Source organism: Martes martes, assembly GCF_963455335.1.
Source record: "Martes martes genome assembly, chromosome: 7".
In the NCBI taxonomy this organism is placed as follows: domain Eukaryota; kingdom Metazoa; phylum Chordata; class Mammalia; order Carnivora; family Mustelidae; genus Martes; species Martes martes.
The window spans coordinates 51,105,794-51,177,882 of NC_137894.1; the positions used below are offsets into that span (position 1 = coordinate 51,105,794).

General features: G+C 37.4%; 5 protein-coding genes and 2 pseudogenes across 7 annotated transcripts; 3 read left to right on the forward strand and 4 right to left on the reverse strand.

The window, feature by feature from the left end:
* Window positions 1–3,311: 3,311 nt before the first annotated feature.
* Window positions 3,312–4,194, reverse strand: LOC308346623 (toll-like receptor 11; annotated as a pseudogene). Its single transcript has one exon. The product of its transcript is annotated as a toll-like receptor 11 (transcript).
* Window positions 4,195–5,857: 1,663 nt separating this feature from the next.
* Window positions 5,858–6,401, reverse strand: LOC308346625 (vacuolar protein sorting-associated protein 29-like; the record flags this gene model as incomplete). Its single annotated transcript, XM_080809689.1, is given in 3 exon segments — window positions 5,858–6,165; window positions 6,168–6,189; window positions 6,195–6,401. Coding segments are annotated over 3 exon segments (537 nt in total), but the record flags the coding sequence as incomplete, so codon positions are not given.
* A 4,231-nt stretch (window positions 6,402–10,632) lies between these two features.
* On the reverse strand, window positions 10,633–11,712 carry LOC308346626 (olfactory receptor 11H12-like; the record flags this gene model as incomplete). The annotated part of the gene is made up of 1 exon (XM_080809690.1): window positions 10,633–11,712. The coding sequence occupies exon 1, from the start codon at window positions 11,617–11,619 to the stop codon at window positions 10,633–10,635; it is 987 nt and encodes a 328-aa protein (XP_080665816.1). The 5' UTR covers window positions 11,620–11,712.
* Window positions 11,713–22,726: 11,014 nt separating this feature from the next.
* Window positions 22,727–29,039, forward strand: LOC308346627 (olfactory receptor 4Q3-like; annotated as a pseudogene). The gene is made up of 2 exons: window positions 22,727–22,826; window positions 28,331–29,039. The product of its transcript is annotated as an olfactory receptor 4Q3-like (transcript).
* Window positions 29,040–39,234: 10,195 nt separating this feature from the next.
* LOC308346628 (olfactory receptor 4S2-like) lies at window positions 39,235–42,802 on the forward strand (the record flags this gene model as incomplete). Its single annotated transcript, XM_080809691.1, has 2 exons — window positions 39,235–39,265; window positions 41,826–42,802. 2 exons carry the CDS (start codon window positions 39,235–39,237, stop codon window positions 42,800–42,802), a joined length of 1,008 nt encoding a protein of 335 aa, XP_080665817.1.
* A 9,049-nt stretch (window positions 42,803–51,851) lies between these two features.
* Window positions 51,852–52,832, reverse strand: LOC308346629 (olfactory receptor 11H12-like; the record flags this gene model as incomplete). Its single annotated transcript, XM_080809692.1, has 1 exon — window positions 51,852–52,832. The coding sequence occupies one exon, from the start codon at window positions 52,830–52,832 to the stop codon at window positions 51,852–51,854; it is 981 nt and encodes a 326-aa protein (XP_080665818.1).
* Window positions 52,833–68,241: 15,409 nt separating this feature from the next.
* On the forward strand, window positions 68,242–69,190 carry LOC308346793 (olfactory receptor 4Q3-like; the record flags this gene model as incomplete). The annotated part of the gene is given in 2 exon segments (XM_080809838.1): window positions 68,242–69,150; window positions 69,152–69,190. Coding segments are annotated over 2 exon segments (948 nt in total).
* Window positions 69,191–72,089: the final 2,899 nt, after the last annotated feature.

The window sequence follows — 72,089 nt, forward strand, 5'->3', positions numbered from 1 at the left end:
GCACTATTTCTTATACATTCCACATATGAGTGAAACCATCTAATTGTCTTTCTCTTATTGACTTCTTTCATTTAGCATAATACCCTCCAGTTCCATCCATGTCAGTGTAAATGGTAAGAACTCATCCTCTCTGATGGCTGAATAATATTCCATTGTATATACGAACTGTATCTTCTTTATCCATTCAAATGTTGAAGGACATCTTTGTTCCTTCCACAGTTTGACTATTGTGAACATTGCTGCTACAAACATTGGGGTGCACATGCTCCTTCTTTTTACTACATCTGTATATTTGGGGTAAATAACCAGTAGTGCAATTGCTGGTTCATAGAGTAGCTCTATTTTTGACTTTTTGAGGAACCTCCATACTGTTTTCCAGAGTGGCTGTACCAGTTGCATTCCCAACAGTGGAAGAGGATTCCCCTTTCTCCACATCCTCACCAACACTTGTTGTTCCTTGTCTTATTAATTTTAGCCATTATACCTGGTGTAAGGTGGTATCTCATTTTGGTTTTGCTTTGTATTTCCCTGATGACAAGTGATGTGGATCATTTTTTCATGTGTCTGTTGGTCATTTGTATGACTTCTTTAGAGAAGTACCCCTTTATGTCTTCTGCCCATTCTTGACTGGATAGTTTGTTTTTTGGGTGTTGAGTTTGAGAAGTTCTTTATACATCTTATATGCCAGACCTTTATCTGTTATGTCACTTGCAAGTATCTTCTCCTATCTTGTGGGTTGCCTTTGTTTTGTTGACTGTTTTCTTTGCTGTGCAGAAGGTTATTATCTTGATGAAGACCCAGAAGTTCATTTTTGCTTTTGCTTCCCTTGTCTTTAGAGACATGTCTTGCAAGAAGTTCTGTGACTGAGGTCAAAGAGGTTACTGCCTGTGTTCTCCATTATGATTTTGATGGATTCCTCTCTCACATTTAGGTCCTTCATCCATTTTGAGTTTATCTTTGTGTATGGTATAAGAGAATGGTCCAGTTTCATTCTTCTGTATGTGGCTATCCAATTTTCCCCGCACTATTTATTGTCTTTTTTCTATTGGATATTCTTTCCTGCTTTGTCAAAGATTAGTTGATCATGAGTTGAGAGTCCATTTCTGGGGTCTCTCTTCTGTTCCATTGATCTATATGTCTGTTTTTGTGCCAGTACCACACTGTCTTGATGAACACAACTTTGTAATATAGCTCGAGGTCAGCCATTATGATGTCTCCTCAGCTTTGGTTTTCTTTTTCAACATTTTCCTGGCCACTCAGGGTCTTTTCTAGTTTCATACAAATTTTAGGATTGTTTGTTCCAGCTCTGTGAAAAATGTCAATGCTATTTTGATAGGGATTGCACTGAAAGTGTAGATTGATCTGGGTAGCATGTATATCTTAACAATGTCTACTATTATAGGAATACCTAAACAACCTTGAGAAGGAGCAGCAAATAAAGTCTGAACCAAGCAGGAGAAGAGAAATAATAAAGATTAGAGCAGAAATCAATGAAATACAAACCACAAGAACAGTAGAACAGATCAACAAAACTAGAAGATGGTTCTTTGAAAGAATTCATAGGATTGATAAACCTCTGGCCATACTTATCCAAAAGATAGAAAACACCCAAATTAATAAAATCATGAATGAAAGGGGAAAGGTCATGACCAACACCAAGGAAATACAAGAACTTTAAAAACATATTATGAGCAACTATATGCCACCAAATTTGACAATCTGGAAGAAATGGATGCATTCCTAGAAACTTATAAACTACCAAAACTGAAACAGGAAGAAATAGAAAATCTGAACAGACCAATAACAAGAAAAGAAATTGAACAGTAATTTTAAAAACTCTCCAAAAAAACAAGAGTCCAGATGGCTTCCCAGGAGAACTCTACCAAACATTTACAGAAGAAATAATATCTATTCTACTAAAGCTGTTTCCAAAAATAGAAATGGAAGGAAAACTTCCAAACTCATTCTATGAGGCCAGCATTACCTTGATCTGAAAACCAGAGAAAGACCCTATCAAAAAAAAAGAATTACAGACCAATATCCCTGATGGACATGGATGCCAAAATACTCACCAAGATATTAGCCAATAGGATCCAACAATACATTAAAAGGATTATTCACCACAACCAAGTGGTGATTTATTCCTGGGCTGGAAGGGTGGTTCAAATTCATAAATCAATCAATGTGATTGATAGATCACATTAATAGAAGAAAAGACAAGAAGCATATGATCCTCTCAATAAATGGATAAAGCATTTGACAAAATACAGCATCCCTTCTTGATTAAAACTCTCCACAGTATATAGGGATAGAGGATGCTTACCTCAATATCATAAAAGCTATCTATGAAAAGCCCACAGCAAATATCATTCTCAATGGGGAAAAACTGAAAACTTTCCCCTTAAGGTCAGGAACACAACAGGGAAGACCACTCGTATACCTTTTGTTCAAGTAGTACTAGAAGTCCTAGCAACAGCAATGAGACAACAACAACAACAACAACAAAATAAAAGGCATTCCAACTGACAAAGAAGGTGATCCCTAGATCTTCTGTACCTTGTGATCAGACCAGAAGTGTACATGTTCCAGGAGAGGAAGCTGTAGAAGGAATCTCTGGGATTTATGGCTAGATAAAATGTAGAGCCTGCGGCCTCAGAGAGGCAAGTGATATAGGGAAGGGAAATAAAACTGGTATTGTTCAGATGGAGCAATATAATGGAAGTTTGTAAGGTAAGACTCTGCAAGAACAAGAAGGTTTCTCCACTGAGGACCTAAACTAGAGGCATATGCTTGCCCATACCTCCATGCTGAGCAGTACTGGAAGCCAGGGAAGACAGATATCCAGCATTTCAAGAGAATCTAGCAGCATATGGCTCAGCTTCTGGGAACCTTGGTACCGCCTGCCTGAACTATGCTCTAAATGGGTGCCCAGAGTGTCAGTGAGGTAGGGGCAGGAAGAGAGGAGAGCCAGCCTGGCTTTAGCATCTTAGTTTGGTTCCAACTCAGATCTCAGGTCTTCAGCTATGGTAGCCCCTCTGGGCTCTCACTAGATAAGTTGGAGATGTAGTTAACATTCAGTCAGAGCCCTTGGAGTTGAAGAATTGGGGAGAAGAGCCTATGTGGCAGAACATATAGATCATTGTGGGAGAGATGAAGCATTTTCAGATTTGAGCTAATCAGTCCTGGGAGCACCAAGGTTGGGCCCAGCTTCTTCATTGACAGATTGAGCCTCTGAAACTGGGTTAGGGCCCTTAGGAACTTGAAGGGAGGTAACTGCAGGTCACTGACATGAAGGCTGAGGAGTTCTAGTGTCAGCTTGGGTGATCCCTTTCCTCTGTGTTTTGGATTTGGTTTCTGCGAAGGGCAAGTACACAAAGCTCAAAGTAGCCTGCCCCACTTCCTGACAGTTTTTCTGTATCTGTCTCCACAATGGAGAAAGAGTCCAAGTGGAACAGCCCTGAGTCTTGTTCTAATGTACTCAGTGGAGTGCCATTCAGTCTCAGGAAGTAGAGCTGGAGGCCATGTAGAGCTCTGCCATGTACCCAGCTCAACTTCAGATCGGCAGTCAGATCCAGCACCTCTAGGAGAGGGGTCCATGGATCAAGGCTGGTGGTAGGAGAGGAACCAGGGAGAAGGTTTGGGAAGAGCCCTTGCAGTTCCCTCTCTGTTAGACAGCTATACCTCAGGGTTATATGAATAAGGTTGATGGGCAAATGGATATTATGTCTATAATTCAGGTGATAGCCATGGAAGGAAAGGGTGTCGAGGAATCACAGGAGCTCTAGGGCATCTGGAGGAAGGAACAGGCTACAGCAACAGGGAGTGTGATGCTCAAAAGGTGATGTAGCTGGTCCAGTCCTTCAAATGTCCCAGATGTAATCCTGATGTTTCTCAGCTGAAGCCTAAACTGTGTTGTGAGGAAGTGTACAAAGGCATCAGTTGGCAGGATAACAACTGTGCCCTGGAGGCACTGTTGTTAGTCTCAGCCTTGTCTTTAATGCTGGAGCATGATGCAAAAACATGCAGTCCTGGGGCCAAAGAACAGAGTGGGATATAGTAGGAGATGCTAGGCAACATTGCTATGATTGCTATGCTTCAATCAAGAGTAGTCCCTGCCCAACTCATTCATCAGAGGCTCATCAAGTCCTCCAGTAAGAGAGAGAGGAGAGTGAAGGAGAACAGAGGTCTTTCCATCCTTGATATTGGTTTAGGAAAAGGGGAAAAGAGGAGTGTCAAATGTGCCTTCCTAAAGACAAAAAGCCAATGGAGATAGAAACAGACGAGCAAGAAAAGCCTACAACTTGCAACAGATCCCAGCAGAGAAATGGGCAACATTTCCCAATCCTCCTGTCAGAGACGATTAGTGAAAATTTCTAAGTTCTAAGTTGCAGATTTCAAAGTTCTAAGCTGAGGGGAGCCCTCAGCTATGAATGGCTACTTCCAAGATCAGGTAGCAGATTTATTTGTCTTATTACAAGGTAGATTGGAGGAGAAAAAATAGTAATGATACAAACATCATAAGACTTGAACATTCACTCTTATTTGATCCTTAGCCATGTGATCTCTGTGATATATGTGGGATAATGTATTCTTTTTTTTTTCCAGTTTTATTTATTTATTTATGTTTACTTCTTTTTTTTTAATTTCTTTTCAGTGTTGGGATAATGTATTCTTATCCTTATTTTACTCATGAGGGAATGGAATGTCAAAAAAGTTAGGTGACTTACTGGATGTCACAAATAAAACGACAGAGTTAGGTCTATAGCCTGGGTTTCCTGCTTCCATGTATGGTGGTCTTTCCACTACAGAAGTTCTCAGGTAGGACTAAGGAAACATTTGAAGTGAAGTTTTATTGCTGTTTGTGTCAAGTTTATGAAGATAGCCTCAAAATGTTCAGGCAAAATATAAAGGAAGTGGGAAAAGTGAATTGGAGAATGAAACAGAGGAAAGCAGTAAAACAAAAAATGAAATCTTCATACTTTTGAGTTCAGAATATAGTGATAGAGGTAGGAAGTCCCACTGACACTTTCTTACTGCTTTCTTATTCCTCTCCAATGGTAAGGTCTCTAGTTCCTCATTATGAAATGACCAACCACCATATGCCCCCCTTCTAGGTCCTAGAAAAGATAGAGGCAGGAGGCCAGTCTAGCAAAGAGACATGGCAACCAAAAACAGTGAGGGCATTGTCCTCCTTACAGTTGGGGCTTATTCAGTAAGTCATGCCTTTGGGCAAAGGAGGATTTGGTATTAAAAGATACAGACTTTTCTGTCTCCTGAACTTGAGTTTACCATGAGGATAACATGCTGGGGTGATCACATAAAGCTGGCTCCGGAAGCACTAAAGCTCCCTTTCCTTGACCACCAGATTTGTATGTGCTTCAGGTTCAGTGAAAATTTCAGAAGAGGCCTGAGGAGAAGGGCCAGGGGAGGCATTGTCTAGATGATTTGACCTTGCAAAATTATCAGCCTCATTGTGAATGTCACTTAACATACTTGATGCTGAGTCATTCTATTTCTCTGGCTGGTCCCTTGCATTTTATGTTTTATTTGTTTATTTTTATAAATGAAAGGTAACTGTTTATTACCAAAGAGAAAAATGTATACAAGAAAATCTAGATTCTTTTCCCTCATGCACTACATTTTTGTAGTGAAGTTCCAAATATCAACTCTGAGGGTATTTGCAAGAGTACGCTTTTCTTAGTACATGACCATTTACTGTATGGTGGACATTTTTTCATAGAAATAAAATAAGTGGCATATATTCTCATAGTTTATAAGAAGCTTAGAACATTGTATTAACAGAAAGCAATATTATATTTTACTGTAAAATATCACAAAAGTGATATGATCTTGTGGTTCATAAATGCTTAATTATTTGATTTGAACAGAGAAATGAAAAAAACCAGCAAGACAGGCCTGGCTTTAAGATGTTTTTGTATTCAATTCCTTTTACTTTAACATCATCTCCAATTAGCTGATACATGTAAAGGACAACTGTAGAAGCCTGAATATCCATTGATACAAATGAAGGAATAATATTTGTTGCTAAGAAATTATATGCTTCAGTGGCAGAACCTGGGTTAATGTAAAAATTTTTTTCATGCTCAAATGCTTCAAATTTGTATGTGTATCTTGAGTTAAGAATGTCCTCATCAAACGGCCCTACAACAGTGCTAAGCTGGTCATGTCTCCCATGCAATAACTTGTTGCCTATGGATCAAACCAATTTTGAATTGCCCAACAGTCACAACTTTTTGTTCTGGATAATTCAGATTCTCATGAAAGACTCCTTTCACAATATGAACATCACTGGTCAGAGTCTTGAGATAGTCATACCTCTCTTTGGTGCAAACTTTTCCAGTACAGAGAATGTGCTGAATCTTTCCTGGTACCAGTGGTTTTTAAAATTTAGTCAGCAAACTGTTTCACCGGGGTGGGTTAAACAGGTCTCCATACCAACACCAACTGGAGAGAGAACAATCTTCATCTTTAGAGGGGGATCCCTTCAGATATGGATCGAAGTACATAGTTGATGTGTTGATGTAGGAAGCATCCTGTCACTGTGCTCTGCTCTGTCACTACAACCACTTCTGCCTTCTTCCTTGGGCTCCTCAGTAACCCCCTTGCATTTTAGAAAGGCTGTTTCTTGTGCTTACACTGTAGTCTCTGACTGTGTCAAATAGAATGCCCTGTGGGGAACCTGGGTGGCTCAGTGGGTTAAAGCCTCTGCCTTTGGCTCAGGTCATGATCTCAGGGTCCTGGGATCGAGTCCTGCATCAGGCTCTCTGCTCAGCAGGAAGCCTGCTTCCCCCTCTCTCTGCCTGCTTCTCTGCCTATTTGTGATCTCTCTCTCTCTGTCAAATAAATAAATAAAATCTTTAAAAAAATAGAATGCTCTGTTATTCTTGATGTTCCTTTTCTATTCTAGTATCTAGGAGATTTCAAAGCCTGAAATAGATCTCAGACCAAGGAAACATAATGTCACTTGGGCAGAGATCCTAGGAATACAGAACTATTCTGGACTGTAGAGTGAGTATCCTTTGTCCTTAGGAAATTTGTATTTGATGGAATTACCTGAGCCATCACTCAGATTGTCCACAAATGAGGTTTCCTCATTTGGCCAGTTAAATTAAAGTTTTAGCCAAATGTTTCCCTTAATCTCTGCCACTCCCTAACTACATGAGGCCTCTGGCTTCCCTTACAGGGGGTCATCATTTCTATGTAGGGGAGATTCTCTGTTTTTGCTTTCTTCCTTATCAGTTTCTGCTACTTGTTCTATCTTGTCCACAAAGCTTACCTGGTATTGGGGTAGCAGTTAGTTTACATTTGAGCAGAGGAAATGAGACAGAGTTGAAATTTCTCAGAAGAATTTTCTCATCTCCTGCAACAGGGATATAAATGCCTTTCTTCTGTGATTCTTTCCTCCACAATAGCTTATGCCCTCTCTCAAACACAGATGTGACACCCTCTTAAATTAAAGTTGGGAAGAGCTAGGGCAATGAGGAGAGTGCTTTGTTAACTTTGTAACTTCTCCCAAATCTGCATGATTTTTTTCTCTTTTATCCCTCTTATCAACTTTTTCTACTTCATGATTTCTTCTTTCCTAGTCTGGTTTGGGGATTTCAGTTCTCACTACTTCTGTATCATATTCTTCTGATACTTGAAAGAATAAGACTCTTCTCCATTTTCCAGGAGAGTTTCTTTCTTCTTTGTAATAAGAACAACCCACTAGCTCCACCATTTCTATGACTTCCCTCTCCATCTTCCTGGTAGTCTTAATATTAAGCTTCTCTATAGCAGGAAGACTGAAAAAGAGCCCATAATCTTACCAGAGGGAATTTGACCTTCAAACCAAGGTTGGGGGTATAGAGGAGAAAGAAGAAGAAAGAGAATGGTAGATTTCTATCTGAATGGTAAGATCTTCTTTTCCAGAGGATATGAGCCATTAACACATGGAAGGAAATCATGAAATCAGAGGCAGGACTACGTTTGGGTAATTTAGTACTCCAAAGATGGAAAGGTTCCCTACTCTCTGATTCATATCATGCATGACTTGATTGAAACTCTATTTGAAAAACTTTTGCTGGTTTTTGAAGTAGCAATTAGACAAATTTGATTATAAAGATTATAAAGATATTAAAATGTTTTTTTCATCATCCCAATCATTAAATTTTCTTAAGCATGGACAAGTTATCCTTTCTTGCTTGCTTTTTAAATCTTTAAACTAGAGCTAATGATAATACCTTCCTCACAGCATGGCTGTGATAATCAGAATAGAATCTTATACATAGTATGTATGCAATTGATTTCAGTTAATATTTTTCACTTGGAAAGCTCTTTATCACTTACAAAATACTTTGGCATACTCCTCAATTCATCCACACAATTATCGCTTTATAAAAGATACTACATTTGATTTTTCAAACTGGATATGTTGCCACCAGAGTAGAATTGAGATTGTATTAAGAAGGAAGATAAGAAAAATGGATAGTAAGTATGCAGGTAATATACTCTGCCATGCATGTGTTGAGTGTAAAATAAGAAAATGAATACAGTGATGGAAATTAAGAACTAGACCCTTTTCTCAATGACACCACTTTAGGAGATTGATATTCGAGCAAATATTTATATCCAAATAAACAACAAGAGAGACTGAGTCAGTGGCTAGAAAATCCTTGAAAGACAAAAACAAAGAACAAGAAAACAAACAAACAAAAAAAAGCACTACAAAGCCTAAGATTTTAGTCAAAACTTGTAAATGTGTATGGAAAAATTAAATATAGATTTGTTTCCCAAACTTCAACAAAGCACCTCATGTGGTACTTAAGAAAAATGAATGAATGTGATGATGAAAAATATTTTAAATCTTCATAATCAAATTTATGTAATTGTTGCTCCAAAAGGAGGTAAAAAAAAATTCAAAAAGAGCTTCAGTCAAGTCAAGCATGATATGAATCAGAGTGTGTCCATTTCAAAAATCACAAGTGCAGCCTTATATTTAAAACTGAGCAATCCTTTTCTCTCTCAAGAAACTGTTCTAAGGTAGAAACGCCAGTACGAAAATTGTTACATATGTATAGTAGTCTTACATCTTGGATTTTCCAGAGGCAGTTTTAGATTAGATGATGAGTCCTAATCTAGTTTGCAAAGCATCATCATGACAGAACTTTATGAGGATTTAATTGAGATCTTAATTTTTGCAATAAAAGAATGGAAGTTACTGTATAACAAAATGATGGCTGGTGGGTGGAAGAGTTTCTGAATCCCTGGATAATAATTCTAAGCTATCCTTATTATGTAGTTGGTGGCATGCATTTTTCTCCTAATCCACCTTCTGGAAAGTCCCTTTCTTACACATTGCAAAAGTAAGTTTCAGGGTACTTGGAAGAACAGTCCTCCTTCTAGGAAAATATTGATCTCACCACATAAAAATTTACAATCCATACCATACTGATTGAATGGAATATTGAAATTCCTAAAGGTTCCTAAAAAGCAATGGTCATAAAAACTTGGTATAATATAGGAACAAATTTGATGTCATATCAAATAAACATACATATAAACAAAAATGTAAAGTGTATTGTATCACTGTAACAATTTCTTAACAATTTTCCTTACTGTTCTTTTTTTAAAAAATATTTTATTTATTTATTTGTCAGAGAGAGAGAGGGAGAGAGAGTGAGTGAGCACAGGCAGAGGCAGAGGGAGAAGCAGGCTCCCTGCCAAGCAAGGAGCCCGATGTGGGACTCGATCCCAGGACGCTGGGATCATGACCTGAGCCGAAGGCAGCTGCTTAACCAACTGAGCCACCCAGGCGTCCCCCTTTCTGTTCTTTTAATACTGTTGCAGCAACAAATAACAATGAACTGTCAACTTATTTTTTTGAACTTAAGTAATTTATTATAAAGTAGATCATTTCCCTCTCCACTTTTTAGGAAGAGATACTCTATTATCTAAAACACAATTAAATGACCAATTAAGCTTTTAGCGAACCTTTGTTCACTAAAACATGTACACTCTAGTGAACCTTTGTTTAGGTAAAAATATTGACACTCAGAATACTGTATATCTGAATATTTTGACTGATGTTAGAATTAGCCCCTTAAGGAGCTTAGAAAGGGGTAATGTGTAAGGAAAACAAACAACGTATGTCTGAATGTCATTAGGCTAGCATAACATTATGGTCCCATTGAAATTTTGGATAATTGCTTTAAGGGTTTATTTAGCAGGGGTAACCTAATCACTGAAATAATAGAGTCAAATAAGAAAAGAACCACAAACAGAAATAAATACATTTTTTCCTTTTATTTATAAATAACTACAACAAAATGAGATAATATAATTGCTCCCAGAAGTATTAATTTAAATCATCAAATAGGACACAGAAATTTTTCTCACAGAAGAACCATATGAACTACCAAGAAAACACCCAGATGTGTACATTCCCTAGTTCATGTACACTCTAAGTGCCAAAGAAGAACCCAGTACTTCCATTTATCTGTATAATCCGGCCACTTTGTGATTATAAGTGGCCCCATAGATGTTTTATTTCATAAGCTGATAGAGTTAACATAACTAGACTTATATTTGAAGACTTGAATAACTATATAATCCTGATTGCTTTTTGTGATACTATACTGACCTGATAACGCGGGGATTATCCAGTATAGTTTGGATTATGCTGAGATGCCCCAGAACTTTCCTCAGGGCTGCTTTTATCTCCTTATTCCGAAGGCTATAGATGAGGGGGTTGAAGAATGGAGTTACCATAGCATAGAACAAAGTTGCAACTTTCTGTATACCAGCAGAATGCCCAAGTCCTGGGCTAACATACATGATCATCAGAGAGCCATAGAATAGTGATACCACAGCCAAATGAGACCCACAGGTTGAGAAGGCCTTATGTCTCCCAGTGGCTGAAGGCATATGCAACACAGCTGATAGGACGAGTGTATAGGACCCAAGGATAAAAAGGAAGTTACCAAAGATAACAAATGAGCTTAAAGTATAGCAAAGCTGTTGGATTGTTGGAGCAGAGGTACATGCCAATGCAAACAGTGGCCCTGGGTCACATACAACATGGTCAATAATGTTTGGACCACAGAAGGGCATCTGAGAGATGAATACAATGGGGATCAGGAACCACAGAAATCCGCACACCCAACAGATAATGACCAGTTTGGTACAGAAGTGTCCAGTCATGATGTTAGGGTAGTGCAAGGGACGGCAGATAGCAAGGTACCGATCAAAGGCCATGACAGCCAAGAGGAAACATTCAGATGTTCCCAAAGAGAAAAAGAAATAAAATTGGAGGAAACATCCAGTAAAGGAGATGGTCTTTTTATATGAGAGGAAATTGACCAACATCTTGGGAACTGTAGAAGAGACATACCAAATCTCTAGAAAGGAGAAATTTCCCAGGAAAATGTACATGGGGACATGGAGTTGCCATTCACACCACAAAGCACAAACAATGGCCCCATTCCCTGTTACAGTCAAAACATATGTTGTGGTAAAGAGTGAGAAGAGGAGGATCTGAATCTTCCACTCACAAGAAAAACCTAGGAGTATAAATTCTCTTACAGAAGCAAAGCTGGAGTATGACTCAGAAACATTCATTGGGTCAGTAACCTGCAAGGTCAAGAGACATATTGTTATCAGTTAGGACTAGTTTTAAATATGCTCCTTTTTAGAATGAAGAAAAGACAATGAACATGGGGTCATTTTTCAAAGGAATCATCAGTTAGGAAGAGAGTGTAGTCCACTTGTTCTTGGTTACATACTCTGAGTTTTGGGCATAGTAGGCAGCTGGCTGCACAGAAATAAACTTTGCCTGCTTCTGAATCTCTTCCTCATTATGGTACCGTGATAGAACTAAGTAAAGTGAAATTCTTTTTTCTTTTAGGAAGGAAGAGAGAGAGAGAGAGAGAGAGATGGAGGAGGGGGCTGAGGGAAAGGGAGAAAATCTTAAGCAGGTTCCACACTGAGCATGGAGCGCAATGCAGGGATAGATCTCATGACCCTGAGATCATGACCTAAGCTAAAATCAAGAGTTGGACATTTAATCAACTGAGCCACCCAGGCACCCCTAGTTAAACTCATTTTGTAAAGCTTATTATTTTGGAACAGGGACTATGTATGATAGGCTCTGGATAGCATATAACATAAAGTTAACACTTAATACATGTACTAGTTTCTTATCCTAAACCCATCTTACAGGGCAGTAGACTCAGTAAAGAAGGTTTTGATTTTACTATTTACATCTCAGTTAAATATGTTGCTCAATATATCATTTAAATATGAAAAATAAATAGACATGTTGTATAGCAAGTAATTTTAAGGCCAACATGCCTCATTTCTATTGCTATTGCTGTTAGCTTAAGCATCATAAAATGTCATACCATAATGTTACTTACCAGCACTGACTTTTAATATTGCTGTGTTGCAGTGTCTTCTGTTGGAAGCGGTGGCTTTAAGTTTTCACTTAATCTTTTACCTGCAACAGTTTGCAAAATAACAGCTAGTTTATTTTTTGAAGACTTCCCCTCCCATAAAATTTGGCATTTTTAAAAAATGTCATTGTTTAAGTTAAAAATTTGCACCAGAAAACAGAAGCCAAATCCGGTTCTTTTTGTTGTTATAAGTAAATGTACTTCATCCACATGCTCATGGAAAAGATGTCGGGAATCTGAGTTCCCTGAATTTTTTTGTGTGTGTGGCAATATGCAGGGATGTGAGTTCTGAAAGTTATGAGGGCTTACATTTGGGGCACAAACACGAAATTTTCAAAAGCAATTTTTCTTCCAACCTATTGTCCACACCAGTGCTTGGAAAAGTCTTTTAGAATGATTTGGTGGAAGCTGTCTTTGTGCTTCTTTTTGTTGTATATATATATTTTTTAAATAGTCCAAACCAGGAGCATTAATGTACCAACACTGAGAAATTTCGGAATTAAAGGGATTGACACAGAGGTGTTATGACCTTCCGCAGTGCTCAAAAGGTAAAGATATCATTATTTTGAAAGCTACCAAATCTCTAAAGAACATGTTTGATGAACCATATACTTCTTTGTCCAGCTGGATAAAGAGTTTTATTACCTTACAAAAATTAAGAATGTACTTTATCACATGTTCTCGTGGGACTTGGCCTCTGTAGCATTAGGAAAGTTCTTTTCCAAGGCAATGAATCTTTAAAAAGTTAATGATTGCATGTTCTCTGAGGAACTAGTAAAGAGTAATAACTTTTGAGGCACCATTATTACAGAGTTTCCTTGTCTGGAATATGGATTCCAGAAAGTTTCCAGAAGCCACAATTTGAGGAAAAATAAAGTACAAATCACCAAAAGTTTTGAAGTTCAGGAACACTTCTTTTTTTAATATTTTATTTTAATTTTTAGGTAGTTAACATATGGTGCAATATTGATTTCTGGAGTAGATCTCAGTGGTTCATCACTTACATGCAACACCCAGTGCTCATCATAAGTACCATCCTTAATAACCTATCACCCATCTACCCCATTCCCCACCCAGTTCCCTCCATTAACCCTCAGTTTGTTCTCTATCATTAAGAGTCCCCTATAACTTTTTTCACCTCTCTCCTTTTGTCCTTTCCCCCCTTCCCATATGTTAAACTGTTTTCTTTCTTAAGTGTTACACATGAGTGAAATCGTACGGTGTTTGTCCTTTTCTGACTGACTTATTTCATTTAGCATAACACATATAATATACACTTAGTTCCATCCATGTTATTGCAAATGGCAAGATTTAATTCTTTTTGATGGCTGAATAACATACCATTACATATTATACTCCACGTCTTCTTTATCCATTCATCAGTTGATGGGCATTTGGACTTTCTTTGTAGTTTGGCTCGTTGATAAGGCTGCTATAAACATCAGAGCATGTATATCCCTTCAAATCTATATTTTTGTATCCTTTGGGTAAATACCTAGTAGTGAAATTGCTGGATCATTGGGTAGTTCTATTTTTAACTTCTTGAGGAACCTCCATACTATTCTTCAGAGGGGCTGCACCAGTTTGCATTCCCACCATCAGTGCAAGAGGGTTTCCTTTTATCTGCATTGTCTCCAACACTTCTAATGTCTGTACATATGTTGGAGGATACAGAAGTAAAGTACAGCAAGCCTAAATGAGGAAAATGTTGAGATACAGAGCACTGCAGGCTATTGTAAGTAAAAATTTGTAGAAGTTAGTAGATTTTTGAAGGACAGAATGGCAGAATTCTTCAGATATGAGAGAAAAGAGCAAGAAGTGCCAGTATTTAAGTTAAAAGAGTTAAATACTACAGAGGAACATGTGGCGTCCCAATTAATATGACACAAGTATTTAATTTCATTGATTAGTGTCCCATTTTTACCTTAATTTGTGTAGTATGGCTAAAATCCCTAAATGAGAATGAATGTTCATACCACATAGTGTAAAATGATTGAGAACATCAAGAATCTATGACATAGGAACACAGGTCTGTGGACCACAGACCACTTGAGGAATTTCCAAAAGCAAACTCCTCACATTGAAAGACTAAGGGGGAAAAATAGTATTTAGACCTTTATTACCTCTTAGTTATACTACTTCAGGACTTAGGAACTCCTAAAACATTGCCTTGATCTTATTACTTCCTTGCTCAAAAAACATCAATGGTTTTATTATTCGGAAATTTCCACGTTCTCCATAAATTGGTTTCAGATTACTTTTCTTGTTTAACTTTTCTTACTCCCTTTTATAGATAAATTGGACAGCATTTCATTCTCTGGATAGCTTTCAGCTTCTAATATTCATTTCTTTGTGGTCTCTTTGTCTATTTAGAGTCTTTATTACCTTCATCTATACCTGCAAAAACCTCATCTATCCTTCAAGATCTATTTCAAATGACATTTTTCTGTAACGTGTACTCTTATTCTCCTAACCAAAGCAACTTTTCCATCTATGAACTTTTATTTAACCATCTGTGTATCTTTCTTAAGACACTTGTCCTCAGCTGCTTTATGTTATACTTATTTGTGTACTTAGCTGTTCTCTCCTCCCAGATTGTAGTTTTGAAAACAAAGAATAGGTATTAATCAACTTCAAATTAATCAACATGATAAAAATACATTGTATTTACTGGTCCTTATTAAATATTTGTTGAATAAATGGCATCTTAAGAATTACATGAGCTTCCCTCCCTCCCTCATTCCCTCCCCTCCTTCCTTTTCTCCCCCACCCCACCTTTCGTTCTTTCATCTGATTGTTGTGGCTAGGCCTTCGGGTACTTTTTTGAACAAAAGGGTTAAGAGTGGACATTCTTGTCTTGTTCCTGACCTTAGAGGGAAAGCTCTCAGTTTTTCACCATTGAATATGATGTTAGCTGTGGATTTTTCATATATGGTCTTTATTATGTTGAAGTATGTACCTCTACTCTATTTTGTTGAGAGTTTTTATCATGAATGGATGTTGAATCTTGTCAAATCCTTGGTCTGCATCTATTGAGATTATCATATGATTTTTAACCTTCATTTTTTTAATGTGGTGTATGATGATTGATCTGTGAGAATTGAACCATCTTGCATCCTGGGAATAAATATCACCTGATTGTGATGAAGGTGTTTTTAATCTGTTGTTGTATGTGGTTTGTTAATATTTTGTTGACAGTTTTTGTATCTTTGCTCATCAGAGATCCTGACCTATGTAGTTTTCTGTTTTTTTTTTGTAATGTCTTTGTCTGGTTTTGGTATAAGGCTAATGGTGGCCTTGAAGAATGTATTTGAAAGGTTTCCTTCTTCTATTTTTTGGAATAGTTTGAGGGGAATAGGTATTAATTCTTCTTAAAATGTCCGATAGAATTCACCTGTGAATACATCTGGTCCTGGACTTTTATTTTTTGGTAGATTTTGATTACCAGTTCAATTTTTTTTATTTGTAATTGGTTTGTTCAGATTTTCTGTTTCTTTCTAGTTCAGTTCTGGGAGGTTATAGTTCTAGGAATTTGTCCCTTTCTTCTAGGTTGTTCAGTTTGTTGGCATGTCATTTTTCATAGTATTCTCTTATAGTCCTTTGTATTTCTATGGTGTCTTGTTACTTCTCCCTTATTTCTGATTTTATTTATGTGGTTCCTTTCTCTTTTTTTCTTGATGAGTCTGGCTAATGGTTTTTCAGTTTTGTTTATCTTTTCAAATAACTAGCTCTTGGTTTCATTGAATTGTTTTCTTTTTTTTTTTTTTTTTTTAGTCTCTATATCATTTATTTCTGTTATGCTCTTTATTATTTCTCTTCTACCCTTATTGGGCTTTTTTCTTTTTTCTTTTTTTTTAGATTGATTGATTGATTGATTTGATGGAGCAAGCAAGCTCAAGCAGGGGAAACTGCAGCAGGAGAGGGAGAAGCAGACTCGCCACTGAGCAGGGAGCCCAATGCGATACTGGATCCCAGGACCCTGTGATCGAGACCTAAGCTGAAGGCAGATGTTCAAATGACTGAGCCACCCAGGGGCGCCTGTCCTTTTTTTTTTTTTCCCCTAGTTCCTTTAGGAATAATGTTAAACTGTTTGAATATTTTCTTATTTCTTGAGCTAGGCTTGTATTGTTATATATTTCCCTCTTCAAACTCCTTTAGCTGTTTCTTTTTCTTTTTTTTTTAATTAGAGAATAATGGTGATTCTTTTATTAACATATAAGGTATTATTTGTTTCAGGGGTACAGGTGTGTGATTTATCAGTCTTACACAATTCACAGCACTCACTATAGCACATACCCTCCCCAAAGTCCTTCTCTCAGTCACCCCATCCCTCCCATCCACCTCCACTCCAGCAACTCTCAGTTTGTTCCCTGAGATTAAGAGTCTCTTATGGCCTGTCTCCCTCTCTGGGTTCATCTTATTTCATTTTTCCCTCCCTTACCCTTTGATCCTCTGTCTTATTTCTCAAATTCCTCATATCAGTGATATCATATGGTAATTGTCTTTCTCTGATTGACTTATTTCACTTAGCATAATATCTCTAGTTCCATCCATGTTGTTGCAAATAGCAATATTTCAGTTTTTCATGGCTGCATGGTATTCCATTATATATGGAATATATATATAATATATATATATATACTCACATCTTTTTTATCTAGTCATCTGTTGATGGGCATCTAGGCTCTTCCCATAGTTTGGCTGTTATGAACATTGCTGCTATAAACATTCAGGTACATGTGTCCCTTTGGATCACTCCATTTGTATCTTTGGGGTAAACACCCAGTAGTGCAATTGATAGGTCATGGGTAGCTCTATTTTTAAATTTTTGAGGAACCTCCAAACTGTTTTCCAGAGTGGCTGTACCAGCTTGCATTCCCACCTCATGCCTAAAATTAACCAGTCAGGAAACAACAGATGTTGGTGAGGATGCTCATAATATGTTCTTAACTATAACTGTTTATATTTCTTTGATGTTGGTTGTGATCTCTCCTCTTTCATTCATGATCTTTTCTTTTTGCTAAGTCTGGCCAGGGTTTTATCAATCTCATTAATTCTTTCAAAGAACCAGCAACTAGTTTTATTGATCTGTTATACTGTTCTTTTGGTTTCTATTTCATTGATTTTTGCTCTGATCTTTATTATTCTCTTCTGCTGGATATAGGCTTTATTTGCTATTCTTTCTCTAGCTCCTTTAGGTGTAGGGTTAGGTTGTGTATTTGAGAACCTGTTTCTTGAGAAAGGCTTGTATTGCTATGTACTTTCCTCTTAGGACTACCTTTGCTGCATCCCAGAGATTTTTGAACAGTTGTGATTTCATTTTCATTTGTTTCCATGATTTTTAAAAATTCTTCTTTAATTTCCCAGTTGATCCATTCTTTCTTTAGTAGGATGCTCTTTAGCCTCCATGTATTTGAGTTCTTTTCAACTTCCCTCTTGTGGTTGAGTTCTAGTTTCAAAGCATTGTGGTCTCAAAATATGCAAGGAATGATCCTAATCTTTTGGTACTGGTTGAGACCTGATTTGTGACCCAGAATGTGATCTGTTCTGGAGTATGCTCCATGTGGACTAGAGAAGAATATGTATTCTGCTGTTTTTGGATGGAAAGTTCTGAATATATCATTGATGTATGTTTGGTGCAATGTGTCATTTGAAGGCTTTATTTCCTTGTTGATCTTTTGCTTAGATGATTTGTCCATTTCAGTGAGGGGGGGTGTTAAAGTGTCCTACTATTATTGTATTATTTCAGTGTGTTTCTTTGATTTTGTTATTAATTGGTTTATATAATTGGCCACTCCCAAGTTAGGGACATAGATATTTAAAATTGTTAGATCTTCTTATTGGGCAGACCCTTTAAGTATCATATAGTGTCCTTCTTCATCTCTTATTATAGTCTTTGGCTTAAAATTTAATTTATCTGATAAAAGGATTGCCACCCCAGCTTTCTTTTGATGCCCATTAGCATAATAAATTGTTTTCCACAACCTCACTTTAAATCTGGAGGTGTCTTTGGGTCTAAAATGAGTTTTTTATAGACAGCATATTGATGGGTCTTGTTTTTTTTCCCATTCTGATACCCTGTGTCTTTTGATTGGGACATTTAGTCCATTTACACTCAGAGTAACCACTGAGAGAAATGAATTTAGTGCCATTGTATTGCCTGTAAGGTGACTGTTACTGTATATTGTGTCTTCCTTTCTGGTCTTAATTTTAGGCTCTCTGGGACATTTAGCCCATTTACACTCAGGGTAACCATCGACAGATATGAATTTAGTGCCATTGTATTGCCTGTAAGGTGGCTGTTACTGTATATTGTGTCTTCCTTTCTGGTCTTAATTTTAAGCTCTCTCTTTGCTTAGAAGACCCCTTTCAATATTTCTCATAGGGCTGGTTTGGTGTTTGCAATTTCTTTTAGTTTTTGTTTGTCCTGGAAGATTTTTTTTTTTAAAGATTTTATTTATTTATTTGACAGAGAGTGAGAGATCACAAGTAGGCAGAGAGGCAGGCAGAGGAGGAGGGGGAGGCAGGCTTCCCACTGAGCAGAGAGCCCAATGCGGGGCTTGATCCCAAAACCCTTGTATCATGACCTGAGCCAAAGGCAGAGGCTTTAACACACTGAGCCACCCAGGCACTCCTGTCCTGGAAACTTTTTATTTCTCCTATTTTTCATTGATAGCCTAGCTGGATATAGTATTCTTGGCTGCATATTTTTCTCATTTAGTGCTATGAATATATCATGCCAGTCCTTTCTGGCCTGCCAGGTTTCTGTGAATAGGTCTGCTGCCAATCTAATATTTCTACTGTTGCAGGTTACAGACCTCTTTTCCCAAGCTGCTTTCAGGGTTTTCTCTTTGTCTCTGAGAGTTGCAAGTTTTATTATTAGATGACGGGGTGTTGACCTATTTTTATTGATTTTGAGGGGGGTTCTCTATGCCTCCTGGATTTTGGTGTCTGTTTCCTTCCCCAAATTAGTGAAGTTCTCTGCTATTATTTGCTACAATATACCTTCTGCCACCCTCTTTCTTCTTCTGGGATCCCAATTACTCTAATATTATTTCATCTTATAGTATCACTTATTTCTCAAATTCTCCCCTCGTGATCCAGTAGTTGTTTATCTCTTTTTCTCAACTTCTTCATTCTCCATCATTTGGTCTTCTATATCACTAATTCTCTCTTCTGCCTTATTTATCCTAGCAGTAAGGGCCTCCAGTTTTGATAGCTTTTTTAAAATTTCAACTTGGTTAGATTTTAGTCCTTTTATTTCTCCAGAAAGGGATTTTATTTCTCCAAAAGGGATTCTCTAGTATCTTCTATGCTTCTTTCATGCTCACCTAGCATTTTTATAATCATCATTCTGAACTCTAGTTCTGATATCTTAGTAATGTCTGTATTGATTGGGTCTCTAGTGTCGGTACTGCCTCTTGTTCTTTTTTTTTTTTTTTTTTTTTGAGGTGAGTTTTTCTGCCTTGGCATTTTGTCCAAAGAAGAATAGATGAATGAAAGAACAAAATGCTAAAAGGGTGACAGTGACCCCAGAAAAATATACACTAAAAGTATATACCAAATCAGAAGAGACCTGAAACCAGGGGGAGAAGAAAAGGAAAAAAAAATATATGATTAGGCTGGTGAATAGAACAGAGCCACCCACATGGTTTTGGGTGTATTTTGGTCTGTTAGAAGAAACTGCCCCATATTTATCCATATATATATATATATATATATATACACTTTCTTCCTTCAAAATATATATATTCTATTCTTTAAAATATATTTCCTTAAAATATATATTATTCTTTCTTTAAAATTTCTTTAAAATTATTTAATTATTTAAATTTTTAATCATTAAATTATTTAATTATTAAATTTATTCAATTATTTATTTAAAATTAAAATTACATATATATGGGTAAGCCCAATGGAGGAATATGATTGTAAAGAGAAAATTAAGAAAGATTTTAAAAAAGGACTTGATAATATAAGCAACTGGTTGGATGAGAAAAAAAAAAAAAAAGAGGAAAGTGATCAGGCTGGAGACTAGAACAAAGCCATGCACTAGACGTAGGGTATATTTTGGTCTGTTAGAAGAAACTGTATCCCAAAAATTTAATGAAATAAAAACTCATTTGTATACAGAAAATAAGGTTAAATACAATGATGGTATAGAAGATGACTATAAAATGAAAATTAAAAAAGATTTTAAAAAAGATATTGATGAGATGAAATAGTTAAAATAGGTTAAAAAAGGTAAGAGGAAAAAATTAAAAAAAATAGAAAAAGAAAAAAAAATGCTAAAATTAAAAAAAAATAACTTTGAAAGACTAAAGAATCATAGGGAGAAAGCCATGAATTCTATGTGCTGTATTCTCCTAGCACTGGTGTTTTTCTGTTCTCTTTGATTGGTAGACTTGGTCTTGGCTGGATGTTCTAGCTGATCTTCTGGGGGAGGGGCCTGTTGTAGTGATTCTCAAATGTCTTTGCCTGATGCAGAATTGCACCACCCTTACCAGGTGCCAGGCTACATAATCTGCTCAGGTTTGCTCTAGGTAGCTTTTGTTCTCTGAAAACTTTCCATACAGCTTTGGAGGAGGAGAATGGAGATGGCAGCCTCCCAATCTCTAGCCCCAGAGAAGCTGAGATTTTGGGGCCCCCCTCTTCAGTGAGCCCTCAGAGAAAAGAAGTCATCACACCTGTCTCCCTGGTCTCCGGCTTCATTCTGAGCTCACCCAGCCTGTGATTGAGTGTTTCTATCTCTGGTGCATGGCTCTGTTTGGAGTTTCCAAACCCAGCAGTTTCCTGCAGCACACTCCTGCACTGCTCCTCCCAGTGGAAGAAGGGGGGTGTTTCCCTGGATCTGCCACTTGTGGGGTCCTTGCTTGAAGAGTAGTGGCCCAACTGTGCCTTGGATCCTGGCTTATAGCAACCCTGAGCTGAGAGTCCCCTCCTCAGCTCTGTGCTTAAACCAGCTTCCCCACTCTGATACCTAGGAGCTCTGCTGCACTCCGGCACCCCTGGTTTTTCTGTGACCCTGCAGGTCCTGAGACCACAGTGTCCAGGGAGGCCTCCCCCCGCCCCCTGCTTAGTCTCTGCAGTGACATCCCTCAGTGGAGCAGACTTCTAAAAGCTCATTTTGTGCTCTGCTGCACTGTTGCTTGCCAGGAGCCTGCCTCTCCTCCTGTGGTCTATCTTCCTGTATATCGCCTTGGATTTATTTCTCCCTATGTCCTACCTTCCAGGGAGTGGTTGCTTTTCTATTCATAGAATTTCTGCTATTCTTCTCTTCAATCTCCTTTTGAGTTTGTAGGTATTCATAATGGTTTGGTAACTGTCTAGCTGAATTCCTGGGACCAGACGAAATTTAGGTCTTCTACTCTTCTGCCATCTTTCCTTTTGCTGTTTTAATGATTTTGGACCATTGAGTTTTTATTTTCATTTGTCTCCATGTATTTTTTTATTTCATCTTTGATTACTTTATTGATCCATTGGTTGTTTATTATCATTTGGTTTCCATATGTTTATGTTTTCCCCAGGGTGTGTGTGTGTGTGTGTATGTGTATGTGTGTGTGTGTGTGTGTGTGTGTGTGTGTGTGTGTGTGTTTTGGTGTTTATTTCTAGTTTCAAACCACTGTGTACATATAAAAGATGCATGGTATGATTTCAGTCTTCTTAAATTTATTAAGGCTTGTTTTATGTCCTAATGTGATCTATTCTGGAGAATGTCCATGTGTACTTGAAAAGAATATATGTTCTATTGTTTTTGGTTGGAATATTTTCTATGTATCTCGTCCATGTGTCATTCAAAGACATTGTTTCCTAATTTACTTTGTGTCTGGCTGATCTCTCATTAATATAAGTGGAGTGTTAAAGTCTTCTAACCTTATTGTATTACCATCAGTTTCTCTTTTTATGTCTATTAATATTTATTTTATATATTTAGGTGTCCCACTGTTGTGTTCAGAAATATTTACAATATCAACAGATGAACAGATAAAAACAGATAAAAACGATGTGAGATATATATTTTACATATATGTGTATGTATGTATATATATATATACACACACACACACACACACATACAAACATATATACACACATACACACACAATGGAATATTACTCGACCATTAGAAAGGATGAATACTTACCATTTACATTGACATGGATGGAACTGGAGGGTATTATGCAGAGTGAAATAAGTCAGTCAGAGAAAAACAACTATCATATGGTTTCACTCATATGTGGACTATAAGAAACATCACAGAGGATCACGGAGGAATGGAGGGAGAACTGAATGGGAACTCATCAGAGAGGGAGACAAACTATGAGAAATCCTTAACTGTAGGATACAAACTGATGGTTGCTGGTGGAGAGAGTGGTGAGGAGATAGGGTAATTGGGTGATGAGGATTAAGAAGGTCATGTGATGTGATGAGCACTGGGTGTTATATACAACTGGCAAATTATTGAATACTACATGGACATTAATAATGTACTATATGTTTGCTAATTGAATTTAAATTAAAAAAAGGAAAAATATATTCTTTTGTTGTATTGATCCTTTTATCATTATGTAATATCTTTCTTTGTCTCTTCTTACAGTCTTTGTTTTAAAGTAGTCTATTTTGTCTGATGTAAGTATTGCTACTCAAGCTTTTTTTTTCCCCCCACTTTCATTTACATGGAGAATATTTTATCATCACTTCACTTTCAGCCTATTTGTGTCATTGGGTCTGAGGTGAGTCTCGTGTAGGCAGCATATAAATGGGTCTTTTTTTTTTTTTTTAATCCATTCCACCACTCTATTCCATCAGAGAATGAAAGAGAAATAGGCAGGTTAGAGATATTAAATTAACAAGCAATGTCACTCTATAAAATATATATTTTTTCAAGATCCAGTCCCGCAGTGCTGGCATTCTGCATTTCTTCTGAGTTTCTGAAACACTAACTAGCTAGAAGACTAGCTTAAATATTAATAAGCTCTCTACCTACACCTACTGCAAGTAGTTTCTTTTCTTCATCCTCTAATATGCTTTGCCTTAGTTAAGTCTGCCCAGACTTATAGGATCTTCTTCTCATATTATTGTCTGGGTGTTTATTCTACAATATTATTGATAAGAAGACAACATGAAAGCAAGGAAAACAAATAATTGTCATTTAATTTGATTTTAATTGTCCATCATTAATAAATGAAGAGATTATGTTCAGATGAGTTTTTTTAATTATTTAAGTTCAATTTAAATAACATATACTTTATTATTAGTCTCAGAGGTAAAATTAAGTAATTCATAATTGCACACAACACCCAGTTCTCATTACTTGAAGTGCCCTCTAAATGCCCATCACCCAATTACTCCATCCTCCCACCCATTTCCCCACCAGCAATCCCATTTGTTTCCCATAGTTAAGAGTGTCTTATGGCTTACCTTCCTCTCTGTTTTTGTCTTATTTTATTTTTCCTTCTCTTCCCATTATGTTCATGTGTTTCTTTCCTCAAATTCCATATATATGAGTGAAGTCATATGGTATTTGTCTTTCTCTGACTGGCTTATTTTGCTTAGCATACTGCCCTCTAGTTCCATCCTCATAATTGCAAATTGAAAGATTTCATTCTTTTTGATGTCTCAGTAATATTCAGGTGAGTGTGCAAATATGACTTATCTATAGAGATTTTGTTACAGAACTGACATGCTTAAGCCCATCATTCATCTTCTGAGAACCTAGAATTGACAGGATTCAAGCAAGTATAATTTGTAAAAAGGGCCTATTGATTTTGACATATACTCCGAGTTGAGAATCAATGATGTGTAGAAATACTTTAAGTGGAAAGATTAATTAGAAATTTGAAGAAGACAAAGAACACATTATCTGTGAAAGACCAATTATACATTAAAACAAGAAATGTATATGGTCTTTTCATGTGTCTGTTAGTCATTTGTATGTCTTCTTTGGAGAAGTGTCTGTTCATGTCTTCTGCCCATTTTTTGACATGATTATCTGTTTTTTCGGTGTTCAGTTTGAGGAGTTCTTTATAGATCTTGGATATTAATCCTTTGTCTGTAGTGTCATTTGCAAATATCTTCTCCCATTCCGTGTGTTGCCTCTTTGTTTTGTTGACTGTTTCCTTTGCTGTGCAGAAGCTTTTTATTTTGATGAAGTCTTGAAAGTTCATTTTTGCTTTTGTTTCCTTTGCCTTTGGAGATGTGTCTTGAGAGAAGTTGCTGTGTCCAATGTCAAAGAGGTTACTGCCTATGTTCTCCTCTAGGATTTTGATAGATTCCTGCCTCACATTGAGATCTTTCAACCATTTTGTTCATCATCATTAGCTACCAGGGAAATTCAAATCAAAACCACATTGAGATACCACCTTACTCCAGTTAGAATGGCCAAAATTAACAGGACAGGAAACAACAAGTGTTGAAGAGGATGTGGAGAAAGAGGAACCCTCTTACACTGTTGGTGGGAATGCAACTTGGTGCAGCCAGTTGGAAAACGATATGGAGATTCCTCAAAAAATTAAAAATAGAGCTATCCTATGACCCTGTAATTTCACTACTTGGTATTTACCCCAAAGATACAGATGTAGTGAAAAGAAGGGCCATATGTACCCCAGTGTTCATAGCAGCAATTTCTACAATTGCCAAACTATGAAAAGAGGCAAAATGCCCTTCAATAGATGAATGGATACAGAAAATATGGTACATGTATACAATGGAATATTAAACAGCCACCAGAAAGGATGAATACCCAACTTTTGTATCAACATGGATGGGATTGGAGGAAATTATGCTGAGTGAGATAAGTCAAGCAGAGAGAGTCAATTATCATATGGTTTCATTTATTTATGGAGCATAAGGAATAACATGGAGGACATTAGGAGAAGGAAAAGAAAAGTGAATTGGGTAAAATTGGAGGGGGAGATGAAGCATGAAATCTGTGGACTCTGAGAAACATACTGAGGGTTTTGGAGGGGAGGGGGATGGGGGGATGGCTGAGTCTGGTGGTGGGTATTAAGGAGAGCACCTATTGCATGGAACACTGGATGTGGTGCATAAACAATGAGTCTTGGAACACTGAAAAAAATAAAATTAAATTGTTAAAAAATGTATATAATCTTAGATATAATTTATTCAGCAAACTATAGGTATTATGCAATAAACTATTAAAAGTAGAAACCTGAGTATCAAATTCTAGTTCCTTCCCATGGAATAAGTGCCCATGATAATAATGTAATAATCAATTTCATTCTGGGATGCATTTGTTCATAAAATATTTTTACAGTGTGTTGACTGTATTAGCATTTTCTGTATGTCCTATGTTCTTTTACATAAGAGCTTGATGTCATCTAATTAGATATCTTAGATCATTGGAAAGAACCCAGAATGTAATCTCTATATGAAAATTCACAATCCTTGGTATATCCAAAGGAGATTAGAAAATTTCCATTGTTTTAGAGCTCAAGTAGGGCTGTACATATGACAGCAAATGGTTTCCTGTCTATTTTGCTGTGCTTTTCTTTTCAAAATGATTTAGACAGTGAGATGGTTTCTTCCATATTTATCAGATTGTAGCATTAGATATACCTGGGCACCTGACTCTATAGGCAGGTGAAGAGGATGGTCACATATGCGGTGTTATTAAGACATCCAAAAGTTCCTTGGGCCCCCGATCTCTCTCTCACATGTTCTTCTTGAAATACCATGTAATGTGAAATTTCTTGGTATTAAGAATTTTTCTTTTTGGAATATCTGAATAACTATCATATAACTTTCCCTGACTGAGAAAAATGCAAATTTTGTCTCACTCAATATTTTACCAAGAGCTAGTTGTAGATTGAAAATATACTGATCTAGACAGAGAAACATATGCTATTTCTTCACTACTTCAAGGGAAGGAATATGCCAATGTTCTCTAATATTTTATTTGTAATCTGAGATATTCCCACCCAATATCAGGAATGAATGTAAATGTAGAGCAGGAGGAAATTGACAAAACAATATGTTAGTATAAACTTTACTTCTTTTAAGTGTACCTATGGTTGTTGAAAAGTCCAAAAACAGCATAATTTTGATATCCCATACTATCTTCTCCTATGAAATGGACATGGTGGGACACCTGGTTGGCTCAGCTGGTTAAGCATCTGACTTGATTTTGGCTCAGGTCAAGATCTGCAGGTCCTGAGGTCAGGCTCTGCACGCAGTAGGGAGTCTGCTGGAGATTCTCTCTCTCTCTCCCTCCCTCTTCCTCTGCCTGTTCCCACAACCCTGCACTCTTTCTCTCCCTAAAATAAATAAATCTTAAAAAAAAAAAAAAGAAGAAGTAGCGGTGCCTGGGTGGCTCAGTCAGTTAAGTGTCTGCCTTCAGTGCAGGTTATGATCTCAGGGTCATGATACCAAGTCCTGCTTCGGGCTCTCTCCTCAGTGAGGAGTCTTCTCCCTCTCCCTCTCCCACTACTCTTGCTCTTAAATAAATAAATAAATAATCAATCTTTTAAAAAAATAAAAATAAATAAATATTGCCTCACTTTGAGGGACTTAAGTCATTAAAAATTTTTATTTAAATTCAGTGTAGTTTATTTAAAATCAATAGCAATAATTACAATGTATAACAATAATAACAATAATAACCGTATGTTATTAAATTCAAAGCCAACTATACATTTATTTTTATTTTTATTTTTACTTTTTTTAAAGATTTTTTATTTAATTTGACAGACAGACATCACAGGTAGGCAGAGAGGCAGGCAGAGAGAGAGGAAGGGAAGCAGGCTCGCTGCTGAGCAGAGAGCCCGATGCGGGGCTCGATCCCAGGACCCTGGGATCATGACCCGAGCTGAAGGCAGAGGCCTTAACCCCCTGAGCCACCCAGGCACCCCAAAGCCAACTATACATTTAAAAAATTCAATGTAGCTAACATATACTGTGTTACTAGTTTCACAGGTAGAATTTAGTGATTCATCAGTTGTATATAACACCCAGTGCTCATTACAGCAAGTGCCTTCTTTAATGCCCATCACCCAGTTACTCCATCCCCCACCCCTCCCCTCCAGCAATCCTCAGTTCATTCCCTAGAGTTCAGTATCTCTTATGGCTTGCCTCACTCTCTTTTTCATCTTGTTTTATTTTCCCTTCCTTCCTCTATGTTCATCTGTTTTGTTTCTTAAATTCCACCTATGAGTGATTTTTTTATGTAAGTATATTTTGTTCATAATCAGATTATATTTGATTCTTGAAACAACCTTGGAAGATATTATTATCTTCATATTAGATTGAATAAACAAATAATAAAACTCAGGTCTGATAGTTTGCCTGAGGTCAATGCATTGGTGTAATGATTTTCACGTTCTGATCACCTCATATCCGGTTCATTGTCTCCCTCCCTTCCTCCCTAGTTTGTTGTAAATGCAACTTGAAAACATTATAGGAATGAGGAGTTGAAAGGTATGCAAAGTATTCCTCATTCTATTTATACAGGGATGTATATTTCCCACCTCACAGAACTTAAGTTTTTCATCTTGTAATATGATATAAAAATATAAACTCAGTATCTTTTAACTCATATATACACACACATACACACACACATATATATAAATATATATAATAAATAAATATATTTTATTTTTATTTTATTCATTCATTCATTCATTTATTTATTGCATTTTTTTCTTAGTTGAATTTTTCTTGTTCTAATTTGATTCTTTTTTCTCTAGGTCACTTGGTATTCTTGACTTGATGAAAAAAAAAAAAAGATTCCAAGGTGACAGAATTTGTTCTTCTGGACTTTTCATCTTCCTGGAGCTACAACTCTTTCTCTTCTTAATATTTTCTTTATTTTACATGACTTTTTCTGGGAATTCTCTTGATAATGGTAACACTGTGAGCTGATGCCTGTCTGCTCCAATTTCCTATGTAATATTTTTGGGGCCATCTGTCCCTTATTGACCAATGCCTGAACTGTGTTACCATGCCCAAGATATTAGGAGATTTTTTAAAGCAAGGCAAGATCATATCTTTTTAGGGATGCTTGGCTCTTTCTGGGAGCCAGAGAGATGTTTCTGCTGACAGTCATGGCCTATGATAAGTATGTTGCCATATGTAATCCTTTGTACTACCTGACAGTCATGAACCACCAGCTGTGCTTTCAGTTGGTTTTTGCCTGTTGGTGTGGGGGATTCATCGACTCTATCAAACAGGTTGCACTGATGATCCAGCTGTCCTATGACCATAATGAACTGGACAACTTCTACTGTGATGTCCCACAGGTCATCAGCTATCGTACATGGATACATATGTAGTAGAGGTGCTGATGGCCTCAAACAGTGGTCTGCTATCTCTTGTCTGTTTCTTGGTCTTACTGTTCTCTTATGCCATCATCCTGATCACCCTCAGAACTCACTTAGGTCAGGGCCAATGCAAAACACTCTCAGTCTGTGCCTCCCACCTAACAGTGGTCAGCCTGATCTTTGTGCCATGTGTATTCATCTACCTGAGGCCTTTCGGCAGCTTCTCTGTGGATAAAGTGTTCTCTGTCTTTTACACAGTGATCATTCCCATGTTGAACCCTCTCATCTACACACTCAGAAATGCTGAAATGAAGACAGCCATGAGGAAGCTGAGAAAAAAAGCATGTGGCATCCTTCTGCCATATTAAAGGATGAACAGGAAGAGGTGATTTAGAAAGCATAACTTTCTTGGGACATCCTTAACTCATCCCATACATGGGTATATGCATGAAACCAATTCCATGACTTTGGCATAAAAACCAGCATCAAAATTTTAATGCATTGCTGTTGATTGCTATTGAGGCATGGTGGCTTTGTTGCATGTTAAATATTAAGAAAGGGAGTTTGTTGGTCCAGAACTTGAGTAGTAGGTTCAAGAGGACACCTTGAAAGATCAACTCTTCTACCCCTTGTCTATGACTAGTCTTCCTTGATTTATGTCATTTCACTTTTAAATTCTCTTCAAATGACAGAAGGTATCCTATCTCCTTTTTTGTCTTCCTCATCTGGGTGTAACAACTCCTAGTCAGGAGGTTCCTTCTGATGTCCATCAGAGTCTCTTCTGATGAAAGCCTGAAAACAGCACTAACCATCCTACCTATTAATGTTCACCTAGGGACTGTGTTATGTATTGTGCCAAATGTTAGAAATGCACTTGAGTTCAGTTCAGGTAAGTGAGCATGCTCTTTGTGAAGTTTACATGTAAAGTCAAGGAAGCCTGAGAGTTCTGGGTGATGGAAACTCCCAATTTTCTCTCCTGGGGGTTTCTCTAGAAGAGGCATCCTATTTCTTTAAGTGGAGTTACAGCAAAGGGTAAATGTATAAGCTGGCTCTTCAACTGGTCATAATATTTAAGAGCTCTGACCTGTAAAGGAAAAAGGAGTGGGGGGGGAGACATGATATATGGTTTAAAATAGTTATTCCAAGACTCAGAGCCTCTTTTAGAAAGAGGTAATATTATTCTTCATTTTTACAAGGGAACTGGGATTTTTTTTTAATTACTTATTTATTTTAGACAGAAGGAGAGAGAGTGCAAGAGGAGGGAGGGGCATAGGGAAGCAAGAGAGAGAATCTCGGGCAAACTCCCTTCCTAGATTGGAGGCCAATGCAGGGTTCAACCTTAGGACCCTGAGATCATAACCTCAGCTAAAATAGAGTCTGACCATCAACCAACTGAACCATCCAAGTGCCCTGATCTCAGATTTCTTTAGTGACTTTTACTAGTTCACTCAGAAAAAATATGATCACACAGGAAGGCTAAAAATTTTAGATAATTAAGATTAAGCTAATATTTTTCTTTCCAGAAAATCTTTGCCTCAATTAGATGGACTAATTGCATATTTCCTATTTTACCTACAGAAGACCTCTAGATTTAAGATATCACTAAGAACATGCACAAAAACATTTATATTTAAGGTTATTTATTTCTGATGTTAGAATCTTCACAACTTCTTTTATCTAAAGAAAGATTAATTCTGTTCACTAAATAATAATATAATGATGGACTTTTAGCAATATTTTTATATTTGCTTATTTCCTAATCAGTTGTGATGGAGAGGCTTTCAAAATTACTTAGCTGAAACACATAACTCAGGAAAAGAATATTTGAAATTCCACCAAATAATAGGATTTACTAGGTAAATTGCAATACCTGTGGTCTTGTAAGAGCTTGGATGATTTCTTACTAAGATGAGTGAGGGGGGGGGTTAGCATCCCCCTGTGGATCACACTTTCCTTACCATCCCTGGTATGGATCACATTCTTCTCTTTCACTCTACAACATTTCCACAGAGGTCCTTTGCCTATAGTCAATATCCAGAGAGATCATCTGATAATTGTCTTTCTCTGATTGACTTATTTCACCTAGCATAATACCTTCTAGTTCCATCCACGTCATTGCAAATGGCAAGATTTCATCTTTTGATGGCTGCATAGTATTCCATATTTATCTATATCTATATGTAGATATAAATATCTATCTATATATCTATATCTCACATCTTCTTTATCCATTCATCTGTTGATGGACATCTAGGTTCTTTCCATAGTATGGCTATTGCGGACATTGCTGCTATAAACATTTGGATGCATCTGCCCCTTTGCATCACTACATTTGTATCTTGGGGGTTAATACCCAATGGTGCAATTGCTGGGTTGTAGAATAGCTCTATTTTAAACTTTTCAAGGAACCTCCATACTGTTTTCCAGAGTGGCTGTACCAGCTTGCATTCCCACCAACAGTGTAGGAGGGTTCCCCTTTCTTTGCATCCTCGCCAGCATCTGTCATTTCCTGGCTTGTTAATTTAACCATTCTGACTGGTGTGAGGTGGTATCTCATTGTGGTTTTGATTTTTATTTCCCTGATGCCAAGTGATGTGGAGCATTTTTTCATGTGTCTGTTGACCATCTGGATGTCTTCTTTGCAGAAATGTCTGTTCATGTCCTCTGCCCATTTCTTGATTGGATTATTTGTTCTTTGGGTGTTGAGTTTGCTGAGCCCTTTATAGATTTTGGATACTAGTCCTTTATCTGATATGTCATTTGCAAATATTTTCTCCCATTCTGTCAGTTGTCTTTTGGTTTTGTGACTATTTCCTTTGCTGTGCAGAAGCTTTTGATCTTGATGAAGTCCCAATAGTTCATTTTTGCCCTTGCTTCCCTTGCCTTTGGCGATGTTCCTAGGAAGAAGTTGCTGTGGCTGAGGTTGAAGAGGTTCCTGCCTGTGTTCTCATCCAGGATTTTGATGGATTCCTTTCTCACATTGAGGTCTTTCATCCATTTTGAGTCTATTATTGTGTGTGGTGTAAGGAAATGGTCCAGTTTCATTCTTCTGCATCTGGCTGTCCAATTTTCACAATACCATTTGTTTCCCAACACCACTGTCTTTTTTCCATTGGACATTCTTTCCTGCTTTGTCGAAGAACAGTTGGCTATAGAGTTGAGGGTGCATTTCTGGGCTCTCTATTCTGTTCCATTGATCTATGTATCTGTTTTTGTGCTAACACCATACTGTCTTAATGATTACAGCTTTGTAATAGAGTCTGAAGTCTGGAATTGTGATGCTGCCGAGATTGGTTTTCTTTTTCAACATTCCTCTGGCTGTCTGGGGTCTTTTCTGATTCCATATAAATTTTGTAAAATTTTTTAACTTCATCAAGATCAAAAGCTTCTGCACAGCAAAAGAAACAGTCATCAAAACAAAGAGGCAACCCACGGAATGGGAGAAGATATTTGCAAATGACAGTACAGATAAAAGGTTGATATCCAGGATCTATAAAGAACTCCTCAAACTCAACACACACAAAACAGATAATCATATCAAAAAATGGGCAGAAGATATGAACAGACACTTCTCCAATGAAAACATACAAATGGCTACCAGACACATGAAAAAAAGTTCATCATCACTAGCCATCAGGGAGATTCAAATGAAAACCACATTGAGATACCACCTTACACCAGTTAGAATGGCCAAAATTAGCAAGACAGGAAACAACGTGTGTTGGAGAGGATGTGGAGAAAGGGGAACCCTCTTACACTGTTAGTGGGAATGCAAACTGGTGCAGCCACTTTGGAGAACAGTGTGGAGATTCCTCAGGAAATTAAAAATAGATCCTCCCCATGACCCTGCAATTGCACTGCTGGGTATTTACCCCAAAGATACAGATGTAGTGAAAAGAAGGGCCATCTGTACCCCAATGTTTATAGCAGCAATGGCCACGGTCGCCAAACTGTGGAAAGAACCAAGATGCCCTTCAACGGATGAATGGATAAGGAAGATGTGGTCCATATACACTATGGAGTATTATGCCTCCATCAGAAAGGACAAATACCCAACTTTTGTAGCAACATGGACAGGACTGGAAGAGATTATGCTGAGTGAAATAAGTCAAACAGAGAAAGTCAAGTATCATATGGTTTCACTTATTTGTGGAGCATAACAAATAATATAGAGGACAAGGGTAGATGGAGAGGAGAAGGGAGTTGAGGGAAATTGGAAGGGGAGGTGAACCATGAGAGACTATGGACTCTGAAAAACAACCTGAGGGTTTTGAAGGGGCGGAGGTGGGAGGGTGGGGGAACCAGGTGGGAGGTATTAGGGAGGGCACAGATTGCATGGAGCACTGGGTGTGGTGAAAAAACAATGAATACTGTTACGCTGAAAATAAATAAAAAATTTAATTAAAAAAATTTATTTATTTTTTAAATTTCTTTTCAGTGTTCCAGAATTCATTGTTTATACAGCATACCCAGTGCTCCATGCAATATGTGCCCTCCATAATACCCACCACCAGGCTCACCCAACCCCCACTCCCCACCCCTCCAAAACCCTCATATTGTTTTTCAGAGCCCACAGTCTGTCATGGCTCATCTCCCCCACCAATTTCCCCCAATTCCCTTCTCCTTTGCATCTCCCTATGTCCTCTGTGTTATTCCTTATGCTCCACAAATAAGCGAAACCATATGATAATTGACTGTCTCTGCTTGACTTATTTCAATCAGCATAATCTTTTCCAGTTCTGTCCATGTTGATACAAAAGTTGGGTATTCATCTTTTCTGATGGAGGCCTAATACTCCATAGTATATATGGACCACATCTTCCTTATTCATTCGTCTGTTGAAGGATCTGTACTCGAAGAACTACAGAACACTAATGAAAGAAATTGGAGAAGACACAAAAAGATGGAAGACCATTCCATGCTCATGGATCAGAAGAATAAACATTGTTAAAATGTCTATACTGACTAGAGCAATCTATACTTTCAATGCCATTCTGATCAAAATTCCATTGGCATTTTTCAAAGAGCTGGAGCAAACAATCCTAAAATTTGTATGGAATTAGAAGAGACACCGAATTCCTAAGGAAATGTTGAAAAAGAAAAACAAAACTGGGGACATCACATTGCCTGATTTCAAGCTTTACAACAAAGCTGATTCCACATAAATTTTAGGATTATTTGTTCCATTTCTTTGAAGAAAATTGATGGTATTTTTATAGGGATTGCATTAAATGTATAGATTGCCTTAGGTAGCCTAGACATTTTCACAATATTTGTTCTTCTAATCCATGAGGATGGAACATTTTTCAAATTCTTTGTGTCTTCCTCAATTTCTTTCATGAGTACTTAATAGTTTTCTGAGCAGAGGTTCTTTACCTCTTTGGTTAGGTTTATTCCTGGGTATCTTATGGTTTTGGGTGCAATTGTAAGGGGGGTCGACTCCTTAATTTCTCTTTCTTCTGTATTCTTGGTGTATAGAAATGTGACTGATTTCTGTGCATTGATTTTATATCCTGACACGTTATTGAAATCCTGTATGAGTTCTAGCAGTTTTGGAATGGACAGACAGTAGGCTGCCACATCCCTTTTTCTAATGCTCTTCTTTTATAGCAAAATTTAGAGGCTTGGGATATCATTTGAATTGTCCTGTTGATATCTGGGATTGGTAACATTATATTCAGAAAAACCAAGAATTATGTATATTGCCCTTGGGGATTTCAATCTTCCAATCTTGCTTTATCAATTATCTATATTAAAATTTTCTTTATGAATAAATTATTAGAATTTCTGTTTGTCAGACTGTACATGATTGCTATCATCTCCAGATTTCCCTTCTCAAATGCCTTGAACCCACTTCCAGGGCCTGCCTGAGCCTCTCCTTTATTTCTGTCCTCTGATGGCAATGCCTACACTTGTATGGGAACTTTTAGGCTGAAGGAACTGTGTGTAAACTGAGGGGACAGAGCCTAGAAATCTGGGTGACAGAATCCATATTCACACATGAGAGACCACCTGTGTTGGGATTTAGAACCAAGAGAAGAGGTGGGCTGGGGACTGAGGGGCAGGGCTTGCTCTTTCCACACTGTCATGTCTGGTGTAGAAATTTAAAGAGTTTGAGGATTTTAATTAATTATTTGATTAAATTTTAATTAAATTCTAGTTCTTTAACATACAGTGCAATATTGTTTTTGGAAGTAGAGTTCAGTGACTCATCACTTATATCCTACACCTAGTGAAGGAGCCTAAAATTGTAAATTTGGAACTGGTCTTGTAGCAATTATGAGAACATGAGAACATTGTTCTCTGAGTATGAAGATTTAAACTTATTCAAATTTTGTTACTTGATTTAAAGCTTTTAGACATATGTTACATGGGCTCCATTTGTATTCTTGCTCTGGGTAGCACAGCTATTTGAGGTAGGTCTGTTCCTTCTTTCCAGCTCATGTGTCCTTTCAGGGGTATTGAAATAACTGAAAGGAGACAAAGACAAGTCCTATTCATGAAATCATTGGAGGATAACTGACTTCATATTTCCAGAATACATGGAAAGTAACATGTTTGTCGTCATCTAGCTCCAAAGTACACATTATGTGAATGGGCAAATGGGGTAAGAAAATCAAAGTTCCCATTATCAAATTTCTCCCTTTAAGAGACTTAGAAATGAGCAGTTATTATTGGAGAGATGTCAGCATGCCACCAAGATATTTGCTTTTAATTTATAGAAAACATTTCCTGGGAGATGTTTGTCTAATAAGTAACTCCTAGGGATTTTTTAATCTTTTAATATTCATTCACCCATTAATTCATTATTAATTTATTATCCATTCATTAATTCAACAACTGTTTGCTGAGTGCCTATTATGTGTCAGGAAATGTGGTAGACAACTTGCCATTTGGATGTTCCATCAGGCATCAACAGATCACCTAAGTATCTAATTTTATATAAAGTCTTTCAGTAAACACCAGAAAAATGTGAAGAGCATTCTAAGATAATATCTGAGTCAGATAATTGGGAAGAGTAGGGCAGAGAGGAGAGAATAGGGCAAAAGTATGGACTGTGGAGTCAGACAGTTTCATCATGCCCAGCTCATCACTCACCAGGGTGCAAGCAACATAACTTCTTGACGCTCATTTGAGTATACAGTGAGGACAATAATAGCATACACTGCATAGTGTTCTCAAGAAAACTATGTAAAGTATCATATGGTTTCACTTATTTGTGGAGCATAACAAATAATATAGAGAACAAGGGTAGATGGAGAGGAGAAGGGAGTTGAGGGAAATTGGAAGGGGAGGTGAACCATGAGAGACTATGGACTCTGAAAAACAACTTGAGGGTTTTGAAGGGGCAGGGAGTGGGAGGTTGGGGGAACCAGGTGGCGGGTATTAGGGAGGGCACAGATTGCATGGAGCACTGGGTGTGGTGCAAAAACAATGAATACTGTTATGCTGAAAATAAATAAAAAATTAAAAAAAAAGAAAACTATGTAAAATAATACTTGTAAAGCTCTCATAAGCACTTCTACATAAGGTCAGAACTCAGTAAGTATTGACTGCTTATGTTACCATTATTATTAAATGTTATGTTAAAAGGGAAACAAAGGTTGATAAAAGGCTATACAATTGTTTGATCCTAGTGAAACGCAGGGCAGAAAGCTGAATTAGAGCATTTGAGTCTGGACCCCTGCCATATGACAATAAAATCCTTAGGAACTCCTCCATTCATATTGAAACCAACCTTGACACAAGAACTGCATGTTAGGTTCTTGTGTCCTCAAAACACATTTTTAGTGTTTTTAAAAAATGTCTGCTTTAACATCATATTTTTGAGGCCATCATTTTTAATTTAAATAATTTAAAAATACTTAGAACAATTTTAAATTTAGAGAAAAGTTGCAGGGATAGTATAGAGTTTCTGTATGGCTCATATGCCATTTGCCCTATTGTTACCATCTTACACCATGTGGTATATTTCTCAGACCAAGTGAGCCAGTGCTGATACATTATGATTAGCTATCTCCACATTTTATTTAGATTTATTTTATTAGATCAGATTTCAACAGTTTTTCCTTAATGAATAGCTTATCCAGGTTATCTGTTTTTTGTTTATAGTCTTGCCAGTTATTGATTTATTGTCCTTATGCTCTTTATTTTCCCAGGAAGCTTTCTGTAATTATACCATAAACAAAGAAGGCAACTGGTGAGATTCTTTTACTTAGAGAAAATGGTGAAATCTATAATGGAAACACAGTGCAATCTACTTCTTCTCAAATAAATAACTTTTTCCTATCCCTACCAGTCTCTTCCAATTCTTTCTTCAGGTATATGGTTTCTCATCTGCAAATTCCACCTTGTCCTGCAGTCTGATACAAATGTTATCATGGTTATCTATAGGGATAAGAGTGTGTGTGGGGATAGGAAAAGCTAGGGTAATAACAAGGAGTCCCCACATTATTCACTGTGCTATAGTATCACTCTCAATCTTGGGTCCAGTTCTAAAGACTAAGGTTGTTCTGAGACCAAGTCTTCCTCCCGGTGCCCACTTACTGCCCTAGGCCTGTCCCCTTGCATGAGCCTTTGAACTGTTTGCAGTTTCCTCATATCCCAATGTTGCTAAAGATGTTGCTTCCTTTACTAGAATTGTTTACCCACTTCTTGCCTTTAGTACTCAGATTAAGAGTCTTGTCTTCTTGGGAGTCTTCTCTGATCTTATTCTTGTACAGTGTTGTTAATTGGTCCTCATATGAATTCTTGTAGCATGGTGTGCTTATCTTTAATGAGCACAACACTCAGCATATCTATTGCAATTTTCTTCTTGCTAATTGGGATACCCCATCATTCAGTGGTTTTTGAATCTGGAGGATCTGGCACAGTGCCCAGCCAAGAATAAATGCTTGATAAATCTTTCTTTTTTTATTTCCAAATTGAGGTATAATTGACAATATAACAATGTGTAATGTTAAGTTATAAAACTTGTTAATTTGGTATTTATATATTGCACCATGATACAACCATAACTTTGGCTTACACTTCTACCATATGAAATTATCAGTTCTTTTCTGTGGTGAGAACATTTAAAACTAGTCTCTTAGCAGGTTTAAAGTAATTATTGACTATAAGCACCATTCTATGAATTATATCCCTAGAACTTATTCATCTTCTAATTGCAAGTTTGTACTCCTTCACAACATCTCTCAATCCCCACCCCACCCCCCCTTGGTAACTACCATTCTACTCTCTGTTTCTATAAGTTCGGCATTTTAGATTCCACATATAAATGAAATCACCCATTTGTCTTTCTCTGTCTGACGAGATGTGTTTTTAAAGAAGGAAAAACAGGAAGTGAAGGAAAAAAGGAACTTAGGGAAGAGGAAAGGGAAGGAGGAAGGAAGGAAAGAGCACAAAGATAAGAGAGAGAAAGAGAGAAGCACTGACAGATCTTCATCTCAGAAAGAATTTGAGTAGGAGTTTATTAAAACAGTACTTCCATAGTTGGCCATTCCTTGTCTAAACAGCCCCTTTATTTGTAACTTAGAGAGGTATAGAACAATAAACTGTTGCCAACAACAACAAAAGAGTACTTCTGTGCTGCAACATGATAATCCTTTGCCTTACTGAGATGAATGCTATTAGAGTTACTGTATTTCTCATTGTTGAGGTTGTGCCACTCAAATACACAGAACTTCAGGTATGACCTGGAATTTCATGCTGTAATTCAGTAACAATTTTCTACTAGATCACAGAAGTGTAATCCTCAATTCTTGTCAAGATCCCTTGACCTAAGTCCCTTACAAACTCATTCATGTCAATATAAGACCAAGACATTATCTTTACTGTGCCACCGATTTAAAACATTTTGCTTGTGTACTTGAGCTTCAGCAAATTTTAAAATGAAATTTTAAATGAAAACAGTTTAATGGTTTTAGAAACTACTGTACTTGGGCTGGTGGTGCAATATAGTGATACAGAGTGTCAATTACCTTCCCTTGTACCAACTTTGAGTAAATTGTGCAAAGCTGTAAAAATGGCCTGCATATTTTTAACAAGTAATTTACCAAGTAGCCTCCAATATAGTCTTACAAGGGGTCCCTTAATGGGAATTATACTTGCAGTTTCTCTAACAGTACTCTCCAGATGCTACTTAATCACCTGGCTAGCCATTCCCTCAGGGCTGTGATGATACATAAAGATTGCTGGCAGAATCCCTTTCTTGGAAGTCAGGAATAAAGAAATAAAGTATTACAGACCAAGGTAAGAAGGCCAAGGCACAGCTAGAAGCCATAAAATCCTCTGAGAGAGGAGAGAGAGAGAGGGAGAGAGAACAAATAATGTAGGACACCTTCTCAGGCTATAGGTATAATTCTTTTGTGAAATGGGACAAACACATAAGAGGAATATCACTATATAGTTTTCAATCTTTTAGCATCAATATCTAGATAGAGATCCCATTTCCATCTCAGAAAGGTTTATTGATCCAAGAAGATCTCAGATTGTCCAAATCCATGTCGTGGGACCAGACTCAAGATGGCCAGAGTAAGTTTCCCATCTGTAATGGCAAGTTAACAACCAGAGAGAAAGACGAGGGCAATTTTAATATATTCAAATCATATTCAGGGATAAAAAGGAATCTTCAAATTCTTCAACCAATTATAACATCTGTTCTAATAATTCTTTTTTTTAATTTTAAAGATTTTATTTATTTATTTGACAGAGAGCACAAGTACGCAGAGCGGCAGTCAGAGGGAGAGGGAGAAGCTGGCTGTCCTCTGAGCAGAGAGCCTGATGTGGGGCTCTATCCCAGGACCCTGGGATCATGACCTGAGCTGAAGGCAGATGCTTAACCAACTGAGCCACCCAAATTCCCCTGTTCTAATAATTCTATTAAGTAATTTAGGAAATAGTCTACTGTAATTTAAAGTGTATCAATATTATTTTAGTTGGAATTTAGTTCCAGGTTTACACTAAACAGTACAGCCTAGATAATTCCGTTTCCTCCCTGAACTTTACTTTGACCAACGGTTTGATGAGTGAAATAAAGTCAAGTGATCACTAAGGGTTTTTTTTTTGTTTTGTTTTGTTTTTGTTTTTCATCTGTATAAGTATAGGATTTTACATAAGTTATGGTCCAGTCTAAGAGGATTTGAGAAGGTCTTTTAAAGGCATTACTCTAAAATGAAAAGCTTTATGTCAGGTATTGGGTTTTATTTATCTTTTCATGTTCACAGCACAATACCAGACACAGTGAATGTGCTCCATAAATATTTCAGTTGAGAGGATAAATAAATATTGGTGTTGAGTGAAATGTAGGTACCATAAATAGTCTGTGTTAAGCTACATGTACACATGGTCAGATTTTTTTCAAGACTACTTATTCATATTCTTTATCTCTTAGTTCCATAAATATTTAGTAAGTTATTTACTCAGTTGTAGACAATTACAGGAACAGGATAAATTGGGACTTTAAATGTTTCTATAGGTATAAGTTCAAAAGATTGGCAGGTAATAAAATGATGTCAAGTGACCAGAGACATGAAAACATGTACATGTGTCTTAATGTCTCTATGAGGGATATTGAAGTCAAGGACACTATTGCACAAAGAGCTTGCTGTGGGAGGGAACTTCATGTTAGGAAAGAGATCCAGAGTATTTGATCTCTTTTCCTTGAAGATCACTCACAGAAGAAACTAAAGACTAAATCTCTTTCCGAGAGGATTTCAGGGAACTGCAGTCTTGTAATTTGTTTGATTTGAAATAATTTAGGTGGGCTTATGAAGTTGTTTCTTTAACACCATTAGAGCTAATATTTATTCTTTGGCATTATCTGAGAGACTTAATCTGACCTAAGAATGTGGATGGACCAGTGGAAATGATCCATCCCATACAGGCCCTGGTCCACAATGTTCAGACATTTGATACTGATGCTTCTGAAGTTCTTCCACTGAAATGGTTATGACTTAGATTTACTGGTAACTTGTTGCTTTTATGTCCATTAATTAATATGATCCTTACATGGGTGGCATTATTCTTTCCCAGGGAAAGATACTGAAGTTAATAGAAGTGAGAAAAATTATGTCAAGATCACACAGCCTGTTAGAGGCAGAGCTGTTGAGTCAGGCCCTATTGTTCTACCTTTAAATCCTATGCTCTTTCTTCCAGTGAAGATAGTAGAAAGATCTTGGGTCTTAGAGTTGGAATAATTTTCTCAGCCCCTGAGGGGACCCCAGATGACGTTGAGATTGTCACTATTCAGGAAGAATATAGCAGCTGTTCAAACATTATTGGGTCATCCTACCTAAACTCTTAGGGGAAACCATTCAAGAATATGGACTATATTCTGGTACTACTGTAATCAAAGAATGTATTTGAGAGAGTGGGTGTCAGCAGTAGATATATTTTCTAAACATGGAATGCATGGAAATACATAGAAATGGGAATTAGGAGATGGGCATAGTAAGGAGTTTAGTGTCCTAAGAGGACTCTTATCCAGACTTTCTCCCTCTTCCATTCAGCATGTTCTCCAGTCACTAAGATGGGTGATGATAATTATATATTCATTTACAATGTGTCATGTACCTAAGTGCTTCACAGGTGATCCTTCTAGCACTTATATGGTGTGTACTATTTGTCTTTTTTTCTTTTTTGAAGATTTTATTTATTCATTTGACACACACACACAGAGGGAGAGAGAGAGATAGAGAGCAAATACAAGCAGGGGGAGTGGCAGGCAGAGTGAGAGGGAAAAGCAGGCTCCCTGCAGAGCAGGGAGCCCTATGCAGGACTTGATACCATGACCCTGGGATCATTACCTGAGCAGAACACAGATGCCCAACAGTGTTCGCCCAGGCGCCCCATGGCACACTATTCTTACACACATTAAACACTTGAGAAGTATAGGTCTAAGTGTAAGAGAAAATCCAATATGAGCCAATAATGTGGTAAAAAATTAATGGTGAGGAAAATACCCATTAACTATGTTCAAGAAATATGAAGAATTTCATTTACTACTTAACATCACTTAAATATTTTCATAAGACTCTTCCTGTTAGGCTTTACCATGCTTATAGTGGTTTGTGGTATTTATTCATTTTTGCAGGGAACCAGAGCCACCAAACCAGTATCACTTGGGTCCCCACGGAAGTGGCTAACAATGTCACTGAGTTTATATTCCTAGGACTTTCCCAAGATCCTGGAATGCAACTGATGTTCTTTGCCTTATTCCTCCTCTTCTACGTTGTGATCATGGTGGGAAATTTGCTCATTCTGCTTACAGTCTTTTCTGATCCCCGACTCCATACACCCATGTATTTCTTCCTCAGTAACCTGTCATTTGTGGACATTGCCTATGCCTCAGCCACAACACCCAAGATGATTGCAGACTTTATTTCTGAGAAAAAGACCATTTCCTACTGGGGCTGTGTAACTCAGATGTTTACCTTCCACTTTTTTGGTTGTGCTGAGATTTTTGTCTTAACCATTATGGCTTTTGATCGTTATGCTGCCATTTGCCAACCTCTCCGTTATACTACCATCATGAGTGCCAATGTTTGTATTGTGCTGGCATCACTGTCCTGGTTGGGAGCCCTGGGTCATTCATTTGTTCAGACCTTCCTAACCTTTCAGCTACCTTTCTGCAATAATCAAGTCATTGACCATTATGTTTGTGATGTCCACCCAGTCCTAAACCTTGCCTGTGCTGATACAACTCTGGTAAATATGTTAGTGGTTGTCAACAGTGGTCTCATCGCTCTGGGGTGTTTCCTCATTCTTCTGGCCTCCTACACTGTCATTCTATTTAGCCTTCGCAAGCGGTCTTCAGAGAGCCGGCGCAAGGCTCTCTCTACCTGTGGGTCTCATTTCACTGTAGTAACTTTCTTCTTTGTCCCTTGTTTCTTTATTTATCTGCGTCCATCCACTACTTTCCCACTGGATAAGGCTGTGTCTGTGTTCTATACTACCATCACCCCAATGTTAAACCCACTCATCTACACTCTGAGGAATGAGGATGTAAAGAATGCCATGAAATGGATTTGGAGTCGCAAGTTCTCCTTGAAGGAAAAGCAGAAGGGCTAGCTCATCAGACTGGCAGAATCGGAGAATTAGCTGATACCTTAAACGGTCTGTAACTTATTAATGATTTTAAGGAATATGCTCTAAAATTCAACTGTCTTGTAGCTTTCATTGAACAGGCAATAATTTGAGACTATTTTCTTTTTCTGTATTTAGGTGGGCTAAATTTAGACCTTTCCATATTGTCAAGGTTTATCTTTTCTTACTTTTAGAGGAGGAGAATAAACACTCTAACTCAGTATCTCATTTAATTGCTATAGACCCCTTCAACTCAAATTAAGCTTTCTTAATCTATAATGAATGATTAAGAATGAGGTTACAAGAGAAAGATACCTCTGAGGAACCTGACCATTTCTCTCTCTCTCTTTTTAAAAAGATTTTATTTATTTATTTGACACAGAGAGAGAGAGAGAGACAGCGAGAGAGTGAACACACACAGGGGGAGTGGGAGAGGGAGAATCAGACTTCCCGCTGAGCAGTGAGTCCGATGTGGGGCTTGATCCCAGGTCCATAGGATCATGACCTGAGCTGAAGGCAGCCACTTAATGACTGAACCACCTAGGTGCCCCCTGACCATTTCTCTTAAAAACAGAAGTGTATCTCCCCAGAAACTGCCTCCTTGCTCCCTCCCACCTTCTCTCCCTTCCTTCTCTTCCTCCTTTCCTTCCTTTATCTTATCCTTTCCTTCCTTTCCTAGTCTTTCCCCACAAATATCACATAATATGGTAGGAGAAATGGATTCATAAAGAGATAATGAAAACACAATACAACAAATACAGAAATGCATACGTAGAAGTATACACTGCATACAATTAAGAGTTTAGATTTAAATTCACAAACTGCTCAAAGTTTGGTCTCTGTAGAAGTGGGAAAAAAGGAACATTTAACATATTTTGGTGTGGAGCAATATTTTAAAGAACTTATTGGAAAATTTGAATACTCTATCAACCCAATAGTATATTATTTTTACTGAAAGTTATCCTACTTTTGTTTTTGCAGTACACAGAATAGATTCATTAAAGCAACTAAAATGAATTGACATTTGAACTATTGAAATGACTAAAAAAGTGAAGTATTATAAATTTTTGGTTGAAAGTACTTTCAATTTTTTAAAAGGACAAAATGGATACTTTTTTGTTATGTTCTTTTTTTATAAATTTATCTTATTTTTCAAGATTTTATTTATTTATTAGAAAGAAAGAGCGAGCATCAGCAGGGGAGCAGCTGGCAGAGGGAGAGGGGGACGCAGGCTCCCTGCTGAGCAAGACATCAGATGTGGGGCATGATCCCAGGACCCCAGGGTTAGTGACCTGAGTGGAAGGTAGACACTTAACCTACTGAGCCACCCAGGTGCCCCTTTTGTTGTAAGATCAGAGTATAGCCGGGTAGCCTCTGTCTTTAGAAAAGGTGGGTATTGGGGAGGGCACTTATTGCATGGAGCACTGGGTGTGGTGCAAAAACAATGAATACTGTTACGCTGAAAAGAAATTAAAAAAAAAAAAGGCAACTTTATTTTGAGGAATTTTTAGATCTTTTTTCTTGACTCACATCTTTCAAGAATTCTGCCTTGGGGGCTCGGGTGGCTCAGTGGGTTGGGCCTCTGCCTTCGGCTCGGGTTGTGATCTTGAGGTCCTGGGATTGATCCCCGCATCAGGCTTTCTGTATGGGAGGGAGCCTGCTTCCCCCCTCTCTCTGCCTGTCTCTCTGCCTACTTGTGATTTCTCTCTCTGTCAAATAAATAAATAAAATCTTTAAAAAAAAATAAAGAATTCTGCCTTGATTAATTTCATCCAATGTTTATTTTCTGTGCATCTTAAGCACACCTCCATATAGTTTATAAAATGGTATTAGACACATTTTTTTCTGGTTTCGTTCTTTTAGTGGATTTTATCTCATTTCTACAACTTATAAGGATATAAATAATGTATCTTGCTTCTTTTCCACTCTGCATATTTGGCACAGTTCTGGATGCACAATAGATTCTTGTGAGAGTCTACCTGTTATAAACCCAGTATTTGTTTCTCCTTTTTTTCCCTTCAGTAACAGAGACTTGACATTATTTATGGTGACCCCACTGAAATATTACATTTACCAGTTTCTCCTTTTCACTGGAGGTGGATACTATGATGTTGATAGTAGTTGGTGAGTGAGACTTTTGAAAACTCTTTAAATGGTATCTCTGCACTCAGGCTTTCCATACCTGATCACCACTAACATTTTATTGCATTTCCTTATAGTTGTTTTCCATATTACCTTTCCTCTGTGAAAATGGATAAAGCTATCCTTTTTATTAATACCTATTTAAAAAATAAATATATTGAACTTATATTTTAAATTTTGATCTACATTAGTTTTCCCTTCCCCCCCTAAGATCTAAGTAAGACAACAACAAAAACCACAAAGGGGAAATACATTCAGACTCACAGTAACAAAGAAAACAGGACAGAAGTTAGATTCTGCAGACAAAAGATCATAACAAATGTTTGGAAAAGAGAAGACAAAGGTGTGGTAACTGATTTGGCTGGTTAGAAAAGGCTAACACTGAAGTAGCAACTGAGGGGGAGACTGAGGAGAAATAGACAGATTTATCTTCCAGAATCCTTGACATGTTTGAGATGCCAGGACACAAGGTAAAGGAGATTGTGGGGTTCAGGACTAGTAACAGGGAGATTAAGAGACAGGCATGGTTCCTCTCTCTTCACTCTCAGATGCTCACACAGGCATATGCTTCATAAAGAGAATATTGACCTCTTTGCATTAAGAAGTTAAATTATTTTAGAGAAAAGTCTTTCACTTTCTGCCTTTGGACATCACAAATAGAATAGCTGCCTTTGTGCTAGAACTATGGCCAGCAGCCTATTGATTAGTAAGATCTGCTCTATCGATCCAGAGCATTTGGGCAGAATTTTGGTGCTAAATTCTTTAATACACATAAGATAGTTGAGATAAAAAGTGAGACTTTCAGAAGACCCAAAGAAATTTGGTGGAATCTGAGATGATGCAGAAAAAATTCACTTTGGAAACCACTGATATCTTCACATTGATCAGAGAAAATATTTGCAATCATGAAATGAGAACATGATACTTTAAAAAAAGAACAATAAAAAATTAGTCTTGGAAACTAAATAAAATGAATAATAAATAAAATTAAGATAAATCAATAGAAGGTTGAAAGATTGAGTCAAAGAAGTTCTCCATGAAAGTAGAATTTTAAAAAATCAAAAAAATGAAAAATAGAAAATACATAAAAAATCTAGGCAAGAGGTAAAACATTCAACTCATATTTGTCCCAGGAGAACAGAGAGGACAGAGAGGAAGAATTTAAAAGAAACGCTGAAAGGAAAACTCATAGCAGGAAGATTTAAGTCTCCAGATACAGAAGATGTACTCAATGCCCACCCTAGTGATGAGAAAACAATAACTAAGGCACATTATTATGCAATTTTATTACCTTAGAGATTGAGAAAATTATTAAGTTATTGAGAAAGACAAAAAATATAGATCACAAAAAATATACAAAATGCAAAAAGCACTGAAGTATTCAATAATAACACTGGGCCCGTCAATATGGTAGAAAAGTTTCTGAATCTGGTTTTCAGCTTAGAATTCTAGACAGAAAAAAAAAAAAAAAAACATCAATCAGGTATGAAAGTAGAATAAGACCTTTTCAGCCATGGAAAGATTTTCAAAATTTACTTTATAAGTATCCTTTCTTTGAAAGTATGGGAGGATGTGTCCAAGCAAATGCAACAAAGAGGAAGAGACAGGTTCAAGAAATCCATGTAGGGGTGACCCAAAGCACTTTTTTTTTTTTTTGGCAGTTTAGTTTTTTAAATTTTTTCCCATTTTATTTTATTTATTTTATTTTATTTCTTTTCAGTGTTCCAAAATTCATTGCTTATGTACCATACCCAGTGCTCCATCCAAAGCACTTTTAAGATGAGTACTGTGCAGCAGGCATAGGGGGTGATAGAAATGGATGAAAGCAGAAGGATAGTAGCCCCAGGAAGGGAGGCTTCAGAAAACAGAGAGGAAAGTGGGAATTTATATTATCTAAGATGATGATGGAACATGACCCATGTGTCATTCAAAGATATTGTTTCCTTATTTATTTTGTGTCTGAATGATCTATTAATATAAGTAGAGTGTTAAAGTCCCCTAGTATTACTGTATTTGTACCAATTTCTCCCTTAGGTCTGTTAATATTTGTTTTATGTATTGAAGTGTTCCAGTGTTGTGTGCATAGATATTTCCAATTATTATATCCTCTTGTTGGGTTGATACCTTTATCATTTTGTAATATCTTTGTCTCTTTTTTTTAAATTTTTTTTTAAAGATTTTATTTATTTGCCAGAGAGAGAGAGAGAGTACATATAAGCAGGCAGAGAGGCAGGCAGAGGCAGCGAGAGAAGCAGGCTCCCTGCTGAACAAGGAGCCTGATGCGGGACTCGATTCCAGGACTCTGGGATCATGACCTGAGCCGAAGGCAGCGGCTTAACCAACTGAGCCACCCAGGCATCCCTATCTTTGTCTCTTATTACAGTTTTGTTTTAAAGTCTATTTTGTCTGATATAAGTCTTGTTACTGAAGCTTTTTTTTTTTTTTTTTTAATTTTCTGCTTCCATTTACATGGTGAATGTTTTTCATCACTTCACTTTCAGTCTATTTGTGCCTTTAGGTCTGAGCTGAGTCTCTTGTAGGCAGCATATCGATAGGTCTTGTTTTTTTCATCTGTTCTACAACTGTATTCCACTAGAAAATGAAAGAGAAATAGGCTGGTTAGAGACCCATCAAATTAAGAATTGCTTTCCTTAAGTCACATCATTCTAAAAAAGGCTTTCAGGATCAATCCCCCCCAGGACAGCATTTGACATCTATTCTAATTCCTAAAACACTAAATAGCTAGAGGACTAGTTTAATATTAATAAGCTCTCTACCCAAACCTACTACAATTAGTTCCTTTTTTCTTTATCCTCTAATATGCTTTGCCTTGATTAAAACTTCCCAAATTCATAGGATTTTCCTGCCATATTGTTGTCTAGGTATTTATTCTACAATATTGTTGATGAGAAGACTTAGGACGAATGCAAGTAAAACAAATAATGATCATTTAGACTAATTTGATTTTAATTGTCCTTTGTTAGTAAATGAAGAGATTATGTTCTGGCGAGTTTATTTTTAGCCTTGACCTGTTAATATATTTTATAAGCATGTGTATTTTATTGTCCCCCAAAGTCCCCCAAACTTTTAAAGACATTTAAAAAATTTTACTGATATGTAATTGACATATAAAATTGTTAATTTCATATGTACAAAATAATGATTCAGTATTTGTATGTATTGCAACATGATCTCTACATAGGTCCAATAACACCCATCACTATCACCACACATAATTACAAGGGGTTTTTCTTGGGCAGAAATCAAATTGCTTTCTTATCACTGGATGAGGTGGGATTCAATAGGTCAGAGAACCAGTTGTTGGGCAAAGCATTTGGTGTATAGCTGAATGGGATTATTTAGAAGTTTCTTTCCATTCTTTTTTTTTTTTTTTCCCAGCATAACAGTATTCATTGTTTTTGCATCACACCCAGTGCTCCATGCAATACGTGCCCTCCCTAATACCTGCCACCTGGTTCCCCCAACCTCCCACCCCCCGCCCCTTCAAAACCCTCAGGTTGTTTTTCAGAGTCCATAGTCTCTCATGGTTCACCTCCCCTTCCAATTTCCCTCAACTCCCTTCTCCTCTCCATCTCCCCATGTCCTCCATGTTATTTGTTATGCTCCACAAATAAGTGAAACCACATGATACTTGACTCTCTCTGCTTGACTTATTTCACTCAGCATAATTTCTTTCCATTCTTAAGAACCTGTGACTGGATGATATGTAAACTTGTTGCTTGGTAAAGATGGTTCAACAATGATTATGCATCATTTGGCAAATGTTATCCTGAGTATGGCCATAATGCCTACAAGGAAGGAAATACAAAACTTATCCATAGAGATTTTGTTAGAAAATTGACATGCTTAAGTCCCATCATTCATCTTCTGAATTAGAATCTCAGGGTACAGGTTTCAGGGCAAGGATAATTTGTAAAATGTCTTATTGATTTGGTATATACTAGTTGAGAATCAATGATGTATAGCAATAATTGAAGTGGAGAGGTTAATTAGGAATTTGAAGAAGACAGAACACATTATCTGTGAAAGACCTACCTACACGTTAAAATAAGAAATGTATAGGATCTTAGATATAATGTATTCAGTAAACTGTAGGTATTATACAATAACCTATTGAAAGTAGAAATCTGATACCATGTTCTAGTTCCTTCTTGTGAAATTAGTGCCTATGATAATAACTTAATCATCTGTTTTGTTTCAGGATGCATTTGTTTATAAAACCTTTTTACAATGTCTTGACTATACTAGTGCTTTTCTGCATGCCCAATGTTCTTTTACATAAGGACATTCTTTTTGTATGGGTGATTCAGCATTTGCTCATAACTATGTTAAGACAGTCTTTGTCATTGTATTGGTGAGAAAGCCTACTTTTCCTTCAACACACTAACATTTCTGCTTCATGATTCAGTAATATCTGTATTATTGGTGTACTCTATACTCTGTCACTCTCTGAGTGTGCATTATTTTGACTAGTTAACTCTGTTCCAATGCCTATGTTTATAGCTACATTCTAGTAATTGGGAATTTTCTTTTGGACAGAAAATTAACTTTGAAATTGGAGTCTGTACTGAGAACAGATTCCCTGTGGACAAAAGCATGAAATACCATAATGATGAAGAAATTTGAGTGTTTACTTTTTGTTAGGTTCCCTGACAAGCAGATTAATTCACTTAGTCTTTACTGCAACACTATGAAGAAAGTTCTATTATTATTACATCTTTAAATATGAGGTAATGGAGGCACACAGTAAGTCATGCAGGTAGGTGGAGCCAGAATTTGAATTCAAGCTGTCTGCTTTTTTTTTTTTTTAAGATTTTATTTATTTATTTGACAGACAGAGATCACAAGTGGGCAGAGAGGCAGGCTGAGAGAGAGGGAAAAGCAGGCTCCCCACTGAGCAGAGAGCCCGATGTGGGGCTCAATCCCAGGACCCTGAGATCATGACCTGAGCCGAAGGCAGAGGCTTAACCCACTGAGCCACCTAGGTGCCCCAAGCTGTCTGGTTCTTACCACTATCACACACTGCCTGTTAACTCCAACATTATTTGTAATTATTTGCTAACAAGTGAATTAAGTAGCCTCTGTGCTGAATGTTTTTGAGCTTCCTGATCAACCCCTGATTTTAGCCACACACACACACACACACACACACACACACACACACATATATATATATATATATATATATATATATATATATGGATAGTCCCTTGGGAGCTCAGAATCAGTCTGATGGCATCCCTTCTACCTCAGGCCATGCCCATGTATTGTTCTGCTTTTTTCCCAGTACCCTTTTCAGATGTCACAGTTGCTAGCTTGACATACCAGCAAATGTATTTTGGAAACATAATGGTTAACATGCAACCATAGTTAGTTGATAAATGCCTCAGCTTTGCACCATTCAAACAGACGATTCTAAGAGGGTCTATTAGAATCAATTCCTCATTGATTACTGTAGCTTCTTCTCATTCCTCACTCCCGCTTCCTGAAACTACTGCCCAATAAACTACCTGCACTCAAGTCCTTCCCTCAGTTTTTCTTTTGGGACAAACCAAAATAAGTCATTCTCCTTTGATTGTGTTGGAAACAAATTGTAAACCCCCTGATAACAAAAGGATTTATTATCTGAGAGTTAAATTCACTCACTTTCCTAGTAGAGAGATCAGTACTTTAAATTTTTCATTTAGTGCCCTGACTAGAAGTATATATACTTGGACAGTGTAAAATATTAAGATCAGAATAGGTGAAAGGCAAGCTTTATATTTAAAATGGGAGGAGTGATTGTGAAAGATGTATGAAATAAGACTGTATGAAGCTTCTACAACATATGTGTTCTTAGGCACAGGATATTTAGGAAAACGTACATATGTAAGTTGAGGATCTGGAAATTAAACTATTTATGTTTATGTACCTCTTAGAAAGTCTTCAGGTACTCCCAGGGATATATAAAACCTAGTTTGAGGATTAATTCTCTAGAATACTATGTGTGTGTACACCAAAACCAAACCAAACCAAACCAAAACTAATCACAGTGTACTTTGGGTATAAAGGAAGAAATGTTACTTACTCCACGTCCCAAGAAAAGTTGGGATATGTTTTGGCTTTGCCAAAAGTAATGAGAAGTGACTTTCATGGGGGAGTCTGAGATTTCTTTTGATTATGGTAAGGAACACAAAAGCACAGAAATAATCAATATTCATATTCAGCTAACATTTATTGCATGCTTTTTATGTGTTAGGGATTGTTTTCCAACTTTTATACTTATTATCTCATTAAATCACACAGTAATTGTTCTCTGGGGCAGGAATTGTAAGAATTATCATTCTAATTTGAACTGAAATTATGTGACTTGCCAAATTCACATGGTTGATTAATGGAAGAATTGAGTTCCTATCCAGATCTTCTAATTTAAAGTCTCATATCCTTTCAAAGATATTACAAGATAATTGACAAAGAAATCTAAGTAGAAGTTGAACAGAAATATAAGGCTTTCCATCTCCCCACTACAGAACACACATGTTTAGCATTACGTTCATTGAAGTTTTCCCTCACACTAATTTCTACCACCACAAAACACCAGGCAAAATTAGGTGTCTCTTTCTTTGTGTTGTTGTGACAACTGGTACATATACTGATAAGACATTTATTGCATTTTATGGTGATTATCTTCTTACATGCCTGCCTCCCCTACTAGATTGTCATTTGAAGGAAGAGACTGTGTCTGAATTATCTTCGTAATATCTCCATAATCCAGTATCAAATGAAGTGTCTAATATGGAGGAGGTTTTCAGTGACTGTTTTTCAAATGAATGATTGCACAAATGAGAGAATAAAAAGGGTGGCCATTTCACCCATATCACATTAAACTAGATTATTCCACACTTCTTCTGGGTCTGCTGCCAAAGACTTTTAAAGAAACTTTAAACTTTCCCAGGACTTTCCAGAGAGCATTTTTCATTTCTTTATTCCTTAGACTGTAAATCAAAGGGTTGAAGAGTGGAGTCACCATTGCGTAGAACAAAGTCATGATCTTTGGCATCAGGGTAGAGTGGCTGGATCCAGGGCTCACATGCATCACCATTATTGTCCCATAGAACAGCAACACCACAGACAGATGGGACCCACATGTTGAAAAGGCCTTATGCCGACTGGATGCTGATGGCAACCGAAGCACAGCAAGTAGAACCAGGGCATAGGAGATGAGGATGAAAAAGAAGCTCAGGAGGATGATGAGGGAGCTTAGGGTATAGCTGATGAGCTTGGGCATGGGGGCAGGAGCACATGAAAGGGTCAGTAATGGGCCTGAGTCACATACAAAATGATCAATTGCGTTAGGACCACAGAAAGGCAGTTTGGAGATAAGAATAACAGGTACCATATACCAGAGAAAGCCACATACCCAACAGGAAATCGCTAGGTTGAAACAACGTTGTCCTGTCATAACTGTGGCATAATGCAGAGGATGACAGATGGCAAAGTAGCGATCAAAGGCCATTGCTGAGAGAAAGAAGCACTCAGTGGAGCCCATGGAAAAGAAAAAATATAATTGAAGGAAGCATCCAGTGAAAGAGATAGCTTTGGTCTCTGAGAGGAAGTTGATCAGTGTGTTTGGAACAGTGGAATTGACATACCAGATCTCCAGGAATGCAAAATTCCCCAGCAGGATGTACATGGGTATGTGGAGATGCTGGTCCCAACACACAGCACCAATAATGGCTCCATTTCCCATGAGAGTCAGGAGGTAGATGATTGAGAAGAACATAAACAGGACAACCTGAATTTCCCTGCTGCAGGGGAAACCCAGAAGGATGAATTCCCTCACTGACTCAGAAGAGGATCCGTTTCCAGACATGTTCATTTAGGACGTCAGCTATGTTGCAATGAGACATCACAATGAGACCAAATCCTAACAAGTGAGCATAACAGACAAGGTCCTTCATGATCTGATTTTTCTCTACTTATTTAAGCTCATGGCTTTCCTGTGCTCCTTTGAGTTCTAGGCCCAATAGGAAAAGAAGAGTTGTACTTCCAACAAACGACATGCTGTTCTCCCTACCTGAGGTGTCTGTTGCTTTTTCCTCCTTTCCTTCTCTCTTTCTCTTTTTGCCCATTCCTTCTTAATTTCTCCCTTTCTCTTTTTCCTTCTTTTTACTTACTATTATTATTATTTGGCCTGGGTAACTTGTGCTTGCACTTTATAAACTATTGGCTAGTTGCCTCCTTCATGAAGTATTGCTGGACTCCACCATCATGTACTAATTGTTTTGCCATAGCATCCAGTGTATATATATGTGAATTTCTACTATGCCCTATCATAACAAATTGATTTTCTATCTCTTAATCTGTAAGCTTCATGAGGCAGAGGTTGTATTTTTCGTTTCTATATTATCAATGCCTAGCACAGCACAGTCTCCTTTATAGGTATGCCAACATATTTGCTGAATCAACATTAGACAAAGGACACATTATTTTTTAAAGCTAGAATGAATGAGAAGTAACATTTGGAAAGCTGTAGTAGTTTTCTGCACTAAATAATTTACCCTTTACATCTTGTATCATGGATATCTCTTTACATGTCTTTTACTAGACTATCAATCTCTGAGAATAGAGACCAAGTATTAATCATTTTTTATTCATTTTCAGTATCTAATACATTATCTTTTAGGGAATATTTACTATGTAATTTCTTGTTAAATGAATAAATCATTATACCCTCAGTTGAATCTTAATTCAGTTTTCTATCTAGAAGCCTTAATCATTTCACATATGTAAGGAAAGAACCATGCCATTGGACCTTGAAGCTGGGAGGGAAGTGGTGTGGCCAGATAAGAGTAAGGGCATGTTGAAAAGAGGAGGTGATAGACTAATATGGTATGTGGTTTGAGTAACCAAATGTACCTTTTGTCTGGGACTGACCCAAAGTTAGCACTGAAAGTCTTGTAATTCAGGAAACCCATTAGGCCCAGGGAAACAGGGATGGATTGTTCATTGCCCTATATGAGATCCTGAAGTTGAGCTAGCCTACCTGAAAAATGTATATGCCCTGTTTCCTTTGGATCCTATTGAGGTCTATTTGTTTCAGTTGTCCAAGGAAATGTTGTCTGTATGACCGATGAAAGTACTGTGAAGACACCTGGCAACTGGAACAAGGAGCTTTCCAAATTGCTTTCCCAGGACTGCTTGATGTCCTGTGCAGTCTGACTACCCTAGTTGTCAACTGAGGCTGCATGGCCAAGGTCATAGGGTGGGTAGATATAGTCCTGATACTTTCCCTTCCCTAAGACCAAATTACTCAGTAAAGCAGCACTTCGCGATCCAGAAGTGTTTCTCTGAGAAGCTCTGTGACTCTTTTTTCAACTATCCCTTTGGATAGTTGCTACTTAAATTCAAATTTCTCTAAAGGCATTATTAGAAGAAAATACTCCATGAAGCCCAAGAAGAAACACAACTGGAAGAAGCAGCCAATGAGACAGATTGACTTAGTATTTAAAAAGAAATAGGACTTGGCATTCTGATCTAGATTGAGTTGATTATTTTCCAAAATATTTAATGCTCTGGTTTCTGATTGTCAATCTAATGAAGAAAATCTATAGCAAGGGAAAAGAAAGGCCTAAAAGTTTAATCTGGTTTCTTCACTTAAGGTAAAGAAATACTTTTCTTTTCCTAATGAGTCTTCTGGTGTTGGTATTGAGTATATTTATGTCTGACACATCCTTCAGAACTCTTAATTTCTCCATGCCATTACCTTGGTTTGGCCAGGTTTTCTGCTTAGGTCTCCTTCTCTCAGCTTGCAGTGATATCATGGGTTTTATTTTTACCAGATAAAACCGTTACTGTGATTCCCCTAGTCGTGGCTACTCAGAAGTTAAACCATTATATATATACATATATATGTAAAAACAAAACATAAAGAGCCAACATTCTTTTATTTTTTAAATGCATTCATGAAGCATCTCAAAACTAATTTCATTTCCTGCTAAGACTTTCTAGTGGACAGTATTTGTGTCTTGTAGCTTTTGTCTTCAATTCTGTGTCTCTTTGGGACCCTGTAGTGACGTATAGATATGGTTCCTAAAATGGAATTGGGGAAACAATAGGCTTGGTCCTGTTTAACATTATCTTCTATGGGTTCTTCATCATAACTGGACTCTTATTTTCAAAAGAGAATATTTTAACTTAATTAGAGTTTGAAAAAGCTAGAAAAATTAGTATTTTAGAAAACAGATTCATCTGTACTTACCTCAGTTTCCCAGGAATTGAAACTATTTGGATTTTGTCTTTCAGTCTTTCAGATCTTCCTTCAAGAACTATTTGGATTTTTGTCTTTCAGATCTTCCAGATCTTCCTTCAAGAACTATTTGGATTTTGTCTTTCAGATCTTCCTTCAAGAACAACAGAAAATTAGGATTATTTCTCTAGGAAAAAAAAAAAAAGTAGGGACATGATGCTTTTTATGCATACCTGGGAGCTATACTTGGGAGGAATGGGTCAGCTGTATCCTTTCTTCTCAGTCTCAGTCTCAAAAGTATGGATTTCAGGACCTTCACTGAAAAACAAACTCCCTTTTGTACAATTAACTGTGCAGTGACTGCCAGAAGCTTGTTAGGGGAAATACTCAAAGATAATGCATGTGAGATGTTGGAAGTTGTTTCCAATTTTTAACTGGCAGGAAAGGATTCAAGTAAGACCTGTATAAAATGTTTAAACCAGAAATGGAGTTCTGGAGAGGACTCTGTTCTTCATATATTTTTGGTATGTTATCCAGAGATTGGACCCCTGTGTATTTAAAAAAGTGACTCCTCACTTCAGTAGTCCTTTGGCCAGGCTAGTCTCTTAGGCCATCATCTACCTTTACCTTCTGTGATTAAGTACCTTCAGGAAAGGAACTAGGAAGAATAAGCACTTGTGAGAAATAAGTATGTGGCTGTGTCTCCTGAATTCAAAGCTAATTATGAATTGTCCTTTACTCTGTAAAACCAAGTTTCCTCTAGGGAAAGAAGACAGCCATGTAGTCAATCCCTAGAGAGATGTAGAAAAAAAAATTCTGGTTTGTGAGGAATTAAAAATAGACATTTAAAGATTATGACACTTTTGTTTCTAGTGCATGAATTAAACCCATTATAGTACATTTTTTGGTTTTCTTCAGCATCAGTGGTCTAATTAGCTTTGGGTTTTTAAAAAATTTTTAAAAAGGTATTTATTTATTTAAGAGAGAGAGATCTTCAGATCTTCCTTCAAGAACAACAGAAAATTAGGGAACATAAGCTGGGAGTAGGGCAGAGGGAAAGGGAAAAGTAGGCTCCCCATTGAGCAAGGAACCTGATGTGATCCTTGATCCTGGGAGACCAGGATCATGACCTGAGCTGACAGCAGAGGCTCAGTTGATTGAGCTACCTGGGCACCCCTATTTCTATTAGCTTTGTACTGTCATAGCATGAAGAGTTCTCTTAAGAGTCTTGCAAATGTTTCCATTATTCTTCTAAGCTTTAGTGTGTACATGTATTTTTTTTTAAAGTTATCTTTTTTGATGAGTGTAAGGAGCACATATAATCATTAGAAAAATATTTCTTTAAGATATCACCATCTTGGAGCACCTGGGTGGCTCAGTGGGTAAGCCTCTGCCTTTGGCTCAGGTCATGATCTCAGGGTCCTGGGATCAAGCCCTGCATTGCGTTCTCTGCTCAGCAGGGAGCCTGCTTTCCCTCCCCTCTCTGCCTGCCTCTCTGCCTACTTGTGATCTCTCTCTGTCAAATAAATAAAATCTTAAGAAAAGATATCACCATCTTGAATGACCTTTTTAATTTTTTAAAAATTTTTAATTTTTTAAAATAAACATATAATGTATTCTTAGCCCCAGGGGTACAGGTCTGTGAATTGCCAGGTTTACACACTTTATAGCACTCACCATAGCACATACACTCCCCAATGTCCATAACCCCACCACCATTTCCCTCCCCCTCTGCCACCCTCAGTTTGTTTTGTGACATTAAGAGTCTCCTATGGTTTGTCTCCCTCCCGATCCCACCTTGTTTCATTTATTCTTTTCCTACCCCCCAAACTCCCCACGTTGCATCTCCACTTCTTCATATCAGGGAGATCATATGATAGTTGTCTTTCTCCAATTGACTTATTTCGCTAAGCATAATACCCTCTAGTTCCATCCATGTTGTCACAAATGGCAAGATTTCATTTCTTTTGATGGCTTCATAGTATTCCATTGTATATATATACCACATCTTCTTTATCCATTCATTTGTTGATGGACATCTAGGTTCTTTCCATAGTTTGGCTATTGTAGACATTGCTGCTATAAACATTCGGGCGCACGTACCCCTTCGGATCACTACGTTTGTATCTTTAGGGTAAATACCCAGTTGTGCAATTGCTGGGTTGTATGGTAGCTTTATTTTCAACTTTTTGAGGAACTTCCATGCTGTTTTCCAGAGTGCGTGCACCAGCTTGCATTCCCACCAACAGTGTAGGAGGGTTCCCCTTTCTTTGCATCCTTGCCAGCATCTGTCATTTTCTGACTTGTTAATTTTAGCCATTGAATGACTTTTTAAGGAATTTCTGGAGGCAGGCGTAGTAATACAGAATAATAAAATGTCCATTCCCATTTGGCATTTGAGCAAAAAGAATAATTGAAATATAAAGGATTTACAGATCATTATCATACAATGTGGGGATCTCCATGCATCAACAGTCAGTTTGAGGTAGTAGAACCATAATATGTATATGGTGATTGGGAACAGAGGTACAAAAGGTAGAGTGAACAAGAACCAAGATGCATTTCCCCACTTAATAATAATTTTGTCTAGGATCAGTTCTTTCTATCTTAATGTCATCTGTGGTAGGCATACCATAGGGTCCCAACTATTGGCTTTTGTATGAACCCAAATGGAAATAAGACACATTGTAATGAAGTTGAAGAAAGATTTTCCAAATTTTGTGTACAATATGGTAGGGAATATCCCATTGTGAAATGCTTTTATGGGCACCAAGTTTGCAAAGATCCTTTCCCTTCTGTTTCATAAATTGGAAATTCACTGAAATTTTCTTCTGCTTTCATGGACAGTAACACTTGGCATGTAGATTTGTTTTCTATGGTATTTAGATTCACTTTTTGCTGACACATTCCATTTTTTGCTGCTCAGGGAAGCTACTGTTCCTCACCACCATAGTTAGCAACCAGCAGGCATTTATTCTCCATACCAGTTAGGGGTCAGGATGGTTTTTTGTTTGTTTGTTTGTTTTGTTTTTTAACATCCATCCCTCACAACCCTCCCAACCCTGACAAACCAGAGAGAGGTAAGAACATTAACACATTTTTTTAAAGAAGTCTAGACATCACTTATCTTACTGACTTTTCTTTAGGAAGGTAGTGAGAGCTTCTTCCATCATGGGAATTGATTTAAAGTTCTCTGTGGTGTTACACCTTCATCCACTGACACCAGGTAGATGTGTCAACATTCTGATTAATGGATATGGGAATTTTTTTTTTGAGAAAATATAACTATCCAGAAATAAAAAAAATATAATAATGGAAATTAAAAACTCATTGGACTGGTTTAATAGTGGATGGGAGAACTCAGAATAAATTAACTAGAAACTACATCAGAAGACTTTGTACATTAATGCATTGTGAATAGACAAAAAGAGAAAAATGGAAGAGAAGTTAAATGTGGAAGTCTAATATTAGTTTAATTGGAAATTCTGAAGACAGGAAGAGTCAAGTGATATTTAAAGATATAATATCTGAAAAATTTTATAGATTTGGTCAAACACAAAAATCTATAACTTCAAAGAACAAGTCCAATACATTCTAACAGCATAAAATTAAAAATTCACATTATATAAATAAAACAAAGGAAACTAAGGACAAAAGCAATAACTACAGGGGGTGCCTGGGTGTCTGAGTCTGTTAAGTGTGTGACTTGGTTTCAGCTCAGGTCATGTGATCTAAGGTCATTGGATGGAGCCCCATGTTAGTCTCTGCACTAAGCAGGGAGTCTGCTTGAGGTTCTCTCTCATGTTCTCCCTCTGCCTCTACCCCCATTCACCTGTGTGTGTTCTTTATCTCTCTCTCTCCTTCTCTAAAATAAATTAATAAATCTTTAAAAATACAATAATAGTTGAAAAGGAAAGAAAGAAAAATAGATTACCACTCCAGAAACAACATTAGACAGAAAGTTGATTTTTGAGCAGTTCCAGTGAAAACCAGACAACAAGGAATTATGTCTTGAACGTTGTGGGAATGGGAGGGAAACTGCCATACTAGGATTATATCAGCAGGAAAAATATCTGTGAAGGTTAAAGGTAAATAGTGACATGATAAACAGAAGCAATGTGGAGAAGATGGAAAATATGTTCTTCTTAACTGGTAATAGGCAAATTTTGTGTTTTCCTTTTTTGGGCATAATTATTTAACAAAAAATATTTCTCTGAGAGTTCTTTTATACCTGATGTGTGATAAGCCCAGTGTGTGATGTCTGAGTATTCTGTTTCTTCAGTCTGAGGTATTTGCTGGCTCTTATGCACAGCACGTCATTTCATTAGACATCGTGGTAGGTAAAATAATGGCCTTCAAAGATGTTCCCGACCTAAATTCTCAGAATAACATTTTTAAACACTGTCAACCTGCTAGTTCCCATGGTGAGATGGATTTTGCCGGTGTGATTAAGATTAAGGACTGGGGATTGTCCTCAATTCTCTAGGTAGGTCCTTGCCTACAGGAATCAGAGAGGTGGTGGTGTGAGAAGGAATTCACTCTGCTGGCTTTGAAAATGGAAGAAGGGAGCTACCAGCCAGGAAAGAGGGGAAGCTTTTAAAAACCAAAGAAGAGAAGGGTACAGATTCTCCCCTAGAGCCTCCAGGAATGTACCTCTGCCTACACCTTGATTTTTAGCCCAGAGAGGTCTTGTCAAACTGCTGATCTTCAGAACTATAACATGATAAATTTGTTTAAACCACCAAGTTGTGGTATTTGTTACATTACATTGCAGTAACTAACTGCAATCATGCAGTTAATTCTGGCTCTGTCTGCTTACTGCCCTTGAAAAGTTATTTGTGGGTTTTGTCTAAGACCTAGCAGGAAAACGCTGTCCTTCACAGAGGATTTGTGTTTGTGTCTGCTAGGCACCTGAGGACGCTTTGTTAGGGATATTGTTAAGCAAAGGCAAAGTCTGAATTGCCAATATATATACTCAAGCTGTTACTCTCTCTGTGGTCCAAACTTCTCAAAGATTTTTCACTCCTCCCTGGTCCTACCATACTCATTGTTACGGCAATCTTCTGGACAGTTCATTTGAATTGGGTTAGGAAGCACGCATACTTCTGTTTTATTTCTATTTTTTACATTTTAAAGATTTTATTATTTTACAGAGAGAGAGAGAGCACAAGTAGGAAGAGTGGCAGGCAGAGGGAGAGAGAGGAGCAGACTCTTTGATGAGCAGGGAGCCCGATGTGGGGCTCCATCCCAGGACCCTGGGATCATGACCTGAGCTGAAGACAGATGCTTAACGCTCTGAGCCACCCAGGCACCCCAGGTTTATTTTTATTTTTAAAATATTCTTTTTTTTAAATTTTTAAATTTATTTTTAGCGTAACAGTATTCATTGTTTTTTCACCACACCCAGTGCTCCATGCAATCTGTGCCCTCCCTAATACCCACCACCTGGTTCCCCCAACCTCCCACCCCCCGCCCCTTCAAAACCCTAAGGTTGTTTTTCAGAGTCCATAGTCTCTCATGGTTCACCTAAAATATTCTTTATTTGAGTGTAGTTGGTCCATAATGTTAGTTTCAGGTGTACCACATAGTGATTTGACAAGTCTATATGTTATGCTATGATCATCACAAGAGTAGTTATCATCTGTCACCATGCAATGCTGTTACAATACCATTGATTATATTCCCTATGCTGTAACTTCTATTCCCTTAACTTATTCATTCCATAACTGGAAGCCTGTATCTCCTACTCCCCTTCACCCATTTTGCCTATCTCCACATTCCTCTCCCTTCTCTCAACCATCAGTTTATTCTCTGTATTTATAGATCTGATTTTTCTGTTTATTCATTTTTTCTGTCCTTCAGATTCCATATGTGAGTGAAATCATATGGTATTTATCTTTCTCAATCTGACTTATTTCTCTTAGCACAATGCTTTCTAGGTCCATCCATGTTGTTACAAATAGCAAGATCTTGTTCTTTTTTATGACTGAACTTGCTCTTTTATATTCCATTGTGGGGTGTGTGTGTGTGTGTGTGTGTGTGTGTGTATCTCACATCTTCCTTATCCATTTGTCTTCACAGAAACTTATGTTTCTTCCATATCTTGGTATTGTAAATAATGCTGCAATAAACTTAGAGTGCACATTATCTTTTTTAAATTTTTTAAAATTTTTATTTCTTTTCAGCGTAACAGAATTCATTGTTTTTGCACCACACCCAGGGCTCCATGCAATGCATGCCCTCCATAATACCCACCACCTGGCTCCCCCAACCTCCCACCCCCCATCCCTTCAAAACCCTCAGGTTGTTTTTCAGAGTCCATAGCCTCTTATGGTTCATCTCCTCCTCCAATTTCCCTCAACTCCCTTCTCCTCTCCATCTCCCCATCTCCTCCATGTTATTTGTTATGCTCCGCGAATTAGTGAAGCCATAAGATAATTGACTCTCTCTGCTTGACTTATTTCACTCAGCATAATCTCTTCCAGTCCCGTCCATGTTGCTACAAAAGTTGGGTATTCATCCTTTCTGATGGAGGCATAATATTCCATAGTGTATATGGACCACATCTTCCTTATCTATTTGTCTGTTGAAGGGCATCTTGGTTCTTTCCACAGTTTGGTGACCATGGCCATTGCTGCTATAAACATCGGGGTACAGATGGCCCTTCTTTTCACTACATCTGTATCTTTGGGGTAAATACGCAGTAGTGCAATTGCAGGGTCATAGGGAAGCTCTATTTTTAATTTCTTAAGGGATCTCCACACTGTTCTCCAAAGTGGCTGCACCAACTTGCATTCCCACCAACAGTGTAAGAGGGTTCCCCTTTTTCCACATCCTCTCCAACACATGTTTCCTGTCTTGCTAATTTTGGCCATTCTAACTGGTGTAAGGTGGTATCTCAATGTGGTTTTAAAGATAAACTCAAAATGGATAAAAGACCTCAGTGTGAGACAGGAATCCATCAGAATCCTAGAGGAGAACATAGGCAGTAACCTCTTTGACATCAGCCACAGCAACTTCTTTCAAGATATGTCTCCAAAGGCGAAGGAAACAAAAGTGAAAATGAACTTTTGGGACTTCATCAAGATCAAAAGCTTCTGCATAGCAAAGGAAACAGTCAACAAAACAAAGAGGCAACCCACGGAATGGGAGAAGATATTTGCAAATGACAGTACAGACTGTCATTTGGTTGGTATCCAGGATCTATAAAGAACTTCTCAAACTCAACACACACAAAACAGATAATCACATCAAAAAATGGGCAGACAACATGAGCAGAAACTTCTCCAAAGAAGACATGTAAATGGCTAACACACACATAAAAAAATGTTCGTCATCATTAGCCACCAGGGAGATTCACATCAAAACCACACTGAGATACCACCTTACACCAGTTAGAATGGCCAAAATCAACAAGACATTAAACAAGTTTTGGAGAGGATGTGGAGAAAGGGGGACCCTCTTACCCTGTTGGTGGGAATGCAAATTGGTGCAGCCACTTTGGAAAACAGTGTGGAGATTCCTTAAGAAATTAAAAATAAAGCTACCCTATGACCCTACAATTGCACTACTGGGTATTTACCCCCAAGATACAGACGTAGAGAAAAGAAGGGCCACACGTACCCCAGTGTTCATAACAGCAATGGCCACAATTGCCAAACTGTGGAATGAGCCAAGATGCCCTTCAACAGATGAATGGATAAAGAAAATATGGTCCATATATACAATGGAATATTATGCATCCATCAATTTACATATAATTTAGAAATTTTATTTCAATGTTCTTTTTTGTACTCTACATGAAATCACATTTTTATATTTTCTTTTGAATTGGCTTCATCATCCTACTCTCCCTCATTAAAGAGTTAAATATAATTTTTGACATGTTTCATCATCTATTTGAGAAATTTATTTATAACATTTATAAAATTATACTTTGATAACAATTTATAAAAGTATTCAATTACTAATGACAGCAGCTGTGTTTTCTGTATGAGATCCATATATAGGCACCAATTAGATAAGCTATTTGCGACATCATCAAGAGACTCAGGTGTTATGTGAAGACACTGTAACACACTGAAGGGAGTGTTTCTGCTTCTACAGCTTCTGAAGATAACTTGGTATTTAACCATTCAGCCTTGCCTACTTCGGGACCATGGTTAAGACAGAAAGCAGTGAGAATCATTTTACTCAGGTATAGACTGACACATGGAAAAGTGGATATTTAGTGCCAAATTAATTAATCCAAAGTAAGTAAAAGAGGTGAGCTATGTTACGCAATAAGGTTTGTTTCAGAGCCTGCAGGGTCTAAGGTCAGCTTTCTAGCAAGAACTGAGATTCAGCAACAGTAGACTGGGGACTCCCAAGGCTCATTAGGCTGAGCAGTAGCATAAGGACCATAAAAGCCTCAGACACACCCAAAGCCCTGGGGGCAAGAGATCTTTCCAATTGTACAGCCAGCCCTCAACTAGGGCTTGACATATAAGGAGGCAGTTAGGGCACAGACATGGGTAATTGTGATGGTCATCTGAGAATTTCTAATTTTGCTGGAGTGAAACTATGTAGGGATTGGTGCGATGAAGAGCAGGGTAACATATTCCTTCCTTGAACTCACATAGCTTCTGACATGCAATCATGTAAGTTTTTCAGATGTGTTTATTCAAAGATCCATTAATCTCCCTTACTCCTTTTTCTGTCCTTGAAGCCATTTCTATACCTCTCTGAGAGTCATTGTTTTTAAATTTAAGAAATTGCTTGAGTTGTTCCAGGTTCATAAACTTGGAAGCATTCACAGAGCAATGACATTCTCATAGCATCAGGGTATTTTTGGACTGGTGGTAGTTGATAATAAGGTTTGGGTAAGGTAGGATCGACTTAATATAATAGACAGCTCTGGATTCATGGCAGTATTGACTCAGGACTACCTAATTGTACAAGTTCCTCCTATATCCTATTTTCCATTTATTTATTTCAGTTGTTTTTTGCTAAATTATTCACTTCTCCCAAACAAAATTTAAGATGCAGTATTTCAAACAAAGATTAGAGCAGAAAGATTATGCTCTTTTCAGTATGAAACACCATCATGGGTATCATTTTCAATGAATGGTCTCCATTACTTGGTGTTTCGAGAGAAATTAGAATTACATCAGATACCCCCAAAATAAGTTCACATGGCATTTAAGCTTTGTGGTCAGATTTCTTCTGAGAATGCTCTTAGCTTAATACAGACAAAAATAAACAGACAAAATAGCAAAGTATATTGTTTGAAAAAACCACAACCACTCCCACAAGGAAAATTTAATTCCCTTTCTTAGTATTTTCTGCATAGACCTCTCTGGTTTCTTGCCTAGAAAAATTAGAGTAGTTGCTCAGTTGTCCATAAATAGCCCTTGATTGTTTAAAAAGAGTTTGATTATGTCCTCTTTCCTCCATGCTGCACTGAGTACTTCCAGAAGGACTTTGATTTGTCATTAAGTATTCTCAATTCCTTTGGCTCATTTCGCCAACTTAAAGACATTTTTATTGATTTTGCTATTCTTAGTTTATTCTTAGAATGTGAAGCATGAAGGGGTGCCTGGGTGGCTCAGTGGGTTAATCCTCTGCCTTCAGCTCAGGTCATGATCTCAGGGTCCTGGGATGGAGCCCCACATTGGGCTCTCTGCTCAACAGGGAGCCTGCTTCACCCTCTCTCTGTCTCTGCCTGCCTCTCTGCCTACTTGTGATCTCTCTCTCTCTCTGCCAAATAAATAAATAAAATCTTAAAAAAAATAAGAATGTGAAGCATGAAATTTAAAAAAAAAATGTGAAGGATAAAACACTTGAGAGGGCCTGTTCCTACAGCTAGGAAAGTGATAATGGAGCTGGGATTTCCAAATGTTGCCTCCCAGCTCCCAACAGGAGTTTGGCATAGGAAAATCTGTTGTGGTGGAAAATGGTTTTAGGTGATGGACATTGCTTCATGCTGATGGGGATAGTGGTTTTTTTGTTCCTCATGAATATTCACAGACTGGATTTCTTAATGTGATCAGAGACTTTGGAAATGCAGAAGTTAGAGGTATTTCTGCCAAACATGGCTGTTTATCAACATTGAAAGTAAACTTTCCAGAGTGGTTGGTCTTACATTTTCATGTTATCTAAAGGCAGAAAATTTCTTGAGTCAGTAAAAAAAAAATTAAGAATAACTGGAATCTAGTCCATACCTCAATTACAACTCAAATACAGGGTTGCCTATATTTGTCTCATGAAATTGAATGATTTCAACATCACTATTAGTTAAATCCTATTATGCTAATGTCCTAGGAATGATCTGAAAATATTTATTGTACTGAAGTCCCCAAATATTAAGTATTACTTTAAAGAGGTAGATCATAGACTAAGACTTAACATTGTTTTGTGGTAATTTAGTTTTAATATCTTTTACACACTTTTATTTAATCTGCTTTTATTATTATTTTATTTTAATATTGTTTTAGCACAAGCTTATCTTTCTCTATGCCTGTGCTATGGAAATAATAAGCATATAATACAGGTGACTGACCTTCACATATTATGTTTTCACATTAGGAAATAATCATGTTGTTTCTCAGTCATAAATGAAAAGAATGCTTTGGATTCTGCTCATCCACTTGTATTTTCCCCCTTGTTTTCAGAAACCTCCTTTCAGTTTTTTCTTAAAATAACTTTGGTTGGTCTTAGATTCTTCCTGGTTTTCCAAAGATGAGGTTTGAATATAGATGCAGGATTTTAATGAGAGCTTGATCTCATCTAATTAAACATCTTAGATCATTGGAAAGAACACCAGAATGCCATCTCCATATGAAAATTTACAATCCTTGGTATATCCAAAGAAGATTAGAAAATTTCCATTGTTTCAGAGCTCAAGTAGGGCTGTACATATGACAGCAAATGGTTTCCTGCCTGTTTTGCTTTGTTTTGTTTTCCAAAGGATTCTAGAGAGTGAGGTGGCTTCTTCCATTATTTATCAGATTCTAGAATCTATAGACAGGTGAATGTGATGGTCACATATGTGGTGTTACCAAGACATCCAAAAGTTCCTTGGGCCCCAATCTCTCTCTCGCTTGCTTTTCTTGAAATACTGTATAAAGTAAAATTTCTTGGTAATAAGAATTTTTCTTTTTGGAATATCTGAATAACTACCGCATAACTTTCCTTGACTGATTTGAAAGAACCAAGTGCAACATGGAATAGGTAAATGGGATTGAGGACAGAAAAATACAATTTTTTTTCTCACTCAATATACCAAGAGCTAGTTCTAGATTGAAAGTATACTAATCTAGGCAGAGAAACATCCGTTAATTCTTCACTGCTTCAAGGGAAGGAATGTGCCAACGTTCTCTAATTTTTTATTTGTAATCTGAGATATTCCCCCCAATATCGGGAATGAATGTAAACATAGAGCAGGAGGAAATGGATGAAACAATATCTTAGTGTAAACTTTACTTCTTTTAAGTGTACCTGTGTTTGTTAAAAAGTCCAAAAACAGCATAATTCATATCTCCAGATTATCCTCTCCTACGAAATGGGTCATGGTGAGCTTCTTTTGTGTGTTGCAGCCACTGTTCTACTTATCTTGAGTCCGATGATTTCTTTAACTTTAGAGATAAATATTTTATTTCCTCTTGCCTATTCTCTACAAAATTCCCATCTTCCGTCACCTGGGATAAATAAAAAGAATGGGAAAAATGCAAAGAATATGAGCTTCCTGTCTTTTCTAAATGATTTTTTTAAATGTAATGTTAGTCACTATGTATATAACATTAGCTTTTGATGTAGTGTTCCAAGATTCATTGTTTGCATATAACACCCAGTGCTCCATGCAATACGTGCCCTTCTTAATACCCATCACTGGGCGAATCCAGCCCCCCACCCCCCTCCCCTTTAAAACCCTGTTTTTTTCTTGGAGTCTATAGTCTCTCATGATTTGTCTCACCCTCTGATTTCCACCCCTTCATTTTTCCCTTCCTTCTCCTAAATGATTTGTTTCCTAACATAGTACAGCATAGTGATTTATAGTACAAAGCATTCTTCTTTCAATATGATAAATTATCATGCAGAAAGCATTGTGGTGTGGGTACAAAGATGAATAAGAAATACCACCTCTGGGCACTGGGTGACTCAAGTTGGTTAAGCATCTAACTCCTGGTATGGGCTCAGGATATGAGCTCTGCATGGAGTTGCCTTGAGATTCTCTCCTTCTCCCTCTGGACCTTTCCCCCAACTCTTTCTCTCTCAAATAAATAAATAAATCTTTAAAACAAAAGAAATGTTGCATTACTTTTGGGGACTTAGGTCATTTATTTATGTAAGTGTATTTTGTTCATGAGCAGATTATATTTGATTCTCAAAACAACCTTGGAAGATATTATCCCTATATTAGATTGAATAAACAATAAAACACAGGTTTGATACCTTGCCTGAAGTCATTGCATTGGTGAGTAGTAGAGCTGGGCATTGGATCTAGATACTTCATTCCAGAACACTTGCTCTTAGAGGTTACAATTTTGTCTCTTAAAAAAAAAAAAAAAATGGAACGAGGGCACCTGTGTGGCTCAGTGGGTTAAGCCTCTGCCTTTGGCACCAGGTCGTGATTTCAAGGTCCTGGGATTGAGCCCCACATCAGGCTCTGCTCAGCTGGGAGCTTGCTTCCCCCCCCCCCCCCGCCTGCCTTGGTGCCGACTTGTGATCTCTGTCTGTCAAATAAATAAATAAAATCTTTAAAAAAAATGGAATGATTTTCATGTTCTCATCACATCATGCACAGTTCATTGTCTCTCTCCCTTCCTAGCTTGCTGCAAATGCAACTTAAAAGTATTATAGGAAGGAAGAGTCAGAAGGTATGCAAACTTCCTCTTTCAATTCATACAGGAATGTATATTTCCTACCTCACAGACCTTATGTTTTTCATCTTGGAGTATGTCTATAAACATAATCTCAAAATCTTATAACTCATATATATTGCCATTTCCAATTTAATTCTTTTTTCTCTAGGTCACTTGGTATTCTTGACTTTATGAAAAAAAGAAATGACTCCAAGGTGACAGAATTTGTTCTTCTGGGCCTATCATCCTCCTGGGAGCTACAGCTGTTTCTCTTCTTAATATTTTTGTTATTTTATGTGACTGTTGTTCTGGGAAACCTTCTGATAATGGTGACAGTGAGAGCTGATGCCCGCCTGCTCCAATCTCCTATGTACTATTTTTTGGGCCATTTGTCCTTCATTGACCTGTGCCTGAGCTGTGTTACTGTGCCTAAGATGTTAGGAGATTTTCTACAGCAAAGGAAGATCATCTCTTTTTCAGGATGCTTGGCCCAGATCTACTTCTTGCACTTTCTGGGAGCCAGTGAGATGTTTCTGCTGACAGTCATGGCCTATGATAGGTACGTTGCCATATGTAATCCTTTGCACTACCTGACAGTCATGAATCGCCAGCTGTGCTTTCAGTTGGTTTTTGCCTGTTGGTGTGGGGGATTCATCCACTCTATCACACAGGTCATGCTGGTGATCCAGCTGCCCTTCTGTGGCCCCAATGAACTGGACAACTTCTACTGTGATGTCCCACAGGTCATCAAGCTACCATGCATGGACACATATGTAGTAGAGGTGCTGATGGTCTCAAACAGTGGTCTGCTATCTCTTGTTTGTTTCTTGGTCTTGCTATTCTCTTATGCCATCATCCTGATCACCCTCAGAACTCGCTTCCGCCAAGGCCAGAACAAGGCACTCTCTACCTGTGCCTCCCACCTAACAGTGGTCAGCCTGATCTTTGTGCCATGTGTTTTCATCTACCTGAGGCCTTTCTGCAGCTTCTCTGTGGATAAAGTGTTCTCCGTCTTTTACACAGTGATCACTCCAATGTTGAACCCTCTCATCTACACACTCAGAAATGCTGAAATGAAGACAGCCATGAGGAAGCTGAGAAAAAAAGCATGTGGCATCCTTCTGCCATATTAAAGGATGAACAGGAAGAGGTGATTTAGAAAGCATAACTTTCTTGGGACATCCTTAACCCATCCTATACGGGTATATGCATGAAACAAATTCAATGACTTTGGCATCAAAATTATAATGCATTGCTGTTGATTGCTATTGAGGCATGGTGGCTTTGTTGCATGTTAAATATTAAGAAGGGGAGTTTGTTGGTCCAGAAATTGAGTAGTAGGTTCAAGAGGACACCTTGAAAGATCAACCCTTCTACCCTTTGTCTATAACAAGTCTTCTTTGATTTATGTCATTTCACTTTTAAATTCTCTTCAAATGACAGAAGGTACCCTATCTCCTTTTTTGTCTTCCTCATCTCGGTGTAACAACTCCTATGTCAGGAGGTTCCTTCTGATGTCCATCAGAGTCTCTTCTGAAGCAGTGTAAGTCCCTTTTGTCCTGTCTCCAAGAAAGCCTGAAAACAGCCCTAACCACCCTACCTATTAAAGTTCACCTAGGGACTGTGTTATATATTGTGCCAAATTTTAGAAATGCACTTGAGTTCAGTACAGGTAAGTGAGCATGCTCTTTGTGAAGTTTACATGTGAAGGCACGAAAGTCTGGGAGTGCCAGGTGTTGGAAACTCCCAGTTTTCTTCCCTGAAGACTTCTCTAGAAGAGATATCCTATTCCCCTCGAATTTCTTTAAGTGGAGTTACAGCAGGGGATAAGTGTATAAGCTGGCTCTTCAACTGGTTGTGATATTTAAGAGCTCTGATCTGTAAAGGGAGGGGAAAAAAAAGAAATGAACTGTAGTTTAAAGTACTCATAGTTATTACCTTTAAGTCTCAAAGATAGATATAGAAGTAGGTAATATTTTACAAATGAGCTGGGATTTCTTTTTTCTTTTTTTTTAAGGTTGATTTATTTTAGATAGAGGAAGAGAGAGAGAGAGAATCTCAGGCAAACTCTTTGCCTAGTGTGGAGCCCAATGAAGTATTCAACCCCACAACCCTGAGATCATGACATCAACTCAAATCAAGAGTTTGGTAGTCAATCCACTGAGCCATCTAGATGTCCTGAACTCAGATTTCTTAAGTGACTTTCACAAGATCACTCAAAAAAAAAAAAAAAAAGTATGATCACACAAGAAATCTAGGAACTTTGGATAATTAAGATTGAACTAATATTTTTCTTTCCAGAAAGTCTTTGTCTCAATTAGATGGACTAATTAATATTTTCTTCTTTATCTACAGAAGATCTCCATATTGAGGAGATCACTAAAAAGATACACAAAAGCATTTATATTTAAGGTTATCTATTTCTGACATTAGGATCCTTGCACCTTCTTATATCTCTGGAAATGTATTAATTCTGTTCACTAAACAATAATATAACGATGGGCTTTTAGCAATATTTTTATATTTGCTCACTTATTTCCTAGTCAGTTGTGATGGAGAGGCTTTTAAAATTACTTAGCTGAAAAACATAACTCAAGAAAAGAATATCTGAAACTCCACCAAATAATAGGATTGCTAGGTAAATTGCAATACCTGTGCTCATGTAAGAGCTTGGATGATTTCTTACTAAGATGAGTGAGGGGGGGGGTTGGCATCCCTGTGTGGATCACACTTTCCTTACCATCCCTGGTATGGATCACATTCTCCTCTTTCACTCCACAGCATTTCTATAGAAGTCTTTTGCCTATAGGAGAGAGGACACTGTCAGCCAGAGAGTAGTTGTATGAGTTTATTTAAGTGGTACTGTGTAGTCAGCAAGGCACATTGCAGGGACCCAAAACTCCAAGCTTTCTTTATATATTAGTAGGCCACAACATCCCTTTTTCTAATGTCCCTCTTTCATAGCAAAATTTAGAGTCTTGGGATATCATTTGCTTTGTCCTGTTGATATCTGGGATTGATATCATTCAGAAAAGCAAGAATTGATATATTCAGAAAAGCAAGAATTATGTATATTCCCTTTGGCATTTTCAATACTTACTTAATCATCTATTAAAATTCTCTTTATTAATAAGCTGCTAACATTTCTGTTTGTCAGACTGTACATGAATGCTATTCATCTCCAGAGTTCCCTTCTCTAATGCCCTGAGACTATTTCCAGGGCCTGCCTGAGCTTCTCCTTTGGTGCTATCCTCCTGAGGGCAATGCCTACACTGGTATGGTAACTCTTAGGCTGAGGGCACTGTGTGTAAACTGAGTGGACAAAGCCTGGAAATCTGGGTGACAGAGTCCATGTTCATACATGAGAGACCTCTTGTGTTGGGATTTAGAGCCAAGAGAAGAGGTAGGCTGGGGACTGAGGGTCATGCTTGGTCTTCTGACACTGCCATGTCTGGTGTAGAAATTCAAGGAGTCTGAGGATTTTTATTTTATTTTATTTATTAAATTTTAATTTAAATTCTAGTTTGTTAACATACAGTACAATATTGGCTTCAGGAGTAGAATTCAGTGATTCATCACATACATACAATACCTAGTGAAGGAGCCTAAGGATTTAAATTTTTTTTTTAAAGATTTTATTTAAAAAAAAAATTTAATCTCTATCCCCCTGTGAAGTTCAAACTCACAACCCTTAGATTTAGTGTCACATGCTCTACGAAATGAGCCAGCCAGGTGTCCCATGAAGTGAAATTTTTTAAAATAATCATTTTATAGATGGTAAGCATGTAGAGAATAATCGCTTGTCAAACTTTCCAGATGAAGTGATAGCCTTGGAAGTAAAACATATATGTTGTTAAAATTGATCCATTAAAACGTGGATAAAGTAAACTAAAGTAGTTTCAAAATTTTTTTCCATGTCAAAAATTTATGTCGCATACATATCATTCTGTATTTTCTTTTAATTACACTTTACCCCATATTTGATGGACAGTTTCTGAAACAGTTAAGAGTAAAAGGGAAAATACAGAATATCCCAACT